The sequence below is a fragment of the Manis javanica genome, chromosome 10, assembly GCF_040802235.1.
Source record: "Manis javanica isolate MJ-LG chromosome 10, MJ_LKY, whole genome shotgun sequence".
NCBI classification, from domain to species: domain Eukaryota; kingdom Metazoa; phylum Chordata; class Mammalia; order Pholidota; family Manidae; genus Manis; species Manis javanica.
In genome coordinates, this window is record NC_133165.1 from 21,675,068 (window position 1) to 21,747,156 (window position 72,089).

The 72,089-nt window shown below is 42.6% G+C and overlaps 2 long non-coding RNA genes across 2 annotated transcripts; both read left to right on the forward strand.

The window, feature by feature from the left end:
• The first annotated feature begins 1,067 nt into the window (after positions 1 to 1,067).
• On the forward strand, positions 1,068 to 37,631 carry LOC140843995 (uncharacterized). The gene is made up of 4 exons (XR_012122007.1): positions 1,068 to 9,597; positions 9,702 to 10,046; positions 10,498 to 35,405; positions 37,407 to 37,631. It is a non-coding gene; the product is annotated as an uncharacterized lncRNA (long non-coding RNA).
• An 8,771-nt stretch (positions 37,632 to 46,402) lies between these two features.
• On the forward strand, positions 46,403 to 48,608 carry LOC140843998 (uncharacterized). The gene is made up of 2 exons (XR_012122010.1): positions 46,403 to 46,447; positions 48,408 to 48,608. It is a non-coding gene; the product is annotated as an uncharacterized lncRNA (long non-coding RNA).
• Positions 48,609 to 72,089: the final 23,481 nt, after the last annotated feature.

Genomic DNA, 72,089 nt, shown 5'->3' on the forward strand with positions numbered 1-72,089 from the left:
TCCCAGCTGGGGTGGGGGCTACTGTTATCAGAGGGGGAGGCCAGGGTTGCTGCTAAACCTCCTCAGTGCACAGAACAGCCCCCCAACAGAGGATTATCCAGCCCAAGACGTCCCCAGTGCTGAAGGCAGGACACCTGGAGATAAGAGAAGGAATCAGTGGGCTATATTCCAGGAATCATGTTTTTATTTGTTTATCTTTATTTTTATTTTTACCACTTGTGTCCTGCATGGCTCAGGGAATGAAACTTAAGAGAAAAATGAACAAAGTGCTGGATCCCAGAAAGCATTAGTTCTGGGGTGTGTCTTTGGGAGCTGTTTAGTTCCATCACCCTCGCACTGATGATGACTTGGGGCACTGTCGGTGCAGAAGGATAAACGCCTGTAGAATGTGCCAGAATGAACGGCCCCAAGCTGGTAACTGCAGAGATGGACACTTTCAGCACCTGCAGCTCATTGGTGCTCTTTTACCGGAACTTAATGAACATTCTTGAGGTTGTATTTATTGGTATACATTCCAACCTTACAATCCTTCACGTCCTCTTGAAGAAATGAGTTTTTGCTTTTGAATTAAACTCTTTGTTTGAATTTGCGATTTGGGAGCTGGAAGCAGCCTTTCTTCCTGCCGATGGCGGAGGAGCAGCCCTGGAGCCGCCAGCGGGTGCTCGGGCTCCTTCCCTGCTGGCCCTGCTGCGGCGTTCCTTCCGCTGCTGTGGGCGGTTGTCTCAAGTTTTGATGTCCAGCGCTTGGTGCCCTGTTTTAACAGTGAGGTGGGGTGGGAGCCACCAATGGTGTTTTCCAGTTGAAAAACATGAAGCATGTACAGAACATTCTGTTTGCCCCTGTACCGCTGAGTTTTCTGAGTTACTTAGCTGAGAATTCAGAACTCTGTGGACAGGAGGAGGCCCCAGGAACAGAAGCGGATGTGGCCTTTCTGTGGCCGCTTTCCCTTGCCTCTGGGTTCCTTCTGCAGCATCCTGCTGGCCTGGGCTCCCAGCGCAGGGCAAGTCCGCCAGCCTTGAGAAGGAAGCCCGTTCTGATGGTGCCACTGTGTCCTGTTTCCAGGCTCACACTACCCTGCTGCGCACCTGTGACCCGGAGCGCTCGCTGGCCAGCAGGGCTTTCCTGGGGGAGGAAGCAGCATGCCACGTGAGCCTGTGTCTCCAGGGTGCTGGCATGCCTGGGCCCTGTGTTTGCTCCCCATGAAACAGATACCCTCATGCCTGGCTTGTCTGATCCAGCCTTTGAGCTGAGGACCCTGGACACAAATGATCTCTCTGGGGTGCACGATGCCCAGTGACCACCAGTGTGAACAGTCAATCTCCTCAGAGTGAATGGAAATGCAAATGCCATGTGCTGTGCGTGGCAGGCATGTGCTGAGCCCGTCATGGTTCTTCCCCTCATCTGATCTCCACGACAGCTCCATGAGGCAGACCTGTGATTACCTGTCTTCCTGAGTAGAAGCTGAGGCTCGGTGTTTAAGGGGCATGCGTGTCACACAGGGTGTGCTGGACAGGAATGTGTGGGAACTCATGGCCTGGTTCCTAAGCCTGGTGCTCTATTGATGCTGGCTGTTCATTATTCATTCAGGCATTCATTCATCAAATACTGAGGACCTACAGTGCCAGGCACTGTGGTGGGCTCTGGGCAGGGTGTCTCAGCCTCAGCACCACAACCTTTGGGCTGGCTTATTCTCTGTTGGGGGCTGTCCTGTGTACTATAGGACGTTTAGCAGCACCCCTGGCCTCCGCCCACTAGATGCCAGAAGCCCCCTCCACCCCAGTTTTGACAACCAGAAACATCTCCAGCCATTGCCATGTGTTCAGTGGGGGGCAAAATCTCCTTTAGGAGAACACCACTGCTCTGGGGATGTAGCAGGAAACACAGAGCTCTGTCCTCTGAAGTAGAATGACGTGGAACAAGAGCACAGATGGACAGTGGCAGAGGGGCTGCTGCACCTGCTGTCTGCAGAGGCCCATCTGACGAGGGGACTTTGGGTGGAAGCCTGAAGCAGTGTGCAAGGGAGCCATGAGTGTGTTAGGAGAGGAGTGTTCTCAGCAGAGGGGACAGTCAGCACCAAGGCCTTGGGGTTGGAGGGTGCTGGGTGTGGCTTAAGCAGGAGAGGTCAGGGGTGGGGCAGGTGAGAGTGGTTTTAGCTTTTACTCCCAGTGAGAAGGGAAAGAAGCAGAGACTTTGGGCAGACTAGTGACACAGTCTGATCTTCCAAGTCTTAGAAGGGCCGCTCTGGCTTCCAGGTGGGGAGATGACTGGTGGGCAAGGAGAGCAGCTGGTAGATGCCTGTCCCAGTCCAGGAAGCAGGTGCAGCCACTTGGTGGAGGCGCTGGGTTGCTGCTTAAGGGGTTGACCTGGGCTTTTTTGAAATTAAACGATGAGTGCAGGACGTGCCAAGGTAAACAGACCTGGCCCCAGCCCACCTCTTCGCATGGCCAGCACTGTTCCTCCCAGGACTGAGAGCAGACTTCTGAATCTTTAAGCTGCTACTTCTGCAGCTCTGCGTTCTTCTTAAACCAATATTTCTTGAATCAGCACTTTTTTAAATTAAGATATCATTGATATACAATCTTATGAACGTTTCACATGAGCAATGTCATGGTTGCTACATTCCCCCCTATTATCAAGTCCCCCCTACATACCCCATTACAGTTACTGTCCATCAGCATAGTAAGATCCTACAGATCACTGCTTGTCTTCTTTGTGCTATACTGCCTGCCCCGTGCCCCTCCTACACTATGTCTGCTAATCGTAATGCCCCTTAATCCCCTTCTCCCCACTCCCCAACCGTTTTCCCTTTGGTAACTGTTAGTCCATTCTTGGGTTCTTGGGTTCTGTGAGTCTGCTGCTGTTTTGTTCCTTCAGTTTTTGCTTTGCTCTTATACTCCACAGATGAGTGAAATCATTTGGTACTTGTCTTTCTCTGCCTGGCTTATTTCACTGAGCATAATACCCTCTAGCTCCATCCATGTTGTTGCAAGTGGTAGGATTTGTTTTCTTTCTTATGGTTGAATAATATTCCTTTGTGTATATGTACCACATCTTTATCCATTCATCTACTGATGGACACTTAGGTTGCTTCCATGTCTTGGCTGTTGTAAATAGTGCTGTGATAAACATAGCGGTGCATCTGTCTTTTTCAAACTGGGCTGCTGTATTCTTAGGGTAAATTCCTAGAAGTGGAATTCCTGGGTCAAATGGTATTTCTATTTTTAGTTTTTGAGGAACCCCCATACTGCTTTCCACAATGGTTGAACTAGTTTGCATTCCCACCAGCAGGTAGGAGGGTTCCCCTTTCTCTGTGTCCTCACCAGCATGTGTTGTTGCTTGCCTTTTGGATGTTGGTCATCCTAACTGGTGTGATGTACTATCTCATAGTGGTTTGAATTTGCATTTCCCTGATGATTAGTGATATGGAGCATCTTTTCATGTGCCTTTTGGCCACCTGAATTTCTTCTTTGGAGAACTGTCTGTTCAGATCCTCTGCCCATTTTCTAATTGGGTTATTTGCTTTTTGGGTGTTGAGGTGTGTGAGCTCTTTATATATTTTGAATGTTAACCCCTTAGGATCACACTTTTTAATAATTATCAATTAGCTTCCTGCCAGAATGGGCAGGGCCTGTGTTTCCTGACTGGAGCACTGTGTTAGGCTGAAGGAACCCTATTTTGTTCTTCCTCAAGGCTGTCTGCTATTCATTCTCATTTAAATCCAGATGTCCTAAGATAGCTGTTTGACACCTTTTGCTTTTTCAGAATCTGTAGTTTCCTTCTGATGGTGTTCTTCCCTCTAATAATCACAGTTTATTGACCCCTAATTAATTTAAATCATTTTATATGGGCAACTTTAGATAGTGACAGCTATCCCTTTGCAATAATGAGAAAGGTAAGTGTCTTCTTAATGTGTCCTTGTTTCCCTTTATTATCTCCATTGTGTTCTTATAATCATTAATTTATTCATTCATTCCTAGAGGCCTGTGTGATTAGGGCCCTTCTAAAATTCACTAATAAAAAAATGAACTATACTGGAAACAAATGGCCTCTTCTCACTTCAGTTTCCTAGAGTTAGAAACCTACATCTAAGGCTCTCATTCCCTGTGAGGCAGTAGAAAGCCCAAGTTTATTTTCTTGAAACTGGGGCTACTCCTTGTCCTAGACCATCTGGCAGTGAAATGCCTTGTTTGAAAATCAAAATGTAGTTTGATGCTTGTGTGCACTTACATGCATGGACATTCCTTTGAAGGGAAACCAGACACAGAGATCACCCCCACTGGAGTTCTCTGAGGCCAGTGCCTTTTAAAATATCCTTGCCATCCATGTTCTGGTGGCCTGGCTTCAACCAGAATTGCTCCAGGATGAGCTTTGGGTTGGCACCATCATTTTCATGCACTGGGGCGGCACACAAAATAGTTGGTACACCAATCCCTGAAGACTGGAAGTCTATATTTTTCTAGGCAAATCTGTTTAAAAATATTTGGTGACCCCTGTCTTTATTGCTCTCTATTGTACTTAGGGCATTCTTTGCCTTCTAGAGATAGGTCCAACAGACCGATTGGGGAAATGAACTGGAAAGAATGCCAAAGACTTGCCTTCTGCTGCTGTATCTTGGGGTCTGCTGGGAATATCAGCTTGATCCGACTCTCCACATTGTGTCAAGCTGGTACTGAGCTTGGACTTACTCGGATTTGATCACTGCTTCTTTTTGCCAGTGCCCGGCTCATCAGTGCAGGAAGGAGATGGAGACTGACTTTGGGAGTTTCTGGGAAGCCAGCCTCAACTCTCTGAGTGTGAGATGACACAAAAAGCAGATTTCTTCATAGATCAAGCCACCGTTAACTTAAATATGAAGCTGGACTATACTAAGAATCTGATTTGAGAGGATAATTTTAGAAAAAATATCACATATCTTTAATGATGCTCAACCCTTTATTCTAAATTAGAATTTTTCCCCTTCTGAGTAGCACTGATGACTTAGAGCAGCAGATGTCTTATTTTCAGTAATATGCTGGCATGGAAACCTGAGAAAATGGGGACAATGCAGCTCTCTCTTCCCAAAAGCCTCCAGATCCAGCAGTATGGTGCTCTCACATGGATAAGCCACCCTCCCTCAAATGGAGAAGCCTTTCTGGAGAGAGGAGTTGTGCAGAGTTCTCTTCACACAGATACTAAGTTCAGGTGATTGAGAAGCCAGGACCCAGGGACTCCAACCATATTTAATAGAGATTCCAGCCGTGGGTGTGCTGTTTGGTCTAGCATGGGAGGCGATGAAGGGTGATTGCTCTTGGAGGAGCCCCTCCCTCATCACTAAGCTGGCTCCTCTGGACGGGTGGGTCTGCATCTCTATCTAAATTACACTGGGGACAAGGGAGAGGCAGAAGACAGACTGTCACAGCTTCACATGAGTAGCTGTCCCCAGGGCCAAGCAGTTTGGCTTCTGTAAATTTCATTTGCTCATCCCCGGCTTGTGTGGGCTGAGGCTTGGGCTGAAAATCCACCTTGCTAATGTGCTGGTTGCCTTGTTAAAAATGAATATGGCAGAGGATCCGGCAGGAAGTCGCTGGGAGGGCTGTAACAGAGACCTGGGGTAACGACGGTTCACATGGGATGGAACTGGGACCCGGCCCCTGATACTGCCCTTGTTCCTGGCCATCAAATGCATTTTCTGCCCAGGGGGAGGCCTAGTCCCTCCCCTTAAAGGCATGACCCAGACTCCCTCCATGGCTTCCCCCTCACCTCAGGGCAGCTGGAGTTAGTCATCTGGCTGTGGTCATGGGACCAGCTACACAAAGAAGAGGAAAACGGGCCTGTGGTGCAGATGGCACCTACGACAGGTGGAAGACAACGCCGTCAGTCTGACCACTGCACTTTTTTGTGGGCACTTTTTTAAAGAACTATTTTTGGAAAGAACTTAAGCCCCACAAGAGGTTGTAAGAAACAGAATTTCCATGTACCCTTCTTCCAGCTCTCCCCAGTAAAAACACCTTCTAGAACAGAGCACAAAACCAGGGAACAACACTGCCACAGAGCTGATCTGGGTTTCACCAGTTTTTATGTAAACTGGCATAGTTCCTAAAATAAGTAGTTTGCTCTGTGCTGGGGGATCTTACCTAATTTTGGGAGGTCAGCTACTCACCTGTCAAGCCTTTGGGCAAGCATTTTTCCTCTAAGGAAGCACTTCTTGTCACCTCCTCCCCTGACTTTTGGTGGCATCTACTGTCTCTGCTGATCTCCATCACACTGCCCCCTGCTCCTGCCGCTTGCCTGTCACGCACCATGGTGTCTGCCCTCTTTGCGGGCAGGGGGCTGGGATCAGGGGTGGTGACTCCTCTCTGTCCTCATCTGTGAGCGCGTCCTCTCAGCATCTGGCCTAGGGCCCGACACCTTGGAGTGATGAGTCATTGTTGCTAGAGTGAACGCAGAGGCGTCAAGGTGAGGAGCTGGTGTTGGCGTGCAGATTGCCCACTGTGGGCCGGGCTCTGCTTGGCTCTGCACCTCATCCTTGCCCATCTTCCCATGACTCTGCAGGAAGCTGTTCTTTTGACCATCTTAAGAATGAAGAAATGGCGGCCCAGATTGATTAAAGAGCTTTTTTACAGTGATAGAATTAGGTACTGATGAGGCTGTGAAATGAATTCTGTCTCAGACAGTTTTTAAGGCCAAGGATTGATTGACAACCCTGGAATGAGATAATAGCAATGTATTAGGAATTGCTAGAAAAATACAGGAAAAAAGGGAAAGGTCAGTGTTGAACCATAGAAATTTTCTTGTTGATGTATTGATCTCTGTTTGCCATTCCAAAGAGGATAATTACGCCACTCCAGCTGAGATGGGGGATGGGTTTCGCATTGGAAGGCCAGGGTCTTCTAGGACAATCCTGGGTCCACGAGACGTGCTCTTGGTGACAGGAAAAGTTGACTCTCACCTGACACTCAGAGAAGCACTCATGGGAATGAGGAAGGCGTCAGGGTGAGGCTGGGGGAGAATGTCACCTGGCTCTTGGGGCTGGGACCCAGATGTCCCTTTGGAGGGCAAGTCATGCTGCCCTCTAAAGGGAAGTGCCAGCCCGGTCACGGGAGACTTGGTCAGTGACTTCCATGAGAAAGAACGACTGGACTGGACTTGACCACGCAGGCCAAGGTGGACAGGTGCCCTGGAAGCGTCCAGACCCTATCTGTGGCTTTGCCCCTTAGCCCTTTGGGTCTTGGAAGTATTGTGTTGTCCCTTCTTTTAGGAAAAGGGTAAGAGGTATCCAGGCTTGTCTGCTGAGTCACAGTGCTCACATGAGCACTGAGTTTATAGCCTGTAATTCACTGAATTCCCCTGGCAAGCCTGTGAGTTGGGCGATCATATCGCTGTGCCCAGCACAGCTGGGGGCCAGAAAGGTTCACATCGTCCGAGGTACACAGCTGGTGATCCCTGGTGTGAGGATTTGCCCACGCTCAACCCAAAGCCTTGGCTCCATCCACTATGCCAGGCTGCCTCTCCCCTACAGTGGCCCCACTGCTGCATGTGTCCTCGTGGCCTAGGTGCAGCCACCTGTGCACACGCTCATTGCTGCTACCACCTGGAGCCCAGGGAGGGCATGGGGAGCCCGGGGACAGAATGACCGAAGGGAGGCTGCCAGTTCTCCAGCAGAAAAGCCCAGTACCACTGACTCTAGATAGTTCCTGTGAGTAAAGCATGAACATTCTTGCAGGGCCAAAAGTTAACCTGTTTAGCTCCTCTTCAAAACGGGACCAACCTCACTTGCCCTCTTTCCCCACAGGGCAAAGTGAATGTGGACTTTGCCCGTGCTTTGAAACAATGTGGGGGCTGCCCTTCAGCAAGCAAGCTGGCATGGGCACTGGTGCTGAATGGGATGGGAAGTTTCTCAGACTGCAACAGGGCTTGTGTCCTTGCTTAGGGACTTTCCCCCCCAGTTTCCTGAGGCAGGACAGAGGTGGAAGCTTCATTTTACTTCTGCTCAGCCATTCCCAGCCCTCACTGGTGGGCCTCAGGCTCGAGTCCTCCCTATTTAATATCTCCTGCAGTACAGCATGGTGCCTGTGTATTAGCTTGATTAAAGACTAATTTTCTAGCTCTCAAGGTGGAGCCCGGCTCAGATTGTCTTCTGTCCCTGTGTGTGGGTTTTATACAGATGCGTCAGACCACAGACTACGTAGAAGCAAGCTTTCAATGTGGTTCCCCCACCAGCCTGCTGAGCCCAGGTGTGAGTACAGGAGAGTGCCTCATGGGAGCAGGTGTGAGAGGCTGGGCTGCTTAATGCCCCTGGTCTCCAGAGGGCTGAGCAGCGGGACTCCCCAACCAGTGTGTGCGGCCCCAGGCTGATGGCCACTACTGGAAATGAGGCCCTGGTACCCGAAGCCACCCTCTCTACTGTGGGTCACTGTCTTGCCAATGGGTTTCAGCCCTGGGCAAGTTCACTATGGATTCAGTGTGACCAAAGAAAACGACAGCAAAACGTTCTTGGGGTGAAAGGGTTATACCCAACTTTATTTCCAGGTGGCAGGTCAGTCACTAAAATCCCTTTCACTCAGAGTGAGTCTGCATGCAGGAAGCCCGTCTCTGCTTCTGGGCCCCTCTGTCTGCACAGCCGTCCTCCGGGCCTCTGCACAGTCGTCCTGCACAGCTGTCCTCTGCTCTGCTCTCCTGCAGCCTTGCAGCACCACCACCGTGTCATGCCCAGAGCAATGAGTGGAGCTCTTTTTATAGAGTCAACAGCCATGTAGTCCCCACAGGTGTGCAGTGAGCTAGTCAACCACGGCCAGGTGAGAATCCTGGCCACAGGAATTCTCATTTTATCCACAGTGACTTCCATCCACCAGCCCTATAAAGGGTCTGCAGCTCTGGCCCTCTGAGGACAGGCTGGTGGCTTGTATTTTCTGTAGGGGCCCCAAGGTTTTAATAAAGTGGAACATGCACATGCCTCCTAGAGAGGAGCTGCACCCTTGTTCTCATCCACAGGACAGCGGCATGGGGCAGGTGGGACGTGTGTACAGCCATGTGCTCCCTCCCTAGCTCACCTCCCTCCTCCAGACCCTGCAGGAGCCCTTTTCTGCACTTGGAGCAAAATCCAAATTCCTGCCTGGCCTACAGATCCTGCCTGATGAGCCCCCTTTTTCTTTCTTCCCTGCTCCAGTGCCTGTCACTTCCCAGCCACAGTGGCCTTCGGGCAGGTCCTCAGACTTGCCACGTTCTTTCTTGCCCTCAGGACCTGAATCAGGCTCTTCCTTCTGCTTGGAATCCCCTCCCTGCCTCCCTGAATCACCTTTCCGTTTTTACCTTAACTTTCCTGTCTGGCCACTCCTTCCTCATAGAATTCTGCCCACCCTTTCTTTCCCTTCCCAGCATGCCTCCCAGTTTGAGACGATTTTACTGCCCTTGTTTAGTATCTGTCTCCCTGACTGGCCTGAGGCTCTGTGAGAGGGACCCCTAGGTCCCCACTGGCTCGGGCCACGTGTGACTCTGAGCAGGTGCTCGGGAATAGTTGGTGATCCAATGTCCCTGGGAGGCACTGGCACTGCCCAGAGCAGGCGCAGCAGGAGGACTTGGAGCCGCCCAGGCCACAAGGAGCCACCCTTCTTGGAGCAGGTGGGTGTGAGCTTATTAGTGGAGGGGCTGGACCCAGACACCAGCATGCTCATGACCGTGAGCATGCACACAGGTCTCTCCCACACTCCCTTCCTTGATTTTAGGAACAGCCTGGGGCAGAAAGGACTGTGGACCACCATGAGGAAAGAGCCTGGATTTAGGCTGCCTGTGGGCACCCCCTGTGGGAACTCGGGCCCGCCCAGGGCCTGTCGTTGGTCAGCACCACCTCCCCCTCAAGGTGCAGCGCAGCTGCGAATAGTCAGCACTTACCTCGCATCTGCTGGGCACTCACAACACCTGGTCCTCCCGGCATGAGCGCCCAGTCAGCCTCCATCTAATGCTTTCCTTTTTCCTTCGAGTTTCTTGGGCAGTTTGGAGTCTTCGTTCCAGGAAGTAATCGATGAGGCCCAGCATTTGTAATTCTCAACACAAAAACACCCAGACTGCAGGTTCGTGTGCAAAGGGAGGCTTCCTGCCTGGCTGGGGGGTCTTTTGAGCCAGAGGAATCAGGTGACGCAGGGCCTCAGTCCTCACACTCTCTCCCTGTTGGCCTCCAGGGTCAAGGCCACAGGCCCCAACCATCTGAGAGCAGGATGGCCTTCCTCTGCGGGTTTTTATGTTTGGGTAACAGGGGTTCAGCATGAAAGAAGGGAGTGGTTCTCTTGGGCTGTGTGTTAGGCGAAGGGGCTTAGCTGAAAGGAACTTAGTGGCCACAAGGGGAACTACAGTCTCCTTAAGCTTCCTTTGGAAGGTGGGACCTGGGGTGATTCTGCCCCAGGGTGGGGCAGGAACAGGAGGAGGGAGGGGTGGGCCTTCCAGCCCTGCTGAGGTTGGTGCTTCCCCTTCATCTCAGTCCCAGAACAGCTGTAGGAGGTGAATATGGCTCTCCCCATTCTACAGGTGAGGAAAATGTCCAGAGGGGTCAAGTCGCTTGCCTGAGGTAACTCACAGAGCCGCGTGTTTCACAGTGAAGCCCCTCCGACCCCAGCTGGAGTTCTTCTAGCTGTGCTGTGCACAACAGAGAAATCAGTGACTACTGCAGACCTACTGCGTGTGAGAGTCAGAAATGACAGGCTCACCCCTGCTCCCGTCCTAGCGGTCACCTCCCGACTGGAGTCTTCATCTCACTTGGTCCCCAGGCCAACCTGGGTGCAGTGTAACTGACAGTGGCTCAAAGGAGTCCGGGGACCCACTTCTGAGTGGGATTTGGGCTCTGTGGAGGGTGATCTCTGGGAGTGCTTCAGAGGCAAAGAGGGCCCAGGTCACTGTTCTGATCCAGGTGGGCCAGAGGGTGCTGGGTGGAGGGGCTCAGGGATGCTTTCAGCTGCATGTAACTGAAGCCCGGCAGCCTAACCAGGCATTGCGTTTTCCCTGTACCAGGCGGTAGCCGGCAGTCTGGAGGCGGTTGTGGCACAGTTACGTAGCTTTGCACCCATTCCTGCTAACTTCCATCCTAACGTCTGTCACCTGATGTTTGCAGGATGGTTGCTGCTGTTCTGGGTGCCAGACCCATCCTCACGCAGGAAGCAAGGGAGAAGGGGCAGCAGTGGCCGTTGCTTCCCTTTATCAGGAAAAGAGCCTCCCCAGAGGCCCACCTAGCAGACTTCCCTTACGACCCGGTGGTCCAGACGGAGTCACCCAGTCCCCTCCAGCTGCAAGGAAGACTTTCAGGCCCTGGGCTGGGCTGGACACCAGAGGGAAATCCAGAGGTGGTAGGCTCACTCTTGCTCACACAGGACTCACCGCTTAGGGGAGGTTGTAAAAGTTGAAGGTCCTCAGGCCTCCTGCCCCAGGAGGAGACCAGGCTTCGTCTTGTAGAATCCAGAAGGCCCGTTGGAGAGGATGTCTAAGCTGGGCTCTAAAGTGAAAGAGTGTTAAATCTGTGACAGTTAAAGGCCGCTAATTGTTCAGTTTGTGATTACACTCTTCCTCTAAGACGGCTGGTCCTGAATATCCCCCTGTTGTTAGCTTAGGACTGTCTGTTACCTGCACAGGGCAGCTTGACATTTAACTCCTGCCTCTTCCCTACCTGCCCTGCGGTAGGCCCATGTGTGCTGCCTGGTGTTGGAGGTCACCTCCTGAGTCATCAGGGCCCTGGGAGGAGTCCTCATGGCCATTGGCAACAGTGATGGGAAACACAGTGCTCGTTAGGGTCAGCTCAGTGGGCTCGGTGTCAGGAGAGCCAAATGACTTCCATTGTTTCTTGGCTGCCTGGGTCTGGGCGTCTCTCGATTTGTCAGTCCTCCCCTCTAGGCCTCGCTTGCTTGTGTTACATGACTTGGGGGCATCATTCCGCTTCCCTTCCAGCTGTCTGACTGAGGAGATGGCTTGAGGCGTGATTGCTTAGCAGACATTGGCATCACATATTCCATTTATACAGAAACTCACGGCCTCTCTCTGTTGAATTGCATCTGTGATTTCAGAGGTGGGTGGCCGGTGCCAGCATACCCATTTCAGAGGTGGGGAAGCTCAGGAGGACTCAGAGTAAGTGGTGCCCATGGCTGCACAGGAGGTAAACAGCCTGGCTGGGACTGGGACCAGGAGTCTTTCTTGGCGTTGTGGAGCTGGTGTTCTGTGTGACAGGCATCAGTATTGAGCCGTGGAGCAGGGCCGCCTAGAGCTGGTGTGAGAGCTGCCTCTGCCCGCTCAGTGCTTCTAATTAATTGCAGGTTTTGTGTGTGGTTCTGTCTGGGAATCGCTCATACATACGAGATCAGAGCCCAAGGGTGGGAGGAAGCTGCGCATCCAATGTCCGAATTACTTACGGGCATTTCACTTACAGTTAATCTTCCTTGCCATCACTTAATCCCAGCACTGTGCTGGGCACGAGGCCATTGTAGCAGATGCTGGTGCTGTGGCCGTCAGAGCCTTGGCAGCCCTGGGCTTTGGCCAGGTCAGGGTCATGTGTCTGCTGGTTGCATTGGTTAATGCCAAATAGTAGTAGCCTGCCGACAGGAGCAGGTGATGGGCCTGCCTGGTGGTCCGCTGCCTGTGGAGCCAGGAACCAGAACATTCATATGCTATTCCTGATGAATTGCAGCATCCCAGAGCTAGAAGGATTCCAGAGGATCAGCTATCTAACCTCCTCATCTCATAGACCCAAACTGGATGTGAAATGCCTAAAGCCCCTTGCCAGTTAGTGGCTGAACCAGCTGTGGACACGCATCCTCGTCTGTGACTTGTCCTCACATCACACAACTTTGCTTTTATCGTTTCCTCATTCTGCATCTCCCAGCCTGCTGGTGACATTGTCTCCAGGGCCAACTCAATGCAGGTTCCAAGTTGCAGCATATGAAGTGACTCATTTGTTCTCAGGTGACAGAAGCCAGCCGGAGCCAGCTTCAGTAAAGTAGGGAATGTCCTGCTCTCACAGCCCCAGCGTCCAGGGCCCCGTTGCATTTAGGCGGCCCTGGGTCCTCAGGATCAGCTATCTCTAGGTCTCCCTCCTCCGGGCTCTGCTAGGGGAGGAGGAACAGGGTGAAGCTGGGTGAAGCCCATGACTTCTGGCCAAGCTGGGCAGCACCTGCTGAGACTTTGTCTCTCCAGTGAGAATCTAGAGAATGTTGATTTTGGGGGTAAAATACTAAGCCAGCACGCAGCCCTGAGGGCCCACTGTGAGGCTGGGGAGCCAGATCACCTGGTAGTTAGGGTTGTGGTTCCTGGTGTCAAATGGCCTGCGTTCTGATCTGTGTCTCAGTGTTTCTTTATTTACAAATTGGATTTGAGTGTAGCACCTGCTTCGTATGATTGTTTGGAGACAATTTATGCACAGTTTCACCCACTACCAGCTGTTATTAGCTATGTCATTTAACTTCTTGTTTTCTCCCACCTGTAAAATCGGGGATGACATCACCAGTTCCGTGAAATAACTCATTGGTTCCTTTAATACAACCAAGCCCACACTTAGCCCTCAAGGTTGGCAGTGGATGGAAAATAGCCATGTGCAGGGGACAGCTAGAACCTGAGGCCCTCTCGTCGGCCTTCCCCTTTAGGCCTGCTCGCTGTCACACTGAACCCCATGCCTCCTCTGGGGGCACTGGGTCCCCTTTAATGCTCTCAGCCCTGCTGTGGACTCTGCTTCACAGGAATACATCTGAGACCAGGCTGGAGCGGTTAACAGGGCTTGTCTGCGTGTTGGGGTATGGGATCAGTCACCTTTCCCAGGAGGAGGAAACACCTGAAAACTTCCCCAGAGAAACCGCGGTGATCCTTGGGACAGAGGCCTCTGCCGTCTCGCTCTGCAGCCTCACTGGGGGAACACGGGCTCCAGGCACAGCAGGACCCTAGTTGCCTTGCTGTGTGACCCAGAGCAGATTATTTAACTTCTGTGAGTCTTAGAATGCTCATCTGATAAACAGGAATGGCGACAGCATGTACCTTGGGGGCTGTTGGGAGGGCCGACTGCAGTGAAGTCTGTGAGGTGCCCTGGGGAGTGCCCGCCTGCAGTAGGAGCCTCTGATGTTCACTGTGCCCAGGGCTGCTGTGCTGCATCTTCAGCCTGGGGTCTCCCACAGCCCTGCCAGGGCCTTTCCACATCAGCTGATGTGCTTCCCACAAAAACATGGATACTCGGTCCCCCCCGCCCCACCCCCGGAGATTCTGGGTTAGCTAGGCTGTGGTGCAGTCTGAGCTTTGGTTTCTTGGTTGTTAGTTTTTTTTTTTTAATAGCTGCCTATGTGGTGCTAATGTGTAGCACTGCCTGGGTGAGGCATTACCCTACTGTCTGCTGTCATCTGCCCTGTCCCCGCATGGCTGAGGCCACCTTCCCCCACTGTGTGGCTCCCTAAGCTCCCTCACCACTTCGGCTCTAGCAGGGCGGAGCCACTTCTGGTTTATTTCTACTTATCTGTGAAACTGTGGGGTCAGACAATTCTGGCACTGGGGTCTTTGACCTTGTAGGGGAGGAGCAGTGCCACCAGTGTTGTTTCCTCTTGCTGGGAATCCTGTCCTGCAGAGGGATGGAGTCTCCTTCACAGCCCCAAGGAGGAAGGTGGTTCTTCAGTTTACACAGGGTCACGGATCTGTGTGGCTTCAGGAGCCACGCCAGTAGATCCACAGACAGGGGTGGGGGCAGCAGAATAGGACATGCTGTGTCCAAAGAGGCTCAGGGGAGTTTTTGCTGGTCTCTGCTGCACAGCACAGGCTGTGTGTGTGCGTTTTGGGAGGGGGTGTTCTGAGTCACCAAATGGACTCGTGCTGTAACAGCAGCAGGGTGGTGGCCCAGGTTACTCACTAATGCCTGGGTGAATACTGCTGTGGAATGTACTATCTCTTTATGAGTGTTTGCTAAGTTAGCTGTTTTGCAATGAAGAGCAGGTAGGCCCTGCTTTCTGGGGCTTCACATTTATCTGCCACTATCCAGGTAACAGTTGTATTCTACTTGTCCCTTAACCCAGACCCTTTACTGGGATTCCTGTGCTGAGGAGGGAGGCGTGGTTTTGTAGACTGGTCAGGTTTTAGGTCGCGGTAATGATAATTAGGAATTTGTCCCCTGGGCCTTTCTTTGTAAAACAGTTCAGCATATAACTAGCTCTTCTGTGCACACTGCTAGAGAAGAGGCCAGCTTCGCATATGATGGCTAAGCAAGCCAGTCTATGCCCTGTGACAGCATCTGGGGTGAGCAGCTGTCTTCTACCCTTCCTCTCAACTCCTGCCTCATTCCCCAAAATTTGTTTTTCAACTATGTAATTTGTTAAAATATTTGAGGTGAATATGGCAAAAGGAAGAATTGACTGTGCTTGGTGGGGGTGAAGACATAGATTCTACCAAACACATTTCACTCTTTCATAAGATGCAGGGATTTTAAACAACTGTGTCTCTTCACTGTGGAAAACATCTTGGCAGTTCTGTGAAGAGTGAAATAGTATCACATGACCCCACAATTCCACTCCTAGTTGTTTACCCAGAAGAACTGAGAATAGGGACTCCAACAAGCACATGAATGCAAATGTTTATGGCAGCAGTATTCACAGAAGGCAGAGACAGCCCCAGTGTCCACCAGTGAGTGGATGGATGGATGAACACATGTGGTCTAGCCACACGTGGAATAGCATCAGCCACGGAAAGGAAATAAAAGAGCTGAGACAAGCTATGCTTTGGAAGAACCTTGAAAACACTATGCTAGGTGCAAGAAGCCAGACCCAAAAGGTCACATACTGTAGGATTCAGTTTATGTGGCATATCTGGAATAGGAAATGCCATGGAGACAGAACCAGATTAGTGGCTGCTGGGGAGGGGAGCTGGGGGAGACCCTGCCTCACAGGTGTGCGGTTTGCACCGGGCTGGCGGAGAGCCCGGAACAGGGCAGAGGTGCTGGCCGCACAGCACTGAATGGACTAAATGCCACTGAACTGGCTTTAAAGTGGGTAATTTTATGTTATGTGAATTCCTCAAGATGTTGATTAAAAAGAAAACAACTATGCCACTCCCTCCAACCCCTTCCCTCTTCTTACTGGCCAGATAAGTCACTTGGTTCTATTTCTTCTCCTTGAAGCAACCTTTAAAACTGTTTCTGTGTTTGGTCCTCGTGGCTACATCCTTAAATCTAAATGATGTGCTGGGACCTCCTTGTCTTTCTAGAGATAAATGGAGAGACTGCTTCTTGACTCCTTGAGAAGAAAAAAATATATGTGGAAAAGCATGAAATTGAAAGAGACCACTTAGTAAATGTATGTAATTATCGAGTCACTGTGCGGTACATCTGAAACCAATATAATACTGTGTATCAACTATATTCTGATAAATGAGTGAAAAAAATAGGCCCCCCCCCCTACATACTCCTAATGTGACAGTTTCCTCTGTACGCAGGTGCTGTCTCAGAGGCTTTTCTGCGTGGGGCAAGGCAGGGATGCTCCGGCCTTCTCTGGTCCCTGAGTCTGTCACTTGGAGGTTCCTGGGAGCTGCCCTGGGGGCCTAGCTGCTGCTGGTCTTCACCTCCTGAGGTCTCTGCCCTGCAGCCCCTTCTGTCTCGGCACTTCTGTCATTCTCTGATCTGGAACAGAGAGCTGATTTTTTAAAAAAGAGGCTATGCTTGTCCTGACATTTCCAAACTAACCTGTGGTCAGGAGCTCGGACTTTAGGGCAGGGGGTCGCACAGTGCTGGCCCGTCCTGTGATCCACTGGGTCTGCTTGGTCAGAACCTTTGTGAAGTCAGATTTGTATAAGAAAGGTGGGTGCTGGCTTCTCTCGATGCATCGGACACGTTGATGGCAGCCCGCATGCATCCCTGCATGGGACAGTGGACTGGTCGCAGGGTCTGCTGCCTCGGCAGGGCATGTCCTCCCCGCTTCCAGCTGTCCCCAGGTCCCTCTGGGAACTTCCTTGTGTTCACTGTCATTACTTGTGAGGCTCTGCCTGCATTTGCTTTTGGGACACCTGCCTTAAGGCTTGCACTATGTTACTATAAACAAACACTGTGTGTGTGTGTGTGTGTGAGAGAGAGGGAGAGAGTGAGCAAGCGAGCGCAAGCACATGTGTGTGTGTGCACACACAAGAATGAGCAAAGAACCTAAAAACTACAAGTTTGGAAGACTGAAAGATGTAGAACTTTATTGAGATATTGCCAAGTATTTTTCTTCTGTCCCTTGTGATTTTCTTATATTTCTCACTCTGTTGCCATGGGTTCCTCAAGCCTTTTCTTTTCCAGGTTATGTAGAAATAGTAGTTTCAAAGCTTGGTGGATGATGGGAGGGCAGGATTTAATCAGATTCCTGATTTTCCAGAGGAGGAGGACAGAAAAAGGTCAGGACAGGCCGTACACTGGGAGTTGGTGTGAGTCCTGAGGGAGTGGGCACCCTGGGTTAGGGGGAGCACAGGTCAGGGTAGGCTTCCAGGGGAGCCAGATGGAGTGTGGGTCCTTGCCCTGCTGTGTGTCCTGGGGCACATCACCACCTGTCTCTGGGCCTTTGCTTTCTCATCTGTATGATGTGGAGTAAACCTTGCTTCTCAAGGATGTGGCAGTTAATGAGATGGCATGTTTAAAGTGCTTCTCACCCTCACCTTGCTGGGCAGACAGTAAACAGTGCATGGTAGCTACTGACCATCTGAGCACTGGGAACATATCTTGGGCATTTTTTTCCTCCATTTTTCAGAGTAGAAACCCCGGGTGGGCAGGGGAAAGGGAGAGGCAGGAGAGCAGCACCAAAAGCTGGAAAGGGCCGAAGATTGATTTTTAAAAGTTACATTTTAGAGCTTAACAGTTTATCCTTTCTCTTGGAGATAAAAGAAAAGGGAGTGGGTAGGCAGAAAAAGATATAAAAAGCAGTATGTTAAGTTGAAAAATGATGGTGTAGGTTAAGTATATATCCACAGAAGGGCATTTTTTATTTCTGGGCGTGTGCCCGCATAAGTGCTCTCTTTATAACAGGACGGGCCCCAGGGGAGTGTTTGTAAGGCTCTTTGAGGTCTTTGGGAAAAGATGTATATAAAGCTAAAGAATTAGTACACAGCTCTATGCATATGTGTGTGAGAGAGTGAGTGTGTGTGTGCGCTTCTGCATGCGCGAGCCATCCAGATGTAGCTGTCTAGTTACCACGGTTTTCCCTTTTTTATTTTGAAAAGGGAGTTGAAGATCAATTGATCTCGATAATTCCCCCCCCCCACTACCCCCGTGGCCTTTGATGGCTGACATGGGAGGTCTCTCCCCCACCCTCCAGGCACTGCTTCAGGACTTTATATCGTAACCTCGTCTACCCATAATCACTGTGTGAGTGGAGTGTTAGCTGTAGTGGTGTCTGTGTTTCTGTTTGAGTTCCTGGGTGACGCGCTTGGTCCCTGCCCTGCTGATGTATTTGGAACCTGGATTCCTGCACTGAGGAGGGAGGCGTGGTCTTGTGGACTGGTCAGGTTTTAGGTCATGGTAATGAAGAGTAGGAATTTCTCCCCTCTTTTCCATGTGTATCCATCCCGGAGAGAATTGGAAAAAGCTCAGTTTGCATCTGAATCCCTGTCACTAGGACAGGAAATCACAGCTGTGCATTTGGTGGTTAGCTTCTCTGGTGAGGCCTTGAACTTGTTATTAAACACCATTGACATTTCTGCCTGGCCCTTCCCAGGCTCAGTTTCTGGAGATGAAGGGCAGGTCTTAGCAGTGGGCATCAGTTGGTTATTCACTTGTTTATTAATTTGCCTATTCATCTGCCCCTTGACTCATTCTACACGTCTCTCAGGCTCGCCCTGGCCAGGGGCTGTGCTGGGCCCTGGAGCCCCGGTGGCTTGGTGGGGGCGCCTCTATAGCTGCACCTGAGGTGAACAGTTCACCGCAAAGGACAGAACACTGGTGTGGAGGTGCATACCTGTGTGGCGGGGGCTTGGGAAAGGGGGCCCGATGAGCTCTCCTGGGCATGTTTGCTGGGGCGACTCAGGACCTGCTCAGGTGGAGGACTCAAGGGCAGAGTATTATAGGGGCTCACAGGGGCCTGGGTGCCGCGTGGAGCTGGGCAAGAGCTGGGGTGGCCATGCCCGCCTTGTTCCTGTGGCTGCACTCTCTCAGCAAGTCACCGTCAGTGAACCGTCTTGACTACCTTTGTACAGCAGGAGACCCAGTCAGCCAGTGGCAAGTTCACTGAACCAATAGGATTCTTTTCCGAGTGGTGTTCCTCTGTGGCTTTGCCCCAGTGTCAGGCTTCAGGGCCCTGTGGTGGCTTGTGCTTGACTTTTCAGATGCCAGCCACTTTGCAGATCTCAGCACTTTCTCTGCACCACGTGGGCTTGGAGGGGTTTTCCTCGCTCTTCTCTTTGGTGGGCTGCCGCTCTGTGCCTGCATCTCATTTGCCCTTGGCCAGGCCTCTGCACCTGGTGGCCAGAAGCTGCAAACTGTCCTCAGCTTGGCTTCCAGGAGATAGATTCTGGAGCAACTTAGAACCGTCTGCTCTCAGGCTGGATGCGCCAGCTCCATCCTCCTCATCCCCACTCAGCCTGTGGCCCATCCCCGCTTCTGGAAGACTGTATGATTCTCACTTCGAGTCAACCAGCCGCCCTACATCTCACCAGGTGCCATGGGGTGTAGGGGGAACGCCTGTGGAGGGAGCATCTGTGAAGAGGGGCATGGATAAGACAGGCGTGCCTCCTGGCTTGCACGTCTGCCACAGCCAGTGGGTGAGGGAGTCACAGAAGAGGTGATTTCTGAGCTGGAACTTGGAGGAGGCCCAGAGTTAGGGAAGCACCCAGGATTTCCAGGCCCTCAGAGCACCTGTGACAAGGCACAGAGGCTAAAGAGCAGGAGAGTGGGTTTGATGTGGTGGGAGACGAAGCAGAGAGGTGCGGAGGGGCCAGTGCAGTGCTGTGGTGCATGCGGCCTTTGGGCATCTGCTGGGGAGCAGTGGAGGTGAGCCCTGGGTGGAGGTGTGGCCGCCTCTGGGGAACTGGTGAGGGTGGAGGAAGAAGGCCCAGTGCAGGAGGCTGAGTGGGGACAGCAGGAGGACCAGAAGCAAAGCTGAGGAGTCCTTTGGAGCTGTGGGGAGGGATGTACAGTGTGGAAGCCACAGCCGCTTGAATGCCCTTTCCCATATGTTAAAGGCAGTGTGCAGTCTCTTACTGGGGGCTACCAGCAGGCCCCGCAGAAGGGCATGAGTGTCTGGCAGGCCATGCACCTAACCACAGAGCCACCTCCAGCCCTGGAGTGGCGAAGGCTGTCAGTCAGAGGTAGATGGGAGAGTTGCTCTATGTCCTAAGATAGGGCTCGGCACACCTTTTCTGTAAAGGGCTGGATGGTAACTGTGGTAGGCCTTGCAGGCCCCTTGGTCTCTGTCAGAACAGCTCAGCTCTGCCGCTTTAGTGAAAGCAGCCATATACAGTATAAAAATGGATGAGTGTGGCTGTGTTCCAGTAAAACCTTTGCAACTCCTGTCCTATGATTTCGGCAATATTAGTCTCATTTTTCCAGCTGAGGTAACTGAGAGGCAAAGAGATTGTCATTTGCCCAGGTCCCAGAGCTGAGACAAGGGGGTTCTGGGATTCAATTAGAAAACATGTGTTCTTTCCACTCTGGTTGTTTACTGCCCTAAAGACCTTAAAGTTTCCACAATGGGCCAGTTTTTTGTTAGACTGGCCCTCGGTATTCAGGAATTTAAAAAAAACAAAAAACCAAATTATTATTTCTTTAATGGACTTGTTCTGCAAGGTAGCATAAAGGTTGCTTACATATTTATATAGTTTTTACTTCTACATTGCCCATTTAAATAACTCCATTTGAAATTTATTTTAATACATAGCAGAAACAGAGATAAAGGTTTTCTTTCTTACTCCCAAAATGGTGCCTTCCTAGCAACCCTTATGGACGAATCCATCCTTTTCACAGTGATGCCAAATGCTGCTCTTTATCACAGATCAATTTCTTACTGTTAAAGTTAACATTCTCCTGTGTACCTGACGGATGTGCTGTTTGGTTATCTGAAGCCAGGCCAGGATTTCCAGTTGGATGGTCCTTTGCCTTTTTGAGCCTTAGGAGAGGGACATCCAGTGAAACTCTGAGGGTCGCAGTACAGAAATGCTGCTCTGCTGTCACTTGAAATGTGTGCTGTGGCAGGTAATAAAGAATAAGGAAACCACAATGACGGAGACTGAACAAACAATGGGATGTGTGGTGCTGGGGAGAAGAGACAAAATTGCAGGTTAGGGAGCACCTCTGCCCGTGCGTGTCACTGGCACTTGGAGAAATGCAGTATTTACGTGATATATGGAAATCAACCCCGACATTACCTCCTAGCTCTTCTGCCCAAGGAAAGTCAGCAAAGTGAATGTGTATAAATTTAAAGCCTGCCGAAAGAGTGAATTTTATATTTATTTATTTTTTGTGTCTGGCGTACTAACTCTTGGGCCATTTCATTTTTGACCATTACCAGGAACATTCTGTGATGGCAGCTTGGGGCCGGGGGGATAGCCTGAAGGCCTTCTTTCTGTGATGGCTTTTTTAGGATTCCTAGTGTCAGTACTCTACCTGTCTTTGCGTCCTCAGTCTCTGATGTGGATGCAGTTATAGGGGCGCAGTCCATGAGGGTGGAGGTGCTCTGCGTCAGGGCCAGGTGGCAGGGAAGGCTGGATCAAGGGCATGGGTCAGGTCTGCATTGTTCATCCCACTGTTGCTCCTGGGGGACTTCTGTGCAGTGTGAATCGGGCCTCTTCAGGTCAGGCTACCATGGCTGTTTTTGTCACAAGGGCATTTGTATGTTTTCTGGAACTTTCTGGGAAACACTTCTTTAAGTTTACTTCTTCCTCTGAAACCTACAATTTTCAGCTGCAAAGTCTGAGTGGCAGGTTTGGGATCCCCACATGCCACGCCTAAAAGCCCAGAACCCAGACACTTGCTCAGCCTCCTCCAAGTGACTCCTCGCCCTCTGGGACTGACTTCTCACGTTGCCCATGGTGATCTTGTTTGACACTTCAGAAAGTTCTATTATCTAGTCTGATGCTTTAGGACATATCACTTTTCAAAATTCCTTTTTATTTCCCAAGGTTGAGGCACACAGGAGCTCACCTCATAACTCCTGAAAATGTGCTCAGTTGAACCAACCTGTACTTAGGTAGTCACTGTTACCTTGTCCCTGTCTGCCTGTCCCCCACCGCTGAAGGGAAAGGTTCTCATTATTGTGATCAGTAACCTGTGTTGAATGCTTTCTATGTGCCGGGCATTGTTCTAAGCACCTCATTTACATTTTACTGAATTGAATCCTTACAACACTTGTATGAGGTAGGGACTGTTAAGATAAGGAAGTTGGTGCTCAGAGAGGGTGGGTATCTGTTCAGAGCTACCCAGCTGCTGAGTCAGGATCTGAACCCAGGTTCTGACTCCAGAGATTATGCTCTAAAATCCAGGACCCTGAGTCACTTCCCTGCCTTTGTTGCTGTGCGTACACCAGGCTGGGAACTTGATCCTTTCAACCTTCCTGCAGGGAACGTGGCAGCATCCCCATTTTGTATTTTGCAAAGGTGGAAGCGTGCTTGAGGTTAGTAAGTGGCTTAGCTGGGGTTAGGGCTCTGATGAGCCAAGGAGCCTATTGACAGCAGCTTTCTATGCATCCTGCTCCTGTCACTGGAATGAAAGCTACCAGAACCCCCACCTGACCACCTTCTTGCCCCTCACAGCTCCCCACTAAAAAGCACTTTATTTCTTTCTAGCTCTTGGTCCTGCCCAGAACTATTTCCACACTTTTCAGCCTAAGAGAGATTCTGGATGGTGACTTGGGTCTCTTCAGGACTTGTCCCAGTTTCTTGCTCTGTATTATTGAGCGCCCTCATCAGGTGGTTGTGAGAATTGAACAAGGCTTGTCTTGTGCTGACAGGTTGTGCATAGAAAGTGTTCACTATGCAGTGGCTGTTATGTTTGCTGTTAGTTTGGTAGTATTGTAGTTAGGTAGGAATAGTCTTTCTGCATCTTTCATTTTGCATGAGTTAGCCTTGACCGAGCACCCAGTGTGCGGCAGCTCTAGGGACCCAAGATGACTCCCTGTGCACCTTTACGGAGTTGTGACTTAATTGCAGGAGACAGGCAGTACATTATTGCACTCTCTGCAGCTTGCTGAGGGGTAGGGAAATCAGGGACGGCTTCTAGGTGAGGTGCCTTTTCATCTGGGTCTGAATAGATGACTTTGGTTTAATCAGATTGGTAGTAGGGTGGGTGGTGAACATGAGAAAAGATGGGTTCTGGGCAGGAAATACATGCAGCAATTGTGGGTAGGCCAAAATAAGGCAGTTAAAGTCTCTCAGGAGACCCTGCAGGAAATCTTTGGGTCAGAGGCTGCTGGACCAGGCCGACTGCTGTCTCTGTATTGAGCCCAGGAGAGGGGTTGGTAAGAGCAGGAGGGTGCATGAAATAAACATCTCAGCCGAAGGAGCATGTTCAGGGTGGTGAACTGCTCCCTCCAGGAGAGGCTCAGAGCCAAGGGACTGAAGGCCGCTGAGCATGGCGCTCTTGTCCTGAGCATCCCAGGGCACCCTGTGCTGACACTCCAGCGGTGGAGGGTGTCTGTGCTGTGCATGGGCCTCTGCTGAGCTCTCCTCCTGCTAGATCTGGTGCAAGCAGCTCGTTAGTGTAGATGAGACATGCGCGGGATGTGCCATCACTGAGCAGAAGGCTGACCAAGATGGGGTAATTTCTTTGATTAAGAGGCAATTTCACCAGGGGTTGGGGGCAGGGAGGAGGGAATAGGCAGAGCAAAGAGGATTTTTAGGGCAGCAAAACTACTCTACGATACAGTAATGGTGGATTCATGTCATTATACAATTTTCCAAACTTACATGATAAGTAACACAGAGTGAACCCTGATGTTGATTTGGGGGGTTGGGTTGGGTCAGCACGGGTTCATCAGTTGTAACAAATGTCCCTTCTGCAGAATGTTGGTAATGGGGGATGCTGTGCCTGTGGGGGGAGGGGAGCAGGGGGTATATGGAAAGTCTGTGTACCTTCTGATTTTGCTGTGTACCTAAAACTGCTCTGAAAAATAGTCTTTAATTAAGAAAAAAAGATTGCCTCTCTTAGGGACCTCATATTGCAATTATGAACATCCCATTCCCCCATAAGAAATTCTGGCCAGTTGAGAACTCTGTGGGGAAGAAAGCCTTGTAAGGAAATTCAGAATTCAAACAGGCCTTGAAGTAAAGGCACAGTTTCCCAAGTTTGTGTCCACGTTTCCCAGTCTATAGCCTCACCACCTGCACTGGGTTTCTTGAAGATAAGAACCAAAGAGATACTATCCTGTCTTCAATAATATATGAAACCTTGACTCTTTTTTTCTTTTATATGGCAATGGTATCATGAGAATCAATTACTGGCTTTTTTTGGGTTTTGTTTTTTAACAGCCTTATCAATGTTTTCAGTTAAAAAAAATGTAACTGGAGCGTTATGATGAATTCTTCTAAATTGTTAATGCATCTGGCTGCCATCCATAAGAAGCAGTGCCTTAACATAGCACTGTCCCATCTGGTCTCTTCTCTGATGGCAGTGCCCCAGAGAGTGGGGAACCAGGTGCTATTTGCCCCTTGTGCACCAAAGACAGGCTCACAGACATTGAGACGCTGGTCTGAGGCCTTGGTTCCCAGGTCCCTAGTTCCCTGGTCAAGTTCAGAATGTGGTCAGGCAGACTCTGTTTCACCGTAGGCAGATGTGAATGTGTATTGTCCCCCATTAAGAAATCCTCCATTAAAGACATTGCTTCCTTAGGTAGGTCGGGAGCTTGGCTGTCTGCCTGGGAAGGTACCTTGTGCCCAGTAGGTGCTCAGTAGATGTTTACTGAGGAATGAATGCGTGAGCTCTGGGCCGGAGTAACTGCAGGCAGAGTGTGGCCCAGGTAGGCAATGCACTGTGGCTTTATCTGTTTTGCATGCCCGTTTGTCTCTTTAGGCCCTCTGCATGGGCCTGACCCTCCTTTCCCTCTTCTCAGCCCTGCTTGCTCTCAGCTTTATTAGTTTCTTTTCTGGAAATGCTTTTTCTGCCTCTTTAAAGAGTTGAAAAGATCACATGTGTGGCTCTGGTCTTCCCACACGTGTTGAGAACTGAGCCCCTGCAGTCCTATGCAGCCTTGTTACCCGGACCTGTGTTCAGCGGGCTCCAGCACCTTGGTTCTGGACGTGGCACACATGTGACACGGGTGTTCTCCCCGGCCCTCCTGTGTCCTGTTGGTGCTGTGTCTTTACAGCGGCATCACCCTGGAGCTAGAGGCTGTGTTATTGATGCTGGCCTGACCTTTAAAGTGTGTGGTTATATGGCTTACTTAATAACCCTCTCCACGTTTGTTTATCTGCGGAATGGATTCATGTCACTGAGGTATTGATAAAACAGTAGTTCTTATATGCATGTAAGTGGTAGCTGTTATCATTGTTTCCTAGGATTGAATGCAGTGTTTGGAATTAGAGAGACTTGGATTCAAATTCCAGCCCTGTCTTTCCATTTAATCACTTGGAGCCTGTCTGCAAGCCTGTGAAAGGGACTGGAAGATAGCTTCCCATAGAGTTGTGTGGCTCCAGTGAGACAATGTACGGGAAGCACTTAGCTGGGAGGTGCTGGAATTATTAAGTCCTCAAGATGCAGAGCTTCCAGAGGGCAGGGCTACATGCTAAGACTTATTGCCCAGCTCCTCCACCTCCCCGAATCTGGGCAAATCCATCTGCTGGATTTTGCCCTCTGGGTTGCCTGCAGGCCTCCTCATTTCCCTTGGCTTTCCTCCTGTGACCTCGCTTGCTCCTCTCTCAGGGCCTTTGCACGTGCTATGTGGAGCATTTTTTCCTTCACAGCAGGATGGCTCTCTCCTTCTTGGTTGGTCAGGCCTCTGCTCACCTGTCCTCCTCAGGCCTTCCCAGGGCACCCCATGCAAAATGGCCCTGCTCCCCCCCAATCTCTTGCCTCCACTCACTGTCCTCTTCCTCTTGGCACTTCTCACCACCCCGGCATATGGCCTGCTTGCTCATCTTCCCTCTGGGAGAGGAGGCTGTGTGCAGGCAGAGGCTCTGGCATTGCCCACAGTGCCAGCACAGTGTGTGTAGCTGGGCAGTGGTGAATGGAAAATACATCCTCTCTTTGAATGCAGCTGCTGAGTAACATCTGTGGAAGATGACTGTTGCTGTATTTCTCTTTTTGTCTAAGATGTGGGGGTGGAGGAGAGTTTATACTCAGCTGTTTAAACCCAAGTAGTAACTTTATCAGCAGAGAGCTAAGAAATTAGTGAAGAAAATATCTGATAATTACTTAATGTTATCTTGGACAGAACATAAAAAGACATGTCAATAACCTTTTGCCTGACCTCTTTTAGTGGTCTATTTGTTTTAATACTCAGAAAGGATCAGTCCATCTTTTAGGGCTTGTGACTGAGACTTAGCTGTCCAAATTCATTCTCCCTTTCTCTCTCTTTCTTTCCCAGCATAAAGCTTTTCTGTGGTTAATAGTCCCCTTTGCAGCTAGGTGAGGCCATGTGACAGAGCTTCAGGCCACGGAAGTGATGGATGTGTTTCCAGACCTGGTGTATGAACTACCCTAAGTCGCTCCTCTGGGCTTTCTTTCCTTTATGGCTGTCGGGGATCACAAGCTTCATGCTGAAACTGGAAATTATCCATTGGAGATGACAGAGCCTCCAAAGGTCTGGGTCCTTGAACAATTTTACAGAGCAGTTCTCCTACCCCACCCCAGCAGGAAATATCTATCTTGTACTCTTAAAGAGAAAGAAATATATTTCTTGATCCTCAAACTATTGAATTTTGGGGGTTACTATAGTATAATTGTGCTAATATATGGCCTGTTAAAAAGAAGAGACTCATCCATGATTATGGAATGGTATCAAAATGTTTGCGAGGCCAGAGAGTTCTCTCAGAGGAAGGGATGATCAAGTTGTTACCATTGCTACTGATAGAATAGTTTTGAAATATTTCTGTGCTAACACATAGGCCTGGATGGCCATACAGGATTCACAGCAATCAGCGATCTAACCCCAAAGCAATGTTTGCTACCTGATAATGAGGACAAAGGACATGAAAAGGCTCAGATAAAGCAGAGAGCATGGACACAAGGCCCTTTCCATGTTGGATGTGCCCTTCTGGCCCAGAACAGATGAGGTCCCTAAGTGTGGTTTCCTAGCTTTTCATATTATTGGGAGTGAAATAATTATGAAACACCTTCATTTTATCCCCAGAGAACTGCAGAGCTTACATGACATTGCTCAGAGAGCTGTGCCTCCTAGATCCTGGGTTTTCTTCGCTATAGGTAATCCTTAGCTAAAGATATCAGGGAAATTTATGAAATGTCAGGAAATTTCACAAATAAAGTCTCTTCTTCCTAGTATATGGTAACAGTCTACTAACCCACAGGTCCACCTACTAAGGAATTAAACGTATAGGGTCACCTGCTTCTCTTTTTCTGCTAGTGGTATTTCCTCAGGTGAATGGATCCCAATACACTCTTTTAGCTGCTTTCTTATAATTTTGTAACTACTAGAAGAGAAACAGATCAATTATACATTATGTATATTGCCAAAGACTGCTTGGCTAAGGCCGAAAGGAAGAGAGGCTCATTTGTGCTTTCTAGCAGCTTTGTGTTTATTAAGCTGTGCATTTTGTGCTAAAGAAACTGAGGCTTGGAGATAGTGTAGAGCCTAGTGATTTACACAGCTAGTGAGGGTCCAGGTGGGACCCCTGGACTAGGACCTAGGTGTTGTGACTCTGTGTCCAAAATCAGTTTCTCCAACTCAAGTTACCTCCCCAGTGAGTGGAGGTTCTTTGCCCATATTTTGATTACGCTTCTATGACGTCCATCTGCTTCTGCTGATAGTGTGTTTGTGACAAAAGGTGGTATAATGACTAGTAAAACAAACACAGAAAAGTTACTTTAATCTTTCCTCAAATTCTGTCTTCCATTTCAGTGTGGTAGTCCTAATAATTGGCATTGGTGGGGGAATAATGGGAAGAGCAAAGACAGGAGAATTCTTTGAAGAGTTTTAAAAAATTACAGTAGAAGGAAGTAAGAAATTTATTTTATTCAATTCACCATTAAGAACTGCTTCCCAGACTTACCATCTTATTAAACAAACTGGTGTCCATCAGAGCAGAAAACTGAACAATGAATGAAAGGAACAGAGTCTGTTTCCTGAGCTGCCAACTTTAACAATCAAAAACAATAGGTGTGTGTGTATCTGAGTCAATATTTAAAACTTGTGAAATGCAACAGGAACTACAATAATCAAATACATTCCACAAGGATTAAAAATATATGTAGCCCTAGATTAAGGTAGAATAAATATGAATGGAATTATTTCCAAATTTTCCACCTTGAAATTTTTAAGATAATGATGTTTTACTCGTGTGGATATCCCTAACAACTAGCATAATGCCTGGCTCGTATCAGACTTCCAAGCAGTGTTTGTACTACTGGAATTTTCTTACCCCTCTTGGTGTATCCATGTGGGTTTTCTCTCACATGAGCAGGTACAAGCCAGCCACCAGGCTCCTGGGACCATTCACAAAGGAAGGGAAGGCACAGTGGTTTAATAGACTTCAAAATCACTTTTTTAGCTGAAAGTTTGTTCACTTTTCCCTTAACAACCTGAGTGTAAATGAACTCCTTGTGTTTCTGGAAATATTATCTTACATGCTTTTTAAACCTTATCTATATGCCAGTTGACTAGCCTAATGGTTAAGCATCTACTATATGGAGTTCTAGCTCCAATACAAGTTTTTACATTATTTTCAATACACTACATATGAAAACAATTTAATGGTAAAATTAAAAGTTGTAAGTTTATTGTGTTGGAAATTACAAAAATATACAAATGAGAATTAATATATGCATAATCTGACAGTTTCAAGCTGTGCATGTGTAACTGCTAACGGTTTGATGTTTCCTTCTGTAGATTTTCTATGCATATGTATATCTTTTTGCCATTAAAGTTCATACAATATATTCAATTTCAAACTTAGCCTTTCTGTTTCTGTATCAGCCTAGTTTAGATCCTTTGACTAAACTGACCCCGGCAATTAAGCTTTATTACTATGGGCCTAGAATAACAATACCTCAATTATTATACAAAAGATGATGAGATGAGGAAGGCTTTGCATTTCAGTTATTTGTTATTGCTACATAGTGTAGTTTACTATGTGTCAGGTATTATTCCAAGCACCTAGATGCATTAATTAACTTAATCCTTACATTAATGCAATAAGGTAGGAATTGTTTTTACCACTGTTTTGTACAGGCAGAAAAGGGCACAGATTAGTTAAGTATCTTACTAAAGTCCACACAGCTAGTAAGTAAAAGGGCTGGGATTGGATCTGAGCTGTCTGAATCCAGAATTCATATTCTTAACTGCTATCTCCAACTGCATCTCAGAGTCCTGACTCTCTTTTAGGATAGGGTTCTGAGGAAGAGAGTGAATAGCTGTGGGGATACCTCATGAACTTGGCACTACAAAGCTTTTGGCCTTAGCACTACAAAGCTTTGGGGCCCTAAATGAGGGTCATCTATGGTCTAGTTCAAAATGGGGGAAGTAGAGCTGCTGGCAGAGTGGCTTTTCCTCAAAGGATTATGGCTAGGGAGCTCAGCAAGAGAGACTTGGACAGAACTGTGGAGAGCTGTCATGGTGCCATGGGCCAGCAAGGCTGGGGTAGAACATTCTGCTCAGCACACCTGTCAGGCTGGGAGGACAAACTGCAGTGAAGGCAGCTGCAGACTGGTGGACACTGGGTCTCTTACCAGCCTGGGAGAGGAAGGCTGGACCACCCCTCTATTGTGCTGCATAAGTCGTTATGGTTCTGGGATGATGGGTAAGGGGCTTGATATGACGGGAAGAGAAGGAGTCTCAAGTGTATGATAATAAACCATTTGTCAATATGTTTAACGGGGCTCAAGTCAATTCTAATATAATTGCAGTTCTAAGTAAATACAGTGGTGGGGATAAAAAGATCTACTACACTTACATAACCACTGCCATATCATTCAATAGTTTTTTGACATAAATGAAGTAATAGATATGTTTGCAATTTCACACTTTAGAGCAAGCTTTTTTTTCTTTTGGTATCATTAATATACAATTACATGAGCAACATGGTGGTTACTAGAATCTCCCCATTATCAAGTCACCCCACATACCCCATTACAGTCACTATCCATCAGCGTAGTGAGATGCTATAGAGTCACTGCTTGTTTTCTCTGCACTATACTGCCTTCCCCATGTCCCCCACCTGACATTATGTGTGCTAATCATAATGCTCCTTATTCCCCTTCTCCCTCCCTTCCCACCCACCCTTCCCAGTCCCTTTCCCCTTGGTATCTGTTAGTCCATTCTCGGGTTCTGTGATTCTGCTGCTGTTTTGTTCCTTTCATTTTTGCTTTGTTCTTATGTTCCACAGATGAGTGAAATCACCTGGTACTTCTCTTTCTCCACCTGGCTTATTTCACTGAGCATAATACCCTCTAGCTCCATCCATGTTGTTGCAAATGGTAGGATTTGTTTTCTTCTTATGGCTGAATAATATTCCATTGTGTATATGTACCACTTCTTCTTTATCCATTCATCTACTGATGGACACTTAAGTTGCTTCCATTTCTTGGCTGTTGTAAATAGTGCTGTGATAAACATAGGGTTGCATATGTCTCTTTGAAACTGGGCTCCCGCGTTCTTAGGGTAAATCCCTAGGAGTGGAATTCCTGGGTCAAATGGTATTTCTATTTTGAGTTTTTTGAGGAAACTCCATATTGCTTTCCACAATGGTTGAACTAGTTTGCATTCCCACAGCAGTGTAGGAGGGTTCCCCTTTCTCTGCATCCTCACCAGCATGTGTGGTTCCTATTCTTTTCTATGTTGGCCATTCTAACTGCTGTGAGCCACTTATTGTGATTTTAATTTGCATTTCCCTGATAATTAGTGATGTGGAGCATCTTTTTATGTTCCTGTTGGCCCTCTGAATTTCTTCTTGGAGAATTGTCTGTTCATATCCTCTGCCCATTTTTTAACAGGGTTATTTGCTTTTTGGGTGTTGGGGTATATGAGTTCTTTATATATTTTGGATGTTAACCCCTTGTTGGATATGTCATTTACAAATATATTCTCCCATACTGTAGGATGTCTTTTTGTTTTGCTGATGGTGTCCTTTGCTGTACAAAAGCTTTTTAGCATGCTGTCATCCCATTTGTTCATTTTTTATTTTGTTTCCCTTGCCCAAGGAGATGCATTCAGGAAAAAGTTGCTCATGTTTATATTCAAGAGATTTTTGCCTACGTTTTCTTCTAAGAGTTTTATGGTTTCATGACTTACATTCAGGTCTTTGATACATTTGAATTTACTTTTGTGTATGGGGTTAGACAATAATCCAGTTTCATTCTCTTGCATATACCTGTCCAGTTTTGTCAACACCAACTGTTGAATAGGCTGTCATTTCCCCACTGTATATCCATGGCTCCTTTATCATATATTAATTGACCACATATGGTCGGGTTAATATCTGGGCTCTCTAGACTGTTCCAGTGGTCTATTCTGTTCTTGTGCCAGTACCAAATTGTCTTGATTACTGTGGCTTTGTAGTAGAGCTTGAAGTTGGGGAGCATAATCCCCCCAGTTTTATTCTTCCTTTTCAGGATTACTTTGGTTCTTCAGGGTCTTTTGTGGTTCCATATGAATTTTGGAACTATTGCTCTAGTTCGCTGAAGAATGCTGTTAGTATTTTGATAGGGATTGCACTGAATCTGTAGATTGCTTTAGGCAGAATGGCCATTTTGACAGTATTAATTCTTCCTATCCATGAGCACGGGATGTGTTTCCATTTATTGGTATCTTCTTTAATTTCTCTCATGAGTGTCTTATAGTTTTCAGAAAATAGGTCTTTCACTTCCTTGGTTAGGTTTATTCCTAGGTATTTTATTGTTTTTGATGCAATTGTAAATGGAATTGTTTTCCTTATTTCTCTTTCTGCTAGTTCATCGTTAGTGTATAGATTTCTGTGTATTAATTTTGTATCCCGCAACTTTGCTGAATTCAGATATTAGATCTAGTAGTTTTGGAGTGGATTCTTTAGGGTTTTTTAAATGTACAATATCATGTCATCTGCAAACAGAGGAGCAAGAATTTTTTAGATGATAAATAATTCCTCATAAAGTTGAACAACCAGAAAGCTTACATAACATACCGTAATCTGCTCGATTCAATCTATGTGACACTCAGGAATAGGCAGCATTAGTTTATATTGATAAAGTAAGAATGGGGTCACTTCTGTGGGTAACTGATTCAGCAGGGAGACAGGAGAGCCTTCTTGGCAGGCTGTTGAAAATGTATCACAATCTGGGTGGTGTCCACAGGGGTATATGCATATGCAAAAATATATCAAGCTGTACACTTAAGGTTTATTCCCTTAACTGTTGGAGTATTATACCCAACATATAAAAAGATGAATAATCAAATGGAGCCCAAATATTCAGGACCACTTTGCTTCCATCTTAGAGGAGTTTCTTCCACCAAACGGCGTGATAGCCTATATCAAGGGACACAAACTTTGATCCAAGGGCTAAATCCAGCCTACTGCCTGTATGTATAAATAAAATTTTATTAAAAACAACCATGCTCATTCACTTATATATTGCAAATACTGCTTTCATGGCATAATGGAAGAGTTGAGCAATATGACAGAAACTGTATGGTCCACAAAGCCTGAGATATTCAGTACCTTGTCTTTCACAGGAAAAATCTGCTGTTTCTTTGCCTAGATAACATTTAGGTTCCCTCCAAATACTGAGATTTTGACCGTATGATTCTCAAGTCCAGGACATTTTCTTCTGGAAGCATCTCTAGAACTAATGCTAATCTCAAGATTTATTACACGTAAATAGAAAGTAAGTGGACTGTAGCCTTTTTTGTCTTGATCATGAATGTCCACCTTATACTTCTATTTTTTAAAAAAGAAACAGGAAGAGAAAAGATATGTAAATGTTTTAAATATAAACATTTCTAAAACAGTTAAATGAATTTGGACTGGAAGTTGGTCCATGCTTCATAGGAGCGATGGGCATCCCTCTTTGTATGCGGAGGATGACAGTTAAATCCACCACACAGGGATATGGAACCAGAATTTTATTCCTGTCCGTTTTTAGGATATGAAGGTAAAAAGAAACAAAATTGGCAGAGATCCACCCTGACAAATCCCCTAGCTCCACCTCTGCAATGCCTCAAGTCTGCTTAATATTTCTTACCTTGAGGCTGTGGACACCTGCTGCTTGATTTAAGGCATTTGAAAAGTGAGCAGCTTGCTCTGGGTGAAGCTGCTGCTGCAGAATAAAAAGCCTCAAGGCCCAGCTTTTCTTTGCTTTAGTTGTATGATTCACCCCTTCAGTGTTTCTCCACTTTTTGGTAGTTTCCTAGGGTTTCACAGCTTCTATTCTTAGTCTGTGATATTAATGATGCTGATAGGCCCAGAGACTGCTGTTTTAAGAAATCTTTACTGATATAATCTTAATATAACTCTTTTGAGTCTCTTGGGCTTTTTGTTTTGCTTGGCTCTCTTTTACCTTTGCCCTGTAGAAGCTGCAATTTGCCATTTCTTGCTGCTACTCACATTTTCTTCCCTGCTGATACTTTGAATTAAGACTGCTATTAAGCTACCATTCTATTTCTCTGGGACAACCCTGTCTCCAAACACTGCAGGGAGAGCCTTTCTGGCAACCTGCTGTCCACAAATCAGGAACTACAGCCGAAGCCAAACAATTCCTTTGTTGTAAGCATTCAGACATACTGAGCGCTGCCCATGTACTGAGAATACATAACAGAAGGTTCCTACCCTCTACAAGCTTACAATATCGAAGATGTGTAAGCTCTTAGGGAAAATAGAGTAGTTAAAATTAGTGAACAGAGTGATATTAACAGCCTCTAAAAGAGAGTCCAAAAATGCCCAACCAAGAGCATCATCTGAAAAATTAAATCTTCAGCTTTAAAGCCATGACCTTAATCTTCCACTTGCTCTCTGAAAACACTCTACAAAAGCTTGAAGTTCTTTATAGAGTTCACAGAGAGAGCCTGATAATTTGTCATTCAGCTATATTTCTCCTGGCCTTTGGCAAGACTGGATCTGGCATGCCACAGCTCTCCGGCGAGGTTGCTGCACCTCTGAGCTCGGAAGAGGGGTCCTGTAGGGCTGGAAGCCAGACTTCTGATGCCGGTCTACGGTGCCGACATCAGTGTGGCTGGCGCTGTGAGTGCTGGCGGAACCGAAAGTGGGGTTCACTTGCTGCTATGGGAAGGAACTGCCTCTGCAGGGGGAGGATGTGTTTCTGAGCTGATGCTCCCAGGACACTAAGGCAGGGAGGAATCCCAGGGGAAGCATACAGGGAACACACGGAAAGGAGCATGTCCCCTTTTCTGTCTCCACTTCCCAGTCTTCGTCTGCCACCCTGTGGGGAGGAATTGCCACTCCAGTGTGAAGCCTTGCTGACATGATGCCCGCAGGAACCACAGCAGTTGGAAGCCCAACAGAAACCAGCAGAGAACAGGAAAGAGCAAGCCTCTTCCTCCTCCTCCAACTTAGCAGGCTCCTCTGGCTCCCCTCGTTGTCAAAGCTTGATGGGCAACCGTTTGTATACAACAAAAGTGGTTCGCAGAGCCCCATCGCAAAGAGGAGAAAGTAGGTTTGGAGCTGAGAGACAGTAAGTTAACAAACAGTGTAATTATTTTCCCCACAAGGCTCTGTTCTGCTTTCCCTGACTGTATTGAAATGATGATGGGTGTTGAGAAGTGCACAGGTTTCTCAACTGTGCTTGGACCATTAGACTGTCCAGGAATGAAGAAGAGAAAGGGAAAGAAAAGGAAAGGTTTTGAGGACACAGCTGTAGATAATGCACTAGGCATGACTTCACTTCCAACTTGAGACACTATCATTGGTTGGGAAACATGTTCTCAGTATGTGGAAATGGGAGACAATGAAAAAAAAGCGAGTAGAAAAAGAGGCAATCATTTCACAGCGAGCCTGTCCCCACCTCCCACACATCATACAGTTTCTCTATACTGTTTATCCTGTTCCTCACATCCTCTGTAGTGCCCTGGATAGAACATGATACATAAAATACATAGAATAAACTGGGCACTTTGAAATAAAAGCAACGGTGAGCCTATGCTTACAATTCTCCATGCATGGAAGCCTCAGTGTGGTTTCTGTTTGCTTTACAGGCTGCATGCTATGCAGTTGGCTGTCATCTGGCACGTCAGTTGGTGAAGCACACAAGCGGCTGTACTTCCTTATTTCCCACGGGCAGTATTTATAATGGCAAGACTGTGTGTCCAGAATTCAAGCTAAGAAGATAGGGGGGGAAAAAATCATGAGCTGAGTGCTACAGCCTTAGACTTTATTGAGAACCGAAGGTAATGATTTCACAGGCAAGCATTTTTTGCTACAGGGAATAACAAAGAGTGCTTGTGTGCTGTCTGAGGGGTGAACATGAAGAAGAGAAGGTGGAACCAACCCAATGGACCAGACTTATTTTTAAACCCTGTGAAATACATCATTTCAAATATTTAAAGGAAAATAATGCACTTTAGAAAAATAGAAGGAATAAATAACCAAGTTACAGTTATAGAACACCAGATCTGTTTATCAGCATTAAGGAATGGGTTGTTTTAATTATGTTTAATTAAACTCCTTTAATTATGATTTCCAGAAAAAATAATGCCATATTTTTTGACAGCATTATATGCTTTGAAATATGGATGGTAAAAACTGATTCCTAAATATACTTTAGTTAACAATTTTCCCTTTTATTTCAACCAGCAGTTTGTTCAGATTGTTTTATTTTTCACATCCTTGCAATGAAATTGGCCATATTATATATCTTTAAGAACTTCAAAGAACTTCGAGGAAGATACAGCTAAGTGTGAATCTTCCTCTGGCACTTACGAGTGAGGTATTTTGGATAAAACATATAAATAGACCCAAAGTTTAGTTTCTTTTCTAAACTGGGAATTAAAATTAGCTTAGAGTGATTAACTACTTCAACACTCTGACTTGCTCCTATGAACTACCAAAATATTAGCTATTGTTACTACTAGCAGCATTATTACATAATTATGTTTATCATTATTAGTATTACAATTAGCCATACAAGCATTGTCATAGTTATTTTGTTAACTACATGTATCATTTTTCTAAAGTCTAATTTACACTTGTAGACTCCAAAGTGTCACTTGGTTTCCTTGCCCATGTGTCCTGCCTGAAGGAGCAGCAAGTTGGAGAAAATAAAACTCCATTAAGGGAAGTGACCACAAGGCTATTCCACAGCTGTTCCATATGACGCCAACACGTCAGTGGGCAACATTCTGTATTCAGTTCGGACTTACCCACTGGGGTGGTGGCTCATTAGGGGCAGATTGAGTTTGCATGTCTGATGTAACACCTTGGTGATCAGGAAGGCATTTCAGATCCAACTGGCATCACCTAGCAGCACCAATACCAATGAAACAACCACTTGCCTTCCTATATACCAACAATTACATGGGGAATCAGTTAAAAATAATACTTCATCTGTAAGCCTACTGAGGAACACTTTGTAATCTTTCATTAGATCAATATTCAAGAGTGTGAACATTCAACACTGCAGTTAAGTGAAAGATTCCTAGTTTAGTCCTATTAACTGCCCAGGATACTGCTAGAGCTTATGGGATTTCTGCAAATGATTTGAACAGGCTTTTGATTTCTCTGAATAATAACACACTCGGGACATATATAGGACAAGTAGAATTTGGAGACATATATGGCAATGCTACAAGGTGGAAGTAATTTAGAAAAATTTCCTAAGGTTTTGGCTAAATTACTTGAACTAATTGGTAATCTCTTTCCTGAAATGTCAAATAGCTGTGACATGTTGAAATGAAATGCTTGGTTTTAACCACTTGGAAGTGAAGCTCCAGGACTCCAGCATCTGCTCCTGGGCCAAGACTGTGACTAATGCCTGCTGTTAGTTTTTCTGGGAAAGGGTGGCACTCTTGGGGCATCTTTTCTTAGTAATTAAAGACTGTCTTTAAACTCACTGTCCATGGAGGGGAATTTTCCTTCCAAGTCTTTTTTAAGTCTTTTTAAGTCCTTTCAAGACCTTCTACTCGGAGAAAACATCTATTTTATAATCATTACATGGCATAGAAGACAATTATTCTATAGTCCCAGCACTTGCACCTAATACAGAAAATAATCACTCAAAAAGTGAAGGGTCAGATGCTTTTGTTTTTAAGTTTAAGAAATATTCTGCAGGTTCATGAACTGCTCAATTGTAATGGTAACTGATGTAAAAATGTAAGCTCACTCAAGACACTCTGACAACAGCTTGAACTTACACATTTCTTTTCATCCTTAATGACCTTTTTTAAATTCAGGTACAACGGACAGATCTTAGGATGCCTCTACCAGCCCAGCCATGTTGAGCAATGTCACATGGCAAGGAACTGCCGGTAACTTTTAGAAGCTGAGGGTTAGCATCTGGCCAAGAGTCAGCAAACACTGAAGCTCTTAGTTCAACCATAAGGAACTGAAGGCTGACCCTTCCATAGTATCCACGTGGGAACACAGCCCTGGCTGATACTTTGCAACCATAAAAAACTGTAAGGGGGGAGGGAGCCAAGATGGCGGCGTGAGTAGAGCAGTGGAAATCTCCTCCCAAAAACACATAGAGCTATGAAAATATAACAAAGAAAAATCTTCCTAAAATAGAGACCACAGGACACGGGACAACATCCAGACCACATCCACACCTGCAAGAACCCAGTGCCTTGTGAAGGGGGTAAGATACAAGCCCCAGCCCGGCAGGACCCGAGCGCCCCTCCCCCCGGCTCCCGGCGGGTGGAGAGAAACTGGAGCAGTTTTTTTTTTTTGGAGAGCGCTTTTTGGAAGCCTTAGAGGGACGGGCCCCCGTTGCTGGGGAGGCAGGGTGGCGGGACCGGTGAGGAGGTGCCTGGGAACGGCGCCGGAGGACAAAGAATATCCCGCGTTTCTCCCTGCGAGACCTGGGGGCGGGTGCCTGAGACCAGTGCCTGAGGACGGAGGAGGTCGCGCGTTTTTCCCCTTTTTTTTTTTTTCTCTTTTTGGCAAGCGCTTTTTGGAAGCCTTGAAGGGACGGGGACCCCAGTGCTAGGGAGGCACGGTGGCGGGACTGGTGATCGGGTGGCTGGGACCGGCGCCTGAGGACAAAGAATATCCCCCGTTTTTCCCTGCGGGACCAGTGGGCGGGTGCCTGAGACCGGCACTTGAGGACAGAGGAAATCGCGCGTTTTTCCCCTTTTTTTTTTTCTCTTTTCTGCGAGTGCTTTTTGGAAGCCTAAAAGGGACAGGGACCCCGGTGCTAGGGAGGCAGGGCGGCGGGACTGGTGAGCGGGTGCCTGGGACCGGCACCTGAGGACAAAGAATATCCCGCATTTTTCCCTGTGGGACCGGTGGGTGGGTGCCTGAGACCAGCACCTGAGGACGGAAGAAATCGCGCGTTTTTCCCCTTTTTTTTTTCTCTCTTTTTGCCAAGTGCTTTTTGGAAGCCTTGAAGGGACAGGGACCCCGGTGCTAGGGAGGCAGGGCGGCAGGACTGGTGAGCGGGTGCGTGGGACCAGTGCCTGAGGACGAAGAATATTGAGCGTTCCTTCCCTGCGGGACCGGTGGGTGGGTGCTTTTTGGAAGCCTTGAAAGGACAGGGACCCTGGTGCTAGGGAGACAGGGCAGCAGGACCAGTGCGCGGGTGCCTGGGACCGGCACCTGAGGAAAAAAAAAAAAAAAAAAACGCGTGTTTTTTCTTTTTTTTTTCCTTTCTGTTCCCTCTCTCATTGTTGCTGTTGTTGTTTTGGTTTGGAGAGTGCTTTTTGGAAATCTTAAAGGGGCAGGACAGGTCACTTAGACCAGAAGCAGGGAATCTGGGGATCTCTGGGCACTCTAACCCCCTGGGCAGCAGGGAGCACAGAGGCCCCTTACGGAGATAAATAGTCTCCTGGCTGCTCCCCCTCTAACGGGGCTCCACCATTTTGGAAGAACAGCCCCAGCCAGGCCAAGCCCACAGCAACAGTGGAGATAAACCCCAAAGCAACTGGGCAGGAAGCAGAAGCCCTGTCTGCGCACAGCTGCCCAGCACAAGCCACTAGAGGTCGCTATTCTCCCAGGAAAAGGCTACAAACCAACAAGAAGGGAAGCTCTTCCAGCGGTCACTTGTACCAGCTCTGCAGACTATCTCTATCACCATGAAAAGGCAAAACTACAGGCAGACAAAGATCACAGAGACAACACCTGAGAAGGAGACAGACCTAACTAGTCCTCCTGAAAAAGAATTCAAAATAAAAATCATGAACATGCTGACAGAGATGCAGAAAAAAATGCAAGAGCAATGGGATGAGATGCAGAGAAAAATGCAAGAGCAGTGGGATGAGATGCAGAGAAAAATGCAAGAGCAGTGGGATGAAGTCCGGAAGGAGATCACAGATGTCAGGAAAGAGATCACAGAAGTGAAACAATCCCTGGAAGGATTTATAAGCAGAATGGATAAGATGCAAGAGGCCATTGAAGGAATAGAAGCCAGAGAACAGGAACGTATAGAAGCTGACATAGAGAGAGATAAAAGGATCTCCAGGAATGAAACAACACTAAGAGAAATATGTGACCAATACAAAAGGAAAAACATTCGTATTATAGGGATACCAGAAGAGGAAGAAAGAGGAAAAGGGATAGAAAGTGTCTTTGAAGAAATAATTGCTGAAAACTTCCCCAAACTGGGGGAGGAAATAATCGAACAGACCATGGAATTATACAGAACCCCCAACAGAAAGGATCCAAGGAGGACAACACCAAGACACATAATAATTAAAATGGCAAGGATCAAGGACAAGGAAAGAGTTTTAAAGGCAGCTAGAGAGAAAAAGGTCACCTATAAAGGAAAACCAATCAGGCTAACATCAGACTTCTCAACAGAAACCCTACAGGCCAGAAGAGAATGGCATGATATACTTAATGCAATGAAACAGAAGGGCCTTGAACCAAGGATACTGTATCCAGCACGACTATCATTTAAATATGATGGTGGGATCAAACAATTCCCAGATAAGCAAAAGCTGAGGGAATTTGCTTCCCACAAACCACCTCTACAGGGCATCCTACAGGGACTGCTCTAGATGGGAGCACCCCTAAAAAGAGCACAGAACAAAACACACAACATATGAAGAAGGGAGGAGGAGGAATAAGAAGGGAGAGAAGAAAAGACTCTCCAGACAGTGTATACAACAGCTCAATAAGCGAGCTAAGTTAGGCAGTAAGATACTAAAGAAGCTAACCTTGAACCTTTGGTAACCACGAATCTAAAGCCTGCAATGGCAATAAGTACATATCTTTCAATAGTCACCCTAAATGTAAATGGACTTAATGCACCAATCAAAAGACATAGAGTAATAGAATGGATAAAAAAGCAAGACCCATCTATATGCTGCTTACAAGAAACTCACCTTAAACCCAAAGATAAGCATAGACTAAAAGTCAAGGGATGGAAAAACATATTTCAGGCAAACAACAGTGAGAAGAAAGCAGGGGTTGCAGTACTAATATCAGACAAAATAGACTTCAAAACAAAGAAAGTAACAAGAGATAAAGAAGGCCACTACATAATGATAAAGGGCTTAGTCCAACAAGAGGATATAACCATTCTAAATATATATGCACCCAATACAGGAGCACCAGCATATGTGAAGCAAATACTAACAGAACTAAAGAGGGAAATAGACTGCAATGCATTCATTGTAGGAGACTTCAACACACCACTCACCCCAAAGGATAGATCCACCGGGCAGAAAATAAGTAAAGACACACAGGCACTGAACAACACACTAGAACAGATGGACCTAATAGACATCTATAGAACTTTACATCCAAAAGCAACAGGATATACATTCTTCTCAAGTGCACATGGAACATTCTCCAGAATAGACCACATACTAGCTCACAAAAAGAGCCTCAGTAAATTCCACAATATTGAAATTCTACCAACCAATTTTTCAGACCACAAAGGTATGAAAGTAGAAATAAATTCTACAAAGAAAACAAAAAGGCTCACAAACACATGGAGGCTTAACAACATGCTACTAAATAATCAATGGATCAATGAACAAATCAAAATAGAGATCAAGGAATATATAGAAACAAATGACAACAACAACACTAAGCCCCAACTTCTGTGGGATGCAGCGAAAGCAGTCTTAAGAGGAAAGTATATAGCAATCCAGGCACACTTGAAGAAGGAAGAACAATCCCAAATGAATAGTCTAACATCACAATTATTAAAACTGGAAAAAGAAGAACAAATGAGGCCTAAAGTCAGCAGAAGGAGGGACATAATAAAGATCAGAGAAGAAATAAACAAAATTGAGAAGAATAAAACAATAGCAAAAATCAACGAAACCAAGAGCTGGTTCTTTGAGAAAATAAACAAAATAGATAAGCCTCTAGCCCAACTTATTAAGAGAAAAAGAGAGTCAACACAAATCAACATAATCAGAAATGAGAATGGAAAAATCACGACAGACTCCACAGAAATACAAAGAATTATTAAAGACTACTATGAAAACCTATATGCCAACAAGCTGGAAAACCTAGAAGAAATGGACAACTTCCTAGAAAAATACAACCTCCCAAGACTGACCAAGGAAGAAACACAAAAGTTAAACAAACCAATTACAAGCAAAGAAATTGAAACAGTAATCAAAAAACTACCCAAGAACAAAACCCCGGGGCCGGACGGATTTACCTCGGAATTTTATCAGACACACAGAGAAGACATAATACCCATTCTCCTTAAAGTGTTCCACAAAATAGAAGAAGAGGGAATACTCCCAAACTCATTCTATGAAGCCAACATCACCCTAATACCAAAACCAGGCAAAGACCCCACCAAAAAAGAAAATTACAGACCAATATCCCTGATGAACGTAGATGCAAAAATACTCAATAAAATATTAGCAAACAGAATTCAACAGTATATCAAAAGGATCATACACCATGACCAAGTGGGGTTCATCCCAGGGATGCAAGGATGGTACAACATTCGAAAATCCATCAACATCATCCACCACATCAACAAAAAGAAAGACAAAAACCACATGATCATCTCCATAGATGCTGAAAAAGCATTTGACAAAATTCAACATCCATTCATGATAAAAACTCTCAGCAAAATGGGAATAGAGGGCAAGTACCTCAACATAATAAAGGCCATATATGATAAACCCACAGCCAGCATTATACTGAACAGCGAGAAGCTGAAAGCATTTCCACTGAGATCGGGAACCAGACAGGGATGCCCACTCTCCCCACTGTTATTTAACATAGTACTGGAGGTCCTAGCCACGGCAATCAGACAAAACAAAGAAATACAAGGAATCCAGATTGGTAAAGAAGAAGTTAAACTGTCACTATTTGCAGATGATATGATACTGTACATAAAAAACCCTAAAGACTCCACTCCAAAACTACTAGAACTGATATCGGAATACAGCAAAGTTGCAGGATACAAAATCAACACACAGAAATCTGTAGCTTTCCTATACACTAACAACGAATCAATAGAAAGAGAAATCAGGAAAACAATTCCATTCACCATTGCATCAAAAAGAATAAAATACCTAGGAATAAACCTAACCAAGGAAGTGAAAGACTTATACTCTGAAAACTACAAGTCACTCTTAAGAGAAATTAAAGGGGACACTAATAAATGGAAACTCATCCCATGCTCATGGCTAGGAAGAATTAATATCGTCAAAATGGCCATCCTGCCGAAAGCAATATACAAATTTGATGCAATCCCTCTCAAATTACCAGCAACATTCTTCAATGAATTGGAACAAATAATTCAAAAATTCATATGGAAACACCAAAGACCCCGAATAGCCAAAGCAATCCTGAAAAAGAAGAATAAAGTAGGGGGGATCTCACTCCCCAACTTCAAGCTCTACTACAAAGCCATAGTAATCAAGACAATTTGGTACTGGCACAAGAACAGAGCCACAGACCAGTGGAACAGATTAGAGACCCCAGAAATTAACCCAAACATATATGGTCAATTAATATTTGATAAAGGAGCCATGGACATACAATGGCAAAATGACAGTCTCTTCAACAGATGGTGCTGGCAAAACTGGACAGCTACATGTAGGAGAATGAAACTGGACCATTGTCTAACCCCATATACAAAGGTAAACTCAAAATGGATCAAAGACCTGAATGTAAGTCACGAAACCATTAAACTCTTGGAAAAAAACATAGGCAAAAACCTCTTAGACATAAACATGAGTGATCTCTTCTTGAACATATCTCCCCGGGCAAGGAAAACAACAGCAAAAATGAGCAAGTGGGACTACATTAAGCTGAAAAGCTTCTGTACAGCGAAAGACACCATCAATAGAACAAAAAGGAACCCTACAGTATGGGAGAATATATTTGAAAATGACAGATCTGATAAAGGCTTGACGTCCAGAATATATAAAGAGCTCACACGCCTCAACAAACAAAAAACAAATAACCCAATTAAAAAATGGGCAGAGGAACTGAACAGAAAGTTCTCCAAAAAAGAAATACAGATGGCCAAGAGACACATGAAAAGATGCTCCACATCGCTAATTATCAGAGAAATGCAAATTAAAACTACAATGAGGTATCACCTCACACCAGTAAGGATAGCTGCCATCCAAAAGACAAACAACAACAAATGTTGGCGAGGCTGTGGAGAAAGGGGAACCCTCCTACACTGCTGGTGGGAATGTAAATTAGTTCAACCATTGTGGAAAGCAGTATGGAGGTGCATCAAAATGCTCAAAACAGACCTACCATTTGACCCAGGAATTCCACTCCTAGGAATTTACCCTAAGAACGCAGCAATCAAGTTTGAGAAAGACAGATGCACTCCTATGTTTATCGCAGCACTATTTACAATAGCCAAGAATTGGAAGCAACCTAAATGTCCATCTGTAGATGAATGGATAAAGAAGATGTGGTACATATACACAATGGAATACTACTCAGCCATAAGAAGTGGAAAAATCCAACCATTTGCAGCAACATGGATGGAGCTGGAGAGTATTATGCTCAGTGAAATAAGCCAAGCGGAGAAAGAGAAATACCAAATGATTTCACTCATCTGAGGAGTATAGGAACAAAGGAAAAACTGAAGGAACAAAACAGCAGCAGAATTACAGAACCCAAAAATGGACTAACAGGTACCAAAGGGAAAGGAACTGGGGAGGATGGGTGGGCAGGGAGGGATAAGGGGGGGGAAGAAGAAGGGGGGTATTAAGATTAGCATGCATGGGGGGGAGGGAGAAAGGGGAGGGTGGGCTGCACAACACAGAGAGGACAAGTAGTGACTCTACAACATTTTGCTAAGCTGATGGACAGTAACCGTAATGTGGTTGTTAGGGGGGACCTGATATAGGGGAGAGCATAGTAAACATAGTATTCTTCAGGTAAGTGTAGATTAAAAATTTAAAAAAAAAAAAAAAAAAAAAAGAAAGAAAGAAAGAAAAGGGGGATTACTCCTTAACAGGATAAAACTATTGGTAAATCAAAGATCAACGCATGCTTTAAATATCCTTAATGTTGATCACTTAAAGGGTGTCAGATGATCAGCTATGGAGGTACTCTTTTCTGATAATATTCCTTTCTCTTAATTAAAAAAAAAAAAAAAAAAAGCAGTTACTGTGTGCTGACCTCCAATGAGTTCTGCACAGTGGTATAGAGGGCATGTCAAAGTGTGGGCAAAGGGTCTGTTTGTCTCTACGCAGAAGATCAAGGCCTAGCTTGGATACCCAGAAAATGAACTAAGATACGATATGAGGAGGAGCTTCCGGCATCAGCACTCTCTGGAGGACTCGTGCCGGGGGATGATCATCAAAAAGCCTCCACAGGGATCCGGACGATGCTGCGGTTGTGGCTGCATCCAGCCCACCGTCTCCTGGACTTGCCATAAGAAGGAGGAGGGAGATGTCTAGGCTGGCATGTGCATACAGTGAGACAACGAATTTGACTGGATCTGTACTGTTGGAACTCAACCAGGAGTTGGGAGGGGTGCAAGTTGTAGCACCCCAAAATCTCATGACTATAGACTATCTATGGTTAAAAGAACATATGGGATGTGAACAGATCCCAGAAATGGGCTGCTTTAATTTGTCTGATGGTTCAAGTACAGTTGGAAAATATCCATCATATCATAGATAAATTTTCACAAATGCCTAGGGTGCCTAAATGGTTTTCTTGGCTTCACTGGAGATGGCTGGTAATTATAGATTTGCTTTGTTTATGTCACCGTATTCCTATTATGTCAATATGTGTGTGCAAATTAGTTAGTAGTTTAAAACCTATACATACTTAAGGTACTATACAAGAAGATATGTCAAAGAAATAATCAATCCTCCCAAGTTTCCTTCATATGCTACATCTATAGCTTTTCTTCTTCCTTCCTAATTACAAACTTTAAATAGAATTCGTGCCTCATATCGAATTTACCGAGTATCATAATTCCTCCAGGTGGTAAAGATACCTCGAGACAAGTGCTGGGCATAGAAGCCACAGGGCATAAATCTGCAAAGAAGTAAAAAGCTAACCTTTGCAAACAATATGGCTTCTCTCTCACTTACCAACTTTACATTTCCCTGTATGGCCCCGGAAGATGACTGGTTAGCCAGAGACGGGTAAGATTCCTCAAGGGAGGAACAACCTAAGACAGGCACAGTCGCAGGGGGGCCATCAGGTGAGAATTTGGGGGTCAACAGAGGTGAGGCTCAGAACCTCACCCCCCCTGCTTTGAGAGAAATCTTCTGCATCCGTGGATGTCTTGCTGCCCTTGTCTAGCCTGGATTAATACTTAGTCCATAGGCACACACCTAATCATCTGATCATCTACATTTGCCTTCTTACAGCACTAAACTATGTTTTCTACCTTTATCTTGCATCTACCTACCACTTCAGCATTTTATTAAAAATAAAAATAATAATAATAATAGGAGAAATGTGGGATCAACATATAAATCAAGTACAAAAATCAAATGAATATTCATATTTGACCTGATGGTTTATAGGTCATATTGCATGATCAAAACCGAAAGTTTCTGTGATGACTGCCCTTGTACTGTTCACCATGTAAGAATTTATTCACTCTGTAAGAATTCGTTCACCATGTAAGAACTTGTTCGTTATGCTTCAGAAGATTGGAGACTGACGAGAATTAGGCTTGAGATGGATTAATGATTGTACATTGAGCATTGACCCCCCTATACTGAATTTTATTGTTGTTAACAACCATTTGATCAATAAATATGAGAGATGCCCTCTCAAAAAAAAAAAAAAAAAAAAAAAAAAAAAAAAAAAAAAAAATCTGTAAGGCAGGGAAGCCACATTTAATCCACAGAAACAGGTATGTGTTATTTTATGCCACTAAGTTTGTGATCATATTACATACCAAAAAAATTTAATACAAGGTGATGATAATCAAAGCCTGATTTACTTCTCCAGTTTCTTAATTAACCTCTTTGAGTATAAACTCGGTCTTACTGCAATTCATTCGCTACTCTGAAGTCACTCTCTGAAATACAGACCTGATTATGCCTTGCTTGAATCTCTCCAGTGTCTCTCTGTATTTTCTGAAGACCCTTCATCGTCTGTTTTCTCTGTCACTCTCCCACCTTGTTCTGCCTGCTTTGCCACCACCTCACATAGAGCTTTACTCCATGGAAGACTTCAGTCTTCGCATATCCTGCACATACCCCTCCTTTGCCTTTCAATTCTCACTTTAGGCATGGCTTCCTGACATTAGGTCATAAGCTTCTACGTGCTACTGTAAAATTATTAAAAAACTATCTAACTCTGATATTGAATTTATCAAAGTGTTTTAAAATTGCCTGTTGACTGATGTATCTCTCCTGTTGACTAAACACTTCTGGGGAGAAAAATCACAATATATTTATCACAAATTGCCACTTACATACAGCACTAATGGCTAGCATATAGTGTGTAGTCAGTAAATATCTCACGAATGAAGGTTGTACATGTTTCCAACCTAAAAAGAATGTTGTTCAAATCTCCACTGAACTGATTGCATCCCCCATTTTATAGTCATAACCATTGTCTCTCTCTTTTTTTTATTTGATTAATCTAAAATCAGTAATTTTCAAATTTGCCGGATTTGAAGACCCATTATGGATATTTCTTTAAAATGCAAATGTTTCTTCCTCTTTGATACCCATTGTGTGAACCTGTATAGGGGAAGAACTACAGATCTATTATTTTAGCCAATACTCTTTGCAACTGGTTTGATTTAACAAGTTTAGAACACAGGTTTTAAATGATTACATAGTATTGACTATTGCACACCTGAGTCCTACCTGTGGTTTTTAGTTTGCATGTAAAGCCAATGACATCAAGCCACATGAATTGCCTACCATAACTAGAATTGTCCTGAACTGAGACCCAATGACTTGTCTCTGGCTCACCAGTTGCTTTTCTGTTTTCCCACAGCTCAGTTCCCAGAACCCTTTTGTATACTCACCCATGTTGACTCCCTCTAGGACCCACCACATCACCATTTTGGAGGTGGTCATTGCTTGATATTGACACATTTTTTTCTCCCCTCTTATTTGCTACTAAATTACCCCCAAATTAAACCTTAACCCAATGAAGCCCCTTACTTCCCAGAATGCAGTTTTCTAATTTACTTCATACTCAGGTGTTCCTCGGTCACAAAACAGCAATTCCTGTAAGAATGTTGGTATTGTAACTATGTAAAAACACTTATCACATTTTAAGCAAATGCAAGATTTTTTCTTTTTTACTTTCAATTATCATCTTTTCTCAGGGGGCTTACATGCATAAGTAAAATCAAGACACAGTTATATAGTTCCCATGGTTTTATAGAACCTAGCAGTAAGATTTTGGGGAGATAGAAAATGGGTGGGCGGCAGGGAGCTACACACCCAATATGGATCTCCAGTCTTCCGGTGGTTCCAGATCCCAGTTCCATTCACTACTGACTGGACCACTGTGGGCAAGTGACTTAACTGCTCTGCACTTTGATTCCCTCATCTGTACAAATGGGGACAATAATAGGGTTTTGTGAAGAATGTAGGTTTCAATATAAATAAATTGCTTAGGGAAGTATCTGGCACACAGTAGTGTTAATATTGAATTAAAAATATAGGTGGACTGATGTTAAATCAACTTTGTGAACAATTTTAAATCAGCTCACAATGGCTTAAAAATACAGAATAACAATTGAGAACATATCATTAACTTGTAACCTGGAATGCAAAGGTGGAGTTGGGTCAGTATCAATCAGCTTGTTGAGAAATCACCTTCCTTCTTTTCCTCTTTTCTCTTAGATTTATCCCTTTTGTTACAAGGATGGCTCTGACCACAATTGAAAGATGGCTATCAGCGAAGAAAGGGGACTTTTCTTCATACTCACTTAAGTGGAAGACAAAGAATGGTATCCTATCTCTCTTATTTAAGGAAAAAAATAGAATTTTCTCAGAAAAGTTTGGCATTCCACCCCTGCAGCAGCCCATTCCAGGAGAATCACTGGTAGGAGGGCTGGTATTTTCTTTAAACAATCCAATTCTGCCCTTGATTTGACGTCAATTATAAAAACTAATTAGGGGAGAGGTAAGTCAACCACAGTGTTCACTACACTTCATTTTTCAATTTTAAAATGAAGAAGATGGATTAAATGATTGGTAAAATCCTCTCTGTGTCCACTATTCTATCAGATCAGACATTCTTAACCATTTACGACACCTCAGAATAATTAAGAAAAAGACCACATGTAATTAGTAAGAAACCAAAGAGTTGTGTATAGTTGTACATGCATAACATATATTCGTGCTTTTTGGTAGCACATTATGTAACAGTAACTACTGAAAACTTTGAAGTAGTGGTAAGAGTAAACAATAGTTTAAGATCTTTATTGTGATCTGAGACATTGTTAATTTTTGCCTACATTAATAATTGCAGAGAATTACAAATTTCAGTTAGAATTTAGTGGAAATAAAGACTAACAACCTCCTACTATCCATGGACCTCTTGGTACTTCATGGACCCAAAAGTGAGAACCCCTGTCATAGAGCATTCTTTTAGGCTATCAAGAAAAAGTCCTATCATGGAGGTTCAATTGTAATTCTCTTAACAGCATTTCCACAATTTTCCCATGATATAATGATAGCAGTATGTGGTACAGTTTCATAACTAGAGTGTGGGCCCCTTAAAAGAGAGAGCCATATCATCGACATTTTTTACTTATTTACAGCATCATTCTTAAAACTGCTTCTGCAGTAAAATCAATTCAGATGTTCCCCACCTACCTCTGAGTCAGGATATCTGCATAGGGACCTAGGAATCTGTGTTTATAAAAGCTTCCAAGATTATTCTGATGCACTTAGCTTTCACCAGGTTAATGATTCACATTAGGGAAGCGGTGTCATTTACACCTGGCATAATGCTTTGCACAAATTACATCTTCAGTAAATGGGTTAGGGATTTGAATGAGGGAAACTAGGCCATATAAAAGGAGTTCACATTTAGAAACACTACTAAAAAACCCTGTCATTCAAATATGACATAAAAATGTCCTCAATAAACAGTTTCATTTCTAAGTCATTTTTAATAACAGAATTATATTTGAAGGCACAGTCCATGGCTCTTATATAAGAATTTTAGAGGGGATTCTCAAGATGGCGGCATGAGTAGGGTGGTGTAAATCTCCCAAAACCATAGACATTTTGAAAATACAGCAAATACAACTATTCCTAAAAGAGAGACCAGAAAATATAATACAACATCCAGTTTACATCTATATCTGCAAGAACTCAGCATCTCACAAAAAGGGTAAGATACAAAGCCATGACCTGGTGGGACCCGAGCACTCCCCCAACCCCAGCTCACCGGTGGGAGGAAAAGAATCAGAGTGGGGAGGGAGTGGAAGCACAGGACTGCCAAATAACCAGCCCTAGTAATCTGCCCTGGGAGCACAGAAGACACATTGCATGGTGTACTGGATATTAGAGAGACAGAAAAGCAAAATCCAAGACTGAGACTGTGAGTGGGTACCCATAGCCAGCTACCCTGGGGCAAAATAAAAGCAGGCACTTTAAAAGTCTTAAAGGGCCAAGGGCTTAACAGGTGGACAAAATCATCCTGGAACACTGAGCCCAGCAGACTGGGAATTTTAAGAATCTTCAGGTGCCCTAACCCCTGGGTGGCAACGCAGGTCCGAAGCCCCCCACGGTGATAAGCAGCCTGCTCTTCATTACCCTCTGCCAGCACTGCAAGCAAACTGGCCGACCTGCCATTGCTACAGACCAGCCGGGGAGCAGCCCCGCCCACAGCAACCACAAAGAGTCATCTCCCAGTGTGCAGCTAACTGGGCCAGACCCAGAGACTGCCACCTATGTGCAGCTGCCCAGTACAGTCAGAGGAAGCTGGCGCAAAGTATGGAAGGCATGAAGGGGCACCATTCTTGCAGGAGAACACACGCCTCTCGTCTGCGACCCCTGCCAGTGCCCTAGGCTATCCCGAGGGCTGCCCTGCCCATGGCAGATCAAGGGATTAACCCAGGGACTGCTCCCTGTGTATGGTTAACCAGCACAGACAGCAGAAAAGGGCAAGGTGACCAGCAAGCAGGAAGGGACTTTGTTCTCCCATCTGACATACCCGCCACTCACCAGCAATCACTTCTATCACTATGAAAAGGCAGAATAACCTGGTCCAGTCCAACATCACTCAAATGCCAGAGAGAGGGCCTGCTGAGACAGATATAACCAATTTTGCTGAAAAAGAATTCAAAATAGAAGTCATAACCATGCTGATGGAGCTGCAGAGAAATATGGAAGAGCTACAGGATGAAGTCTGGAGGGAAATAAAAGAAATGAAACAAGCAATGGAAGGAGTTAAGAGCAGACTGGATGAGGTGCAAGGGACTGTTAATGGTTAGAAATCAGAGAACAAGAATAAGGAGAAGCTGAGGCAGAGAGATAAAAGGATCTCTAGGAATGAAAGAATATTAAGAGAACTGTATGACCAATCCAAATGGAACAATATTCACAAAATAAGCGTACCAGAAGAAGAAAAAGAGTGAAAAAGGGATAGAAAGTTGTTTTGAAGAAATAATTGCTGAAAACTTCCCTAAGCTGGGGAAGGAAATACTCTTTCAGACTATGGAAGCCCACAGATCTCCCAACACAAGGGACCCAAGGAGGACAACACCAAGACATAAAATAATTAAAATGGCAAAGATCAAAGAAAAGGACAGAATATTAAAGGCAGCCAGAGAGAGAAAAAAGATCACCTACAAAGGAAAACCCATCAGGCCATCATCAGACTTCTCAAAAGAAACCTTACAGGCCAGAAGGGCATGGCATGATATATTTAATGTAATGAAGCAGAAGGACCTTGAACCAACAATACTGTATCTAGCAAGATTATCATTTAAATTTGAAAATTATTTCCAGATAAGCAAAAGCTGAGGGAATTTACCCCTGATAAACCACCTTTACAGGGTATTTTAAAGGGACTGCTCTAGATGGAAGTACTCCTAAGGAAAAATAGATGTTACCAGAGAAAATAAAATCACAGCAAAGAAAGCAGACCAAACAAATACTAACTAAAGGCAAAAAATAAAATCAGCTATCCACAAAAATAGTCAAGGGAAACACAAAAGAGTACAGAATAAAACACCTAACATATAAAGAGTGGAGAAGGAAGAATAAGAAGGGAGAGAAATAAAGAATCATCAGGCTGTGTTTATAATAGCATAATAAGTGAGTTAAAATTAGACAGATAGTAAAGAAGATACCCTTGAAACTTTGGTGACCATGAATCCAAAACCTGCAGTGGCAATAAGTACATATTTATCGATAATCACCATAATGTAAATTTTCTGAATGCACAAATCAAAAGACACAGAGTAAGAGAATGGATGAAAAAGCAAGATCCATCTATATGCTGCTTACAAGAGACTCATCTCAAACCCAAAGACATACACAGACTAAAAGTGAAGGGATGGGAAAAGATATTTCATGCAAACAATAGGGAGAAAAAAGCAGGTGTTGCAGTACTTGTATCAGACAATATAGACTTTAAAACACAGAAAGTAACAAGAGACAAAGAAGGACATTACATAAAATGATAAAGGGGGCAGTACAACAAGATGATACAACCATTATAAATATATATGCACCCAACACAGGAGCACCTACATATGTGAAACAAATGCTGACAGAATAAAAGGAGGAAATAGAATGCAATACATTCATTTTAGGATACTTCAATACACCACTCACTCCAAAGGACAGATTCACCAGACAGAAGATAAGTAAGGACACAGAGGCACTGAACAACACACTAAAACAGATGGACCTAACAGACATCTACAGGACTCTACATGAAAAGCAGCAGGATACACATTCTTCTCAACTGCATAAGGAACATTTTCCAGAATAGACCACATACTAGGCCATAAAAAGAGCCTCAGTAAATTAAAAAAGATTGGAATTGTACCAAACAACTTCTCTGATCACAAAAGTATAAAACTAGAAACAGATTGTAAAAAGAAAAAAAAAAGGGTCACAAACACATGGAGGTTTAACAACATGCTCCTAAATAATCAATGGATCAATGAACAAATTAAAACAGAGATCAAGCAATATATGGAGACAAATGAAAACAACAGCCCAATGCCCCAACTTCTGTGGGATGCAGTGAAGGCTGTTCTACAAGGAAAGTATATAGCAATCCAGACCTATTTAAAAAAAGAAGAACAATCTGAAATGAATAGTCTAAAGTCACAATTACTGAAACTGGAAGAAGAACAAATGAGGCCCAAAGTCAGCAGAAGGAGGAACATAATAAAGATGAGAGAAGAAATAAATAGAATTGAAAAGAATAAAACAATAGAAAAAAATCAATGAAATCAAGAGCTGGTTCTCTGAGAAAATAAATAAAATAGATAAATGTCTAGCCAGACTTATTAAGAGAAAAAGAGAATCTACACACATAAACAGAATCAGAAATGACAAAAGGAAAAATCACGAGGGACACCATAGAAATACAAAGAATTGTAAGAGAATACTATGAAAATCTATATGTTAACAAACTGGATAACCTAGAAGAAATGGATTACTTTCTAGAAAAATAAAACCTTCTAAGACAGACCAAGGAAGAAACAGAAAATCTAAACAAACCAATTACCAGCAATGAAATTTAATCAGTAATCAAAAAATTACCCGAGAACAAAATTCCCAGACCAGAAGGATTCACCACTGAATTTTATCAGACATTTAGAGAAGACATACTACCCATTCTCCTTAAAGTTTTTGAAAAGAATAGGAGGGAATACTTTCAAACTCATTGTATGAAGCCAGCATCACTCTAATATGAAAACTGGGCAAAGATCCACAAAAAAAGAAAATTACAGACCAATATCCCTGATGAACATAGATGTAAAAATACTCAACAAAATATTAGCAAACCAAATTCAAAAATACATCAAGAGGATCATACCCCATGATCAAGTGGGATTAATCTGAGGGATGCAATGAAAGTACAACATTTGAATATCCATCAATGACATGCACCACATCAACAAAAAGGAGGACAAAAACCACATGATCATCTCCATAGATGCTGAAAAAGCATTTGATAAAATTCAACATCCATTCATGATGAAAAGTTTCAACAAAATGAGTATAGAGGGCAAGTACCTCAACATAATAAGGCCATATATGACAAACACACAGCCAGTATCACACTTAACAGCGAGAAACTGAAAGCTTTGTATCTAAGATGGGGAACAAGGCAGGAGTGCCCACTCTCCCCACTTTTATTCAACTTAGTACTGGAGGTCCTAGTCATGGCAATGAGACAAAAGAAAGAAATAAAAGGCACCCAGATTGGTAAGGAAGAAGTCAAACTGTCAGTATTTGCAGATGACATGATATTGTACATAAAAAACCATAAGGAATCCACTCCAAAACTACTAGATCTAATATCTGAATTCAGTAGAGTTGCAGAATACAAAATTAATCTGAAAAAATCTGTTGCATTCCTATACACTAATGATGAACTAGCAGAAAGAGAAATCAGGAAAACAATTCCATTCACACTTGCATAAAAAAGAATAAAATACCTAGGAATAACCCTAACCAAGGAAGTGAAAGACCTATACCCTGAAAAACTACAAGAAACTGTTAAGAGAAATTAATGAGGACACTAACAAAGGGAAATTCATCCCATGCTCTTGGCTAGGAAGAATTAATATTGTCAAAATGGCCATCCTGCCTAAAGCAATCTACAGATTCAGTTCAATCCCTATCAAAATACCAACACCACTCTTCAACGAACTGGAACAAATGGTTCTAAAATTCATATGGAACCACAAAAGATTCTGAATATCAAAGCAATCCTGAGAAGGAAGAATAAAGCAGGGGGTGTCTCGCTTCCCAACTTCAAGCTCTACCACAAAACCACAGTAATTAAGACAATTTGGTACTGGCACAAGAACAGACCCACAGAACAGTGGAACAAAACAGAGAGTCCAGATATTAACCAAAACATATATGGTCAATTAATATATGATAAAGGAGCTATGGATATACAATGGGAAAATGACAGCCTCTTTTATACTTCTAAACTGTTTTTTAATAGTTTTATTTTATTTTTATATATTTTTATTTTGATATCATTAATGTACTATTACTTGAACAACACTGTTACTAGACTCCCCCTATTATCAAGTCCTTACCCACATACCCCATTACAGTCACTGTCCATCAGCATAGTAAGATACTATAGAATCATTACTTGTCTTCTCTGTATATTCTGCCTTCCCCATGTCCCCACCCCCCTACATTATATGTGCTAATTGTAATTCCCCATTTTCCCCCTTATCCCTCCCTTCCCACCCATCCTCCCCAGTCCCTTTCTTGGGTTCTGTGAATCTGCTGCTGTTTTGTTTCTTCATTTTTCTCTTTGTTCTTATACTCCACAGATGAGTGAAATCATTTGGTACTTGTCTTCCTCTGCCTGGCTTATTTCACATAGCATAATACCCCCTAGCTCCATCCATGTTGTTGCAGATGGTAGGATTTGTTTTCTTACGGCTGAATAATATTCCATTGTGTATATGAACCACATCTTTATCCATTCATCTACTGATGGACACTTAGGTTGCTTACAATTCTTGGCTATTGTAAATAGTGCTGCGATAAATATAGGAGTGCAACTGTCTTTTTCAAACTGGATTGCTGCATCCATAGGGTAAATTCCTAAGAGTGGAATTCCTGGGTCAAATGGTATTTCTACTTTGAGTTTTTTGAGGAAGATCCATACTGCTTTCTGCAGTGGTTGAACTAGTTTACATTCCCAACAGAAGTGTAGGATGGTGCCCCTTTCTCCATATCCTCTCCAACATTTGTTGTTGCTTGTCTTTTGGATGTTGGCCATTCTAACTGATGTGAGGTGATATCGCACTGTGGCTTTAATTTGCATTTCCCTGATGATTAGTGATATGGAGTATCTTTTCATGTGTCTGTTGGCCATCTGAATTTCTTCTTTGGAGAAGTGTCTGTTCAGATACTGTGCCCATTTTTTTATTGGATTATTTGCTTTTTGTTTGTTGAGGTGTGTAAACTCTTTATGTATTTTGGATGTCTACCCTTTATCGGATCTGACATTTATGAACATATTCTCCCATACCGTAGGATGTCTTTTGTTCTATCGATGGTATCCTTTGCTGTACAGAAGCTTTTTAGTTTGATATAGTCCCACTTGTTCATTTTTGCTTATATTTCCCTTGCCCAGGGAGATATGTTCATGAAGAAGTTGCTCATGTTTATGTCCAAGAGATTTTTGCCTATATTTTTTTCTAAGAGTTCTATGGTTTCATGACTTACATTCAGGTCTTTGATCCATTTTGAGTTTACTTTTGTGTAGGGGGTGAGACAATAATCCAGTTTCATTCTCTTACATGTAGCTGTCCAGTTTTGCTGACACCAGCTGTTGAGGCTGTCATTTCCCCACTGTATATCCATGGCTCCTTTATCATATATTAATTGACCATATATGCTTCAGTTTATATCTGGACTCTAGTCTGTTCCACTGGTCTATGGGTCTGTTCTTGTGACAGTACCAAATTGTCTTGATTACTGTGGCTTTGTGGTAGAGCTTGAAGCTAGATATCCCCTGCTTTATTCTTCCTTCCCAGGATTGCTTTGGCTATTCAAGGTCTTTGGTGGTTTCATATGAATTTTACAAGTATTTGCTGTAGTTCATTGAAGAATGCTGTAGGTATTTCGATAGGGATTGCATTGAATCTGTAGATTGCTTTGGGCAGGATGGCCATTTTGACAATTATTAATTCTTCATAGCCAAGAGCATGGGATGAATTGCCATTTATTAGTGTCCTCTTTAATTTCTTTTAAGAGTGTCCCATTGTTTTCAAGGTATAGGTCTTTCACTCCCTTGGTTAGGTTTATTCCTAGGTATTTTATGTATTTTTTGATGTAACTGTGAGTGGAATTGTTTTCCTGATTTCTCTTTCTGCTAGTTTATTATTAGTGTATAGGAATGCAACAGATTTCTGTGTATTAATTTTGTATCCTGCAACTTTGCTGAATTCAGATATTAGATCTAGTAGTTTTGGAGTGGATTCTTTATGGTTTTTTATGTACAATATCATGTCATATGCAAGCAGGGAGAGTTTGACTTCTTCCTTGCCAATCTGGATGCCTTTTATTTCTTTGTGTTGTCTGATTGCCATGTCTAGGACCTCCAGTACTTTGTTGAATAAAAGTGGGGAGAGTGGGCATCCTTGTCTTTTTCCTGATCTTTAAAGGAAAAGCTGTCAGCTTCTAGCTGTTAAGTATAATGTTGCCTGTGCCTTTATTATGTTGAGCTACTTGCCCTCTATACTCATTTTGTTGAGAGTTTTTATCATGAATGCATGTTGAATTTTATCAAATGCTTTTTGAGCATCTATGGAGACGATCATGTTTTTGTCCTTTTTGTTGATATAGTGGATGATGTTGATAGATTTTCAAGTGTTGTACCATCCTTGCATCCCTTGGATGAATCCCACTTGATCATGATGGATGATCTTTTTGAAGTATTTTTGAATTCGGTTTACTAATATTTTCTTGAGTATTTTTGCATCTATGTTCATCAGGGATATTGGTCTGTAATTTTTTGTGTGTGTGTGTGGTGTCTTTGCCTTGTTTTGGTATTAGAATGATGTTGGCCTCATAGAATGAGTTTGGGAGTATTCCCTCCTCTTCTACTTTTTGGAAAACTTTAAGGAGGATGGGTATTATGTCTTCAGTAAATGTTTGATAAAATTTAGCATTGAAACCATCTGGCCTGGGGGTTTTATTCTTGGTTAGTTTTTTGATTACTAATTCAATTTCTTTGCTGGTATTTGGTCTATTTGGATTTTCTGTTTCTTCCTGGGTCAGCTTTGAAAGGTTGTATTTTTCTGGAAAGTTATCCATTTCTTCTATGTTATCCAGTTTTTTACCATATAATTGTTCATAGTATTCTGTCATAATTCTTTGTATTTCTGTGGTGTCCTTGGTGATTTTTCCTTTCTCATTTCTGATTCTGTTTATGTGTGCAGACTCTTTTTTTCTTGATTAGTCTGGCTTGGGGTTTATCTATTTTGCTTATTTTCTCAAAGAACCAGCTCCTGCTTTCATTGATTCTATTGTTTTATTCCTCTGAATTTTATTTATTTCTGCTTTAATCTTTATGTCCCTCCTACTGACTTTGGGCCTCATTTGTTCTTCCTCTTCTAGTTTCATTAACTGTGAGTTTCGACTGTTCATTTGGGATTGTTCTTTCCTGAGGTATGCCTGTGTTGCAATATACTTCCCTCTTAGCACAGACTTTGCTGTATCCCACAAATTTTGTGTTGTTGAATTATTCTTGTTATTTGTCTCCATATATTGCTTGATCTCTGTTTTTATTTGGTCATTGATCCATTGATTATTTAGGAGCATTTTGTTAAGTTTCCATATGTATGTGGGCTTTTTTGTTTTGTGTAAATTATTTCTAGTTTCATACCTTTGTGATCTGAGAATTTAAATCTTTTTGAATTTACTGAGGTTCTTTTTGTGGCCTAGTACATGACATATTCTTGAAAATGTTCCATGTGCACTTGAGAAGAATGTGTATCCTGTTGCTTTTGGGTGTAGAGTTCTGTAGATGTCCATTAGGTCCATCTGTTCTAATGTGTTGTTCAGGGCCTCTGTCTATTTACTTGTTTTCTGTCTGGTTGATCTGTCCTTTGGAGTGAGTGGTGTGTTGAAGTCTCCTAAAATGAATGCCTTGCATTCTATTTCCCCCTTTAATTCTGTTAATATTTGTTTCACATACATAGGTGCTCCTGTGTTGGGTGCATAGATATTTATAATGGTTATATCTTCTTGTTGGACTGCTCCCTTTATCATTATGTAATATCCTTATTTGTCTCTTGTGACTTTCTTTGTTTTGAAGTCTATTTTGTCTGATACAAGTACAGCAACTCCTGCTTTTTTCTCCCTGTTAGTTGCATGAAATATCTTTTTCCATCCCTTTACTTTCAGTTTGTGTATGTCTTTGGGTTTGAACTGAGTCTCTCGTATGCAGCATATAGATGGGTCTCATTTTTTAATCCATTTAGTGATTCTATGTCTTTTGATTGGTGCATTCAGTCCATTTACATTTAGGGTGGTTATCAACAGGTATGTACTTATTGCCATTGCAAGCTTTAGATTTGTGGTTACTGAATGTTCAAGGGTAATTCCCTTACAAACAGTCTAATTTAACTAACTTCGTGTGCTATTACAAACACAACCTAAAGGTTCTCTCTTTTTTTCCCCCTCCTTTTTCTTCCTCCTCTATTCTTTGTATGTTATGAATCATATTCTGTGCTCTTTGTGACATCTATTTAGCCTTAGGAATACTTCCATCTATAGGAGTCCCTCCAAAATACACTGTAGAGGTGGTTTGAGGGAGGTAAATTCTCTTAACTTTTCCGTATCTGAAAATTGTTTAATCCCTCCTTCAAATTTAAATGATAACCTTGCTGGGTATAGTATTCTTGGTTCAAGGCCCTTCTGCTTCATTGTATTAAAGATATCATGCCACTCCCTTCTGGCCTGTAAGGTTTCTGTTGGGAAGTCTGATGATAGCCTAATGGGTTTTCCTTTGAGGAGTGTATTCCTTGAGATATATATTAAACTGTATATTCTTGGTCCAATCACAAAGTAAGCCATACAATGACACATACACTAGATATTGAACTTTGTGAATTTCAGTTACATTATTAATTACATGAAAAATATATGAACATTTAAATTAACACTTTGATAACTGGAAAATTAATTGTAAGATGAAAGTCTGTTTCAAATGAATGATTCCATTAGAACATTTAATAATCTCCTTGTCAGTGAAATAAATTCCACTGTTAAAAATCTTCTGAATAATTAAACTCTTTTAATGGTTACAAAGTTGGATATTTTCTACTATTTTCCCATATGGAGATATTAAATATTGTAGTTTTAAATGTATGAATTTCTAACCCTGATAGAGAAAGGATTTTCCTGAATCCAGAGTCAGCTTTGTTAATAAAGGTTATCAAATTATAGATATATTATCTTTGGTAATAATAAAGTTTACTTTTCAGAGATATGTTAATATTCAGACTAAAGTAATCATTAGTATAGTACACAGCTAAATCTTTTCATATTTAAAAGTATTCACATTTCTTAACTATGTTGGGGAGAATTTTTTTTTTAAACTATATAAACTCTTCATGGAAGAAGCAGCAACTGAAGAACTATAGAAAAATACTTCTCTGCAAACAGTCCTGTTGAGGTCAGTAACAATCCTAATAATATCACCCTATCTAGATGTGAATTCACTAATAATTTACAACAACTAGCTCTGTCTCCATGGTATGAATCAGAACTAGTCTAGTTCCATTTAGTCGGTTCAGTCTGAGTAATTGTGACATGTTAGAGCTTTAATATGCCACAATATTTAATGAGAAACTATTTTTTTACTTATCAAATATTAACTGGTGTCTGTTACATTCCTAATATCAGGGATACAGCTGCAAACAAGACCTTATCATCGATGAGAAAATAAATGAACATCTCTATGCAGAAACTTGTTTTTCCGAGTTTTTATTGTGTATGTTAAATGGGTGCTATAGAGTGAATGTCCCCCCCACCCCCAAATTCACATATTGAAACCTAACCCCCAGTGTCATGGTATTTGGAGTCAGGGCCTTTGGGAGGTGATTAGGTCATGAGGGTGGAGTCCTCATTAATGGGATCAGTGTTCTTGTGGAAGAGACCCACAGAGCTCCCTCACCCCTTTGCCGTGTGAGGACACGGCCACCTGTAAACCAGGTGGGTTCACACCAGACTCTGAATCTGTAGGTGCCTTGCTCTGGACCTCTCAGCCCCAAGATCTGTGAGAAGTAAGTATCTGTGGTCTGTCAGTCACCCAGTCTATCGTATTCTGTTGTAGCAATTCAACTGGACAGTATCTTAGAACGGACATATCCCTGGACATATGTAAATACCTGACACGTCAAGGTAGTTTGCATTCCTTGCCTCTATTGGATCTGACAGGTTAATCATTTTGCCCTTGTGTCAAATATTTATTTTACAACGTCCCACTACTACTTAATTCCTGCCCCATTTTGCCAGTCCCAGGTACTGACAGTTATAGTACAGACAGATTCTGTATACCCTTCACCCTGTTTCCCCTGATGTTACCATTTTATATGAACATGTTTCATTTGTCAAAATTAAGTTGGTGACAGTTGATACATCACTATTAAGTAAACTTCTGACTTTTTTAGGATTTCACCATTTTTTCCACTCCTGTCCTTTTCCTGTTCCAGGATTCAAGCCAGGACACTACATTACATAGAGTGGTACATCAATTTTGTGATTATCTTAATTTTAAATGGTATGGTTTGACTAGAGAAAACATGACTTTGCTATTTTTCCTTCCTTCTATTAATTTCCTGTTTACAATTCAGTTCATTAAAATTACTGTTATTTTTAAAAGATTCTTTACTTCTGCCTACTCAATACATTTACAGTTCTCCTGAGTCTCAAGAGGAAGGTTTAAAGGCAAAGTTAGAAAGAAAACCTTAGGAATGGAGAATACAATCAACTCTTCTAAAGTTCACAAAACAATTGAACATCATCAGACCCAGTAGAAGAAATTAGTTTTCCTGTAAAATTCTAGAAAGCTGTTTTATGCTTCAAAGTTAAAAGTAAATTGATCTGATTGCTGCTTAATGTACGACTTCATAGTCTTCACAGAGATTGAGTTCTTGTGTGTAGAAAGTCAAACTGAAATAACTTAAGAACTATATAAGATCACAGTTAGAGGGAGGGCATAGTAAAAAAGTTCACCAACAGCACGAGTAGCTATTATACAGGACTATGGCGTTTCTTTAGTCTTTTGACATCTGTGATCACAATAAAGATTTGCAAAATGTTGAGTGGCACTGTCTCTCTTATTTTCCCAAATCTCCTTGTGCACATAATTTTAATAGCTCATAGATAAGTTTCTCTTTGATTTTACTTTATGAAGATTTATTCATGATCTATCAAGAATGTCTAGGAAATAATGAATTTCACTTTCTCAGGATTAACATTTTATATTGTTTTGCTTTGCACTTAACTTTTCTTCATTTATGATGACTGTTTTTAAAAAATAAGGAAATTATTGTGCATGGTAAGAAAAATTAAAATTTATGATGGAGTTTATAAGAAAAACAAAAGGTACCCCACCTCTTTCAGGCCTATATCTGAGGTGACTCTTTTATTTTGGTGTAACCTATTTTTTTTTTTTTTTTTTTTGGTGGCTACATTTGAAAATCAAATCAATGTATATACTATTTTACTAGCAGCTTACTAATTTCTTTCTGGAAATAAATGGACCTTTAATCAGATATCTGTCTCCTTTATTCCAACCTGGTCTCTGCTATCTTCTCAGGTTTTGATAGTCATTATTTTCACTTTTCTGAGAAGTCACTTTTGCAATTGAATGCTATACTGAATACCCCAATTCTTATTCCACTGGCTTTCGACATTGCTTTTTTCTTTTCCCATTATGCATAAGGTTATTACAGCCCTATTTCTTTTTCTAGTATTTAGTAAAGCTTCTTTTACGTTGTTGAGGTTAATAGGTTAATAGCATCACATTTTATAATTGTCTTTTACAATCTATATATAGCTCAACTTAAAAATATAAAAACCAGTATATAGCATTCACTTTATCCATAAGGTAAATCTTACTCCTTCCTTCTTGATCACTGCAGGGGATGCTAAGACTGCAATTCCATCTTCTTTGGTCCAAAGTAATGATCCCTGTTTCACTCAAAGGTGAATGTGCTTAGAATTAATATTTCATTACTTATACTCCATCAATTCATTTATTCACTTAGCACATAAGAATTGAAGTCCTACTGTGTGGTAGGTACAGTTGAAGGCACAGTAGTGAATGTAACAAATACAAATCTCTTGTCTCTGTGAATGGAGAGGAAGTATAAGCAGATGGTGTTGATTATGTTTATTACTTAAAACAGGGTAGTTAAAAATGACCTCATTGAATAAGGGGTATTTGGGTAAGGGAAGGAGTGGTGAGTTTGTGGACAGGACATGCCTATGGACAAACTTCTTTTCTGAGTGTGCAGGAAACTGAGACTTCTGTGAGTTTTAAGTGGCCTTTGTTGTATACAAAACACCCCAGACTCAATGACTAACAACCATCCCCACCCCGTAGTGCTTCTCAAACTCTTACAAGTATGGCCTGGGCTCATTCAAGTGGATTCATTCAGTCGGCAGTTTAGCTGGGATGGACGGTCTGAGGTTTTGAGGCTCAGCTGGCAGGGCTGGGGAGTCAGGAAGCCTAACCCTTTGCTTCCTGGGGTTGTCCGTGCTGGGCTTCTTTACCTCACGACAGAAACAGTCTGAGGGGATGGAGACAGGAGTTCCAAGAACTTGCACAGTGACTTTTGCCACATCCTATTGGCCAAAATAAGGCATAAGGAACAGTCCAGGTTCAAGGGATGGGAAAAGAGACTCTACTTCTCAATGAGAGGAGTTGCAAAATATTATAGTCATTTTTTTCAATGTACTAAAAATCGGTTGCTTCCCAAATAATAACCTAACGAAGGATCTGTGCTGGATGTTAACACTTATGAGAGTTCCCCCACTTTACCTTCACACATGTAGTTCTGTAGATTTCAAAATAATAAATTAATTTTTGTACAATTTAAACTATTTCTGATTGATTCTATGCATGAGAGTGTAGATAGGAGGGGAATTTGTCCAGTAGTTAAATAAGAAGATCTCCAGTTAATGTCTCTTTCTGTACCTTTACCTTTTCTTTATCTCCTGTACCTGTCCACCGTGGGCTAATGCCTGCCCATAATTACACCACAAGAATAGTCGACCTCATTGACTGCAGCCCAGTTATTTGAATATTTTATAATGCTGCCTTGTCCCCTTTCATTTATCAGAACACTTCCATCTGATTTACATCTTCTAGAAATGTGTTGAAATTTCTTGATGATGACCTTTCTCCCAATTTCTTTGCTGGTTAAGTTATTCATTTCTACTCTTTCCTGTTTTCTACTCTATCTCAAAAGGCTTAAAAACTGGGAACTGCACTGCTAGAATATTTTGGTTCAAGATTTTTCTTGCCAGTTAAGGATGTTCTTCTGATAAGATGCACTCATGGAAGATTTGGACAGTAAAAGAGAAGCAGGAGCCATTCTTCTCCTTGCAGTTATATTAAGCTCTCCCAGGTGTGTGCTCCTGCAGCAGCGGCTGGACTTATGTGCCACTGCTAGTCACTGGCCTGGGGGATGGGGGCAACGGCATCTCTTGTGAACTTTCTTGACTGATTGTAAACTTCCTTGATTGCAGTTTGCTGCTGTGTGTCTAAAGAACTAGGAGCTATTTATTCCTGTTGTTAGAGCCCTTCTGATTATTATTCCTTCCTAACTTCTATTTTTCTGTATTAATTCCTTTTATGCTTGAAACACCTAGAGTTATGCTTATGTTCCTGATGGATTCTTGGAGTTATTTAAATATTCCTTTATTGTGATTTTAATTCAGTCCGGAGGAAAGGAAGCATGTGTGTGTACTCAGTCTGTTGTCTTGAGTTGGAAACCATTTACATTTCATTATCATCTGTTTTGCTCAGTTGTTTGGGTCTCTATCCTATATACTTCCCCCCCCCCAAAAAAAAGTCAGGACACATTAAATTAAAAGGTATGAAAAGAGAATTTCTTAATTTTTAAGAATAACCTAAATCTGATACCTCATGAATATCCTGATAGCAGCCTTCCTAGTAGAACATTGTTTCTTCCTACATAATGTACAGGTTTTTGTGTAAGTTTGGTTAGACTGTAGTCCCAGTTATTCAATTATATATTGACCTAGGTGTTGCTATGAAGGCATTTCTGTAGATGTGATAAAAGTCCATAACCAGTGGACTTTAACTAAAGGAGATTTTCTTGAATAATCTGGGTGGTCTTGAAAAAACGGTTGAAAGACCTTAATAGCAGAAATGAAGTCCCCAAGAGGAAGAAATTCCACCTGCAAACTATTAATTAGGTGAAGCCATTGCCTGAGGGCTTCCAGCCTGCCCTTCCTGATGGACTGTCCCCCCACATCTAGTCATGCCTAAGCAGCCCCTGGACCCCACAGTTGTGAACCAAGTCCTTGCATTAAGTCTAGCTATCTAGGTTCTCTTTCCTTAATGGTACCCCAACTGTTACAATTCTAAGGCCAAATTGGAAAGTCACTATTTCTCCATACAGAAACCATATAGGGAGATTTTGTTAAGTTTTAGTCTTTTCTTTTGCCCAGTTTTCTCTAGATATTTCATGGTTTTATTTGTATTCTTAAATCTTTGGTCTATTTAGAGTTTATTCTGTACTGTAGTGTGAGATACAGATCCAGTTTATCTATTTTAGGATGACTACTCAGTTGCCTGACAAAATTCATTAGTATCTTAAATCCCTATGTACATTTGGGGTTATTTCTGAACTTTCTATTGCCATGCTATTTTAAGTTTTGAGGCTTAATATTTTAATACCCAATAGGACTGCTCGCACCTTTTGCTCTCCTCTTTTCAGACTTTCTATTCTTGCTTCTATTTTTTTCTATATAAACTTTAAGTTGTAGAGTGTCATAGTACTGCTGCTGTTACCGGGATCATATGACATTTATAAACTTAAGGAAAAATTGTCATTATGAAGTCAGGTGTTTCTATTTACAAATATGGGAAAACTTACTTTTGTTTAAATCTTCTTTTGTGGACTTTTTCTCACATAGGGCTTGTGTAAGTTTTGTTAAGTTTATTCCTAGGTATTTTATCATCTTACTATTATTCTACTGGCAATCTTTGCCTCCTTTAAAGCTTTGCTTCCTAATGGTTATTTGATATATAACAGAAGCAATTGCTTTCTGAATACCCAGGTACTAAACTACATTCTCTTATTTCTGTTGAACTTTTATAATGAATTCTTTTTGGTTTCCAAGTACACAATAATTTCAGCTGCAAGTAGTTATATTTTCATCTTTCCCTATTTTTAATTTTTTAATATCTTTAATTTTCTTCCTTTATCTCTATGCATTGGCCAATAGCTTAAGTAGAATATTACCTTATACTGCTGTCTACTCTTATTGTCAGTTTTGGTAAGTGATATTTTTGCCAGAAAGTTATCAACTTATTTCAGATTGTCATATTTACTAATAACAAGTAGTATAGTCACTTGTGATTTAAGTAATTTCTTCTGCATTTTGTTTAAAATTTTAAAAATCTTTATTTTCACTTGCACAGCATAATATGTAAAGGACTTAAAGTTAGCATCTAAATTTGAAGTGTTAACATTTAAAAATAAATGCTTGGATAAAAATGAGTTATTTTTTTAATGTATATTATAGGAAAGACACTTTCAAGAGCTAAAATCTATTATTGTTTACATTGTTAAGACAGTTGCCTCAATTTTGCTTGGTTTGTATTTTCTAACAATTATGAAACCTTCACCTTAAAAAAAGCAGAGAAAAAACTTCATTCAAAAATTGAAACTACTGATATGTGAGGAATATGATAATATCTCTTTCATTATCTTTGTAGAAAATAGACATAGTAGTCTAATCAAATAATCAATTTGCATCGTGTTTAGCAGGTTTAGGAGTAGAGAAATATTGATCAGCCTTCCACATTTTACTCAATTAACTTAGATGGTGAAAGAGAAAACTATGCTATTAGAGTTTACTGCTGACAAAAAGCTAGCTGAGATAACTGATATGATAGGTATTAAAATGAACATTCAAAATGATCTCAATTGAAATAGGTGAAGGTGGTCAAATAGGGCAACTTCCAGTTCTTCTGCATCCTGGGGATGTAATGTATAGCACCAAGACTGTAGCTGTATTGTGTATTTGAAAGTTGCTGAGAGTAGATCTTAAAAGTGCACATCAGAAGAAAAAAACAAAAACATTTGTAACTACGTGAAGTGATGGATGTTAACTAACCTTATTGTGGAAATCATTCATTTTGCAGTATATACATATAGTAAATCATTAGGTGGTGTTCCTAAAACTGATTCAGTTATATATCAATTATATCTCAATAAAAAGGAAAAATGATCTCAATAGTTTAGAATACAAAAGTCCTAGAATACAAAGCTGAGACAATAACAATGCAATTTAAGGGGGAAGTAAATACCGGTATTTTGGTACAGATATGATCTGTCACTATATAGAATGATCCTTAGCTTCAGCAAGGGGACTGCATGTTTTAATCCACTATAACCTGAATTTGAAACAATAATATTTTGTGTTGGCATATGCTACTTAAGAATTAGCCTCTTCTATTGTATTGAACATATAGATCAATTTGAGATTATTTCAAATTAACATTATTAAACCTTCTAATCCATGAAAACAGAAGGTTTTTCCATTTATTTAGGCCTTGTTTACTTTCTTTCAATAATGTCTTGTATTTTTTAGTGATCAAGTCTTGTACCTCTTTTGTTAAATTTATTCCTAAACATTTTGTTCATTTTGATGCTTTCACAAATGGAATTGTTTTATTTGAATTTTTGAATTTTTCATTACTAGTGCATTGAAATAAAGTTAATTTTTCAATATTGAAAAAAAAGAATTAGCCTCTTCTTAGTTTAGACCAATAGAAATGCAAGGAACATATCATAAGAGGTACATATCTGACTATTCTCTGTGCTGCACAGACTCTTTTAGGATTTTTGCAGTAAGTTTTGAGTCATATTTAAGAGAGAGGCTTGCAACTGGAATTTGTCAAATAGACAACCATTTGGCTTTTAAGGCTAGTGAGGTCTAGAAACTGGATCACAAGAGACAGTATTGGATGCATCTGAAAATTTGACTGTGGAAGACTTAAGGTAATTGTCCTAAGTAGTCTTACGAATCTGTTTGTCCAAGGCCCCTTCCTCTGTGCTGCCCCATACCCTGTACATGCACTCACTCTTTTCACTAAGAATTGTATGGATCGCTTGTGATATGCCAGGAGCTGTTCTGCACTCTGGGGCACTAAGTAGTGAAAAGAACAGATAAGATCCCTGCTCTTACTGAACTGACTCTGTGGGAGTCACAGACATTAAACAAATATAAACAAGTGATAGATGCCAGGAGAAAATAAAATAGGTCAAGATAATAAAAAGTAACTAAAGAGGGGGTGCTTTCTTATATCTTAGTTTTGAAAGGCCTATCAGAGGAGGGGACATTTTACAGGAAGTTAATTATAGGAAGAAATGAACCAAGGACTAGGGTTGGCATCTTCCTTGCAGAGGTATTAATAAGGGCATATGTCTTCTGTTGTAGGGATGGGCTTGGCTTGTGGCAGGAGCAAGGGATAGACTCGTAGGAGATTAAATTGCAAACATAAGCAGGGATATTTCTTGTGGGACGTTTAGTCTATGGTCATGAGTTTGAATTTTATTAGAAATGCTTGAGAAGTTTATGGATGGTTTAAACTGGGGAATTCCATGATCAGATTGGTAAGCTGTGAGGCTGCTATGCAGTATATTGATTGTAGGGGGAAGAAAGAAGAAAGGAAACACTTACAAAGCACTTTAGTTTCAGTATTTTTCATATCATGTAAATATTATTTGCTTATACATATTCATTTTCTTCTAAAGTATAGCTTCCTCAATAGGAAGAACCATATCTTGTTTATTTTTGTGTCACTAGCACCAGAAAAATAACTGGAATCCAAGAGATACTTAATAAATTATTTCTTGAAGATTTTAATTTTATTCTGCCTGATATCTTAAATGGACAAAATAATATTTGGAAGCTGATGATGTCTACCTGCCACAAGGATGGAAGCAAAGCTAGCTGGTTTGTAACAACGACGTCATGCAGAGAACGTAGAAGAAACAGGGACTGAGGCATTGCTGTGCCCCCTATGGTACTCCGTCACCGTGTGCAGCTCATTCCTGATTGTATTCTGACTTTGAGTGTCAAGAGACAATACCTGAATATTTATAACCAGCTAGTTTCCAACTTTTTGTGTGTTGTCAACTGGTGTTGATTACTGTTACTTTCAAAGAAAAGAATCCTAGGATTGATTGTTAAGTCAAGTTCCTTAACTTCTTTATGTTTCAGTTTCATATTTCCTCATAGCAGGCTTGATAAAATTGTAATACCTGATGATTATACACATTCAGATAATGCAATTAGCATTGGGTTCTTCCCTGACTAGCTTCTATTCATTATACTATGTGCGGAGGGTAGTCAAGATGAGATGTGGATGGGAACAAAAGTCTAGGTGACAGGCTAGCCTATTCCAGGAATAGGGGAGAAGGCGAGTGAGTCTCCAAGTCCCTAGAATTTTCTCAGCCCTATCGCTCCACGTCTCTTTGGCCAAATGGGCATGGAAAGATTCCTGGAACTGCCTATGACCTAGGAGTCTAAGCCATTGACAAATGTCACAAGGTGATATAAGCACAGTTGGGGTTCGGATGGCTGCAACTTGCATCTCACCTCTTCCTCTCACCCCTCACCCATGTCTTGTACAGGGTCAACCTAGTCATTTAGTTGTACTTGCAATAACATTACTTCTTGTATTGTGTAGCTGAAATTTTTATACATCACGTTTCACTATGGTGCGGTTTTGCTATAATATCCACCAGTAAGTCATTAAGAGAATTATGAGATTGCACGGGTACAGTCTTGGTGTAGGTTATTGTGCACACCCAATAATTGTGAAGCTGATTATCAATCATCATCATAATCTTCAAAGGATGGTTATTATAACTGGAGGATGAGCATATAAAGGAGTTGAAACTCAATATGACTAATTCTAACATTTCTCATGGTTTGTAGTCGAAGAATAGAGCGAATACAAATGGCTGAAGTGCTAATCTGTAAATCTCACTTGTGTAAATTATTTCTTCCTCTATGCAGACTAATTGTGAGTTGGATGCATATTTAATTTCAAAAGAACTGGCAGTGAGTTTGCTCTGTTGGCATTTTTGTTCATACATATGTTTTATCTGTGGCTAGAGATGGTATTATTTTTACCTCCCTGTCATCATACTGATCTCTTTTGTAAGAGCAAACATTTCAAAATATGAACATTTGGGATTTAGTTTATTCATTTTAAAGCACTCATCTAACTTGCATTCATTCCCCTTGATATATGAAGTCTGTACATTCTATGCTACTTAGGATTTGTAAAGCAATTATTAAGAGTCTGATATTTATAAAGGATCTGAAGCTTTCAGAGTGATTAATTATTGACTAACCAAATGAATCAACCTATCAGGCCACAAATATTTAATATTTTCTTGGAATGAAGTAATGCATTTTATGAAGTTTTTTTGTTATATCATTCTTCTGTGTGTTTAAATTTCTTTTATGCTGCATTGCAATGAAATGTAATCTACTTTTAGTAAATAGGCTTATTTTGATCCTTATATCATGTTTGTTATTTTAAATAAATCAAGCATATAATACAGTTAATAACCATACATTTCTCATTCATATGTAAATGGTTTTAAATTTATCTCTGTTTTGGATTTTTGGGAGCCTGATATTCTGTATAAACAAGTAAAACATTTCTTTTTTACACAGTAACAGGTTTGGATGTTTTCACTGTTCTGAGTAGGTATGCCAAGCAGTACAAAGTCAATTCTCAAAAATTAATTGGTTCACATTAATATATATAAAGAGTTTTGTCAAATCCAAACTACAGAGTATTGTTACCTGTCTCCGTGGAATTAGAGGTCTCAAATTACTATTCCTTCATGGAAAATACTGATCAGCTCAACTATGACAGCCTTTTCAACAGCAACTGCATTCAAACAATGGAATATTTCCTATATACTCTTTGTATAAACATGTTCAAGAATCTTTGAAGAATACGGTCCTGTTAGTGGCATAAGCCATTCATTCATTTATTCACTCAACAGTTAAACAATGTGTAAATACTCCGTGCCCTATGGTACATTGTGAGGATGTGCCATTGAGAAGGACAGACATGGTTTCTACCTCTCAGAGTGTGGAGTATGAGATAAATGCAAGGCCAAACCAGGTAGCACACAGTGAATATACCACATCCTGTGTCTATCTGTGTGCTTGTTGGGAGGGGGATAAGTAGGAATTTGCAAAGTCCAGAAGTTGGGGAAAAATAACTGAAACAGAAGAAAGAATATATGAAAATGCTCAGTTTTATAAAAGGCCATTAATAACAGAAGAATGAAGGGGAATGAGAAATAAGTTAAAGAGACTTAATAAACAGTGTAGGTGTTTTAAACAAACATGACTGAATGAAAGAAAGGTTAAGGTGTGAGCAAATGGAGGAATAAGAAATATGGGAAAGATGAAAAGAATTAAAAAATGAGTGGGAAGAAAACTCAGAAACACACAGTCCTGAAAATGAGAATACTCTTGTATTTAATGTTTAAAAGGTAAGTCTGATGATGAAAGACAGGACCTGGAGAATGTGTTTTTATGGGTGCTGCTGAATATCACCTTAAACACATTTTTATTGCAATATAGGTTAGGGGAAAATTGGACAGGATCATTCATTACAGGACTTCAGAACCTGTAGTATTCTAATGTACTCTGTGATTCTTGTAGAAAGCAGTGCACTAGGTCACGCTCCCCAACATTTCTTGACCATAATGTTTTCTTTTTTTTTTCCTTGCTAGTATTTCCAGGGATTAAGCTTCTGAGGACCACAGTAGAAAATATTATATTAATAGAGATATATATAAAAATGGAGGGGAGATAGGGAATAAAAAACAACCTTGTTTTTTCTGAATTTGACACTGATTCTCCCTGGGCAAACCCCTTTCTGTCTCAGTCACCTCTTTTCATACCCAGGATTCAGTCTGCTATAATTTATTTTATTTTTCAAGCATAAATCCCATAATGGCCTCTATATACGTATGTATGTTTGTGTATATAGATATATATGTGTGTATACATGTATACACATGAGCATATATACACATATACATATATGTGTATATACACACATGTGTATATACACACATACATATATGTGTATATACACACATATACATCATATATATCTATCTTTGGTTCTCATTAAAAATCAGTTTTCTAGGTTCAAAGGGTAGATCGAATACACTAACCAAAGGTATTCAGCAACTTTGATAGCGGTTAAGAGTAGTATATGACACAAAAAGTAGTAGTGGAGACCCATCATTTAAAGTGAAAATGAAAAAAAAATCATAATAGGAAACAAAGTAATAATGTAGAAAATGCTATAGAAATATTCTCCTAGTCTTCAAACATTATACAGCACAGAAACCCTTAAGGGATCAATAACCACGGTGTTTATGTGTGCCATATGGAAATATTTCCTCTGCAGTGTGCCTGCATTGCTATTTAAATGGAGAATAAATGTCATGTTAGCAATATTTTTATGTAGCCTAGAATTTTTATTAAAAAAAGTTTTTTTCTCTATTGCATCTG